The 70833-nt window shown below is 46.5% G+C and overlaps 2 protein-coding genes across 8 annotated transcripts; one reads left to right on the top strand and one right to left on the bottom strand.

Moving 5' to 3' along the window:
- The first annotated feature begins 12675 nt into the window (after window positions 1–12675).
- Window positions 12676–30295, top strand: Plekhf1 (pleckstrin homology and FYVE domain containing 1). Of its 4 annotated transcripts, none has more exons than XM_052712410.1 (2): window positions 12676–14678; window positions 20678–30295. In XM_052712410.1, exon 2 carries the CDS (start codon window positions 20694–20696, stop codon window positions 21531–21533), a length of 840 nt encoding a protein of 279 aa, XP_052568370.1. In that variant the 5' UTR covers window positions 12676–14678; window positions 20678–20693; the 3' UTR covers window positions 21534–30295. The 4 variants fall into 4 exon arrangements, with proteins under 4 accessions (XP_052568370.1, XP_052568371.1, XP_052568369.1 ...); XM_052712411.1 differs by lacking the exon at window positions 12676–14678 and adding an exon at window positions 14687–14854; XM_052712409.1 differs by lacking the exon at window positions 12676–14678 and adding an exon at window positions 14872–15591.
- Window positions 30296–43692: 13397 nt separating this feature from the next.
- CUNH19orf12 (chromosome unknown C19orf12 homolog) lies at window positions 43693–55852 on the bottom strand. 4 transcript variants are annotated; one of them, XM_052712286.1, is made up of 3 exons: window positions 55733–55852; window positions 51063–51232; window positions 43693–46084 (listed from the first exon to the last, which is right to left on the bottom strand). In XM_052712286.1, exons 2-3 carry the CDS (start codon window positions 51220–51222, stop codon window positions 45819–45821), a joined length of 426 nt encoding a protein of 141 aa, XP_052568246.1. In that variant the 5' UTR covers window positions 51223–51232; window positions 55733–55852; the 3' UTR covers window positions 43693–45818. The 4 variants fall into 4 exon arrangements, with proteins under 4 accessions (XP_052568246.1, XP_052568245.1, XP_052568244.1 ...); XM_052712285.1 differs by lacking the exon at window positions 55733–55852 and adding an exon at window positions 55348–55547; XM_052712284.1 differs by lacking the exon at window positions 55733–55852 and adding an exon at window positions 55342–55544.
- Window positions 55853–70833: the final 14981 nt, after the last annotated feature.

Here is a 70833-nt window from a genome sequence, read left to right on the forward strand (position 1 = left end):
GAAAAGCTCTGCTTGTTTTATTGTGTTGTTTCTACTCTCTTATCCATAGGAAAATGTTGTTGGTTGTTTTTACTGTTTTATTCTTTTGGCTCTTTGCTCTTTGGGGGGTCCACCCCCCACCTCCCAAATAAATCACACATGGAGGCTTATTCTTAATAACAAACACCCAACCTTAGCTTGGCTTGTTTCTTGCCAACTTTTCTTAAAATTAATCTCTTCTATCATTTGCCTCTGGGCTTTTTCCTTTTCTTACTTCTGTATATTTTACTTTCACTCTTATTTGTGCCTAGATGTGTGACTGTGTGGCTGGCCCCTTCTTTTCTCACTCCATGATGTTTTGCTTCCTTCTTCTCCCTGATTTCTCCTTCTGTTTATTCTCTCTGCCTGCCAGACCTGCTATCCTTTCTCCTACTTTGCTATTGACTGTTCAGCTCTTTATTAGACCATCGGGTGTTTTAGATAGGCAAAGTAACACAGCTTCACAGAGTTAAACAAATGCAACATAAAAGAATGTACCACATCTTTGCATCATTAAACAGATGTTCCACAGCATAAACAAATGTAACACATCTTAAAATAATATTCTACAACAGGAAGATGTCCAGAATGAACATTTCTAGTGTGTCTACGGCCTCTACACTCCAGCTCAACACAAACTGTATTGTATATTTGAAATTCTAGTATATTAAACTGTTGCAAACACACACACACACACACACACACACACACACACACACACACACACACAGTTCTTTGATGACTACGTAAGAATCAAAAGCACAAAATGCTGTCCAAGCTGTGTAAACTGAGGCACTCTGAAGAAGCCACATCTGTATTTGTACCCATCCTGGCAGGAGCTAAGACAGTCAAGAGAGCCATGTATGTCTCTCCCTTTAGCTATCAGGTATTGAAACAAAATACTCCAAGCAATTGGAATTTCCCTCAGACTCTCATCTTGGAGGAAGGAAAGCCAAAGCCTGGACCAACCAGAAGAGGAATTTGCCTCCTAAAAAGAGATTTTGAACAGTTCCTACAACATATGAGACCACCTTGCAGGAAGATCCAAAATGAGCTAATGATGAATCAATGATGGATGGGATTCTTGACCAGGACTGCTTAGTTATGCATGCCTCTTGTCCTCTATTTAAATATCAACCTGACTTTGGGACTTGTGGATGATGGCCTTGGGTGACTGGACCTCTGTTTCTCTGCCCAGTGTGTTACACTGAACACATCTCTTTTCTCTGCTTTTCACTACACATCTCTTTTCTCTGCTTTTCACTATTACTTGTATCTTTAAATGGCTCACTGAGGAGAGATAGCTGAGCTTAGCTTGTGAAAGCTGTGACATGTTAAGTTATGCAGACTGGATGACTGATGAGAACTCTGTGACTACAAAGCGATGGAATCCTGCAGACTGAAAACCAAATTATCTTGTGCTGACCATGACCAAAAGCAAGGAGAGGCAGAAAACTTATTTTGTCTTACAGTTCCAGAGGAAGAGTACCATAATGGCAGAGGAGGAGTGGCAGCCAGTGGCTGGAACATGAGACTGAAAGATCACACTCCAACCTCACATAGGAAGCAGAGATGCTAAACTGGAATGGGGCAAGGTTGTCAACTCTCAAAGCCCACCCCCATGATGTACTTTCTCTGCAAAGCCTTTGCCCTAAAAGTTTCATAACCTCCCCAAAACTGCCACCAACTGGGAACCATGTGTCCAAATGCATGAACCTATGAGGAGTGTGTCATTTAAACTGCTACAGCAAGTCAAAGCACTTGCCACCAACTCTGAGGACCTGGGTATAATCCTTGGAACCCATGTGATGCGGGGAGAAAACTGACTCCTGCAAGTTGTTGACTGATCTCCACACACACACACAAACACACACACACACACACACACACACACACACACACACACACACACACAAGTGTGCCAATACACATACAATAAATATATAAATGTGAAAATGTTAAAGACAAAGAAATTTTGAGAAGCAGAGAGAAGAGATTTATTCAACATGGCTACACTGGGAAGAACAGATAAAGGGATCCAGTAATACAGCATCCATCTTCAGGATATGGATGTGAACTTTAGGCTTAAACACAGAAAAAACTGGGGCAGAGGATGAGAGAGCTGCATGATTAATCGACCCAGTGTTGGTATGGTCTGGTTGATCCTTGCCTCAATTCTGGTTCTACCAGAGTCAAAGAAATCCTTATCTCCTGACACTACTATCTTGTCAAACCTCCAGAGGGATTTTTCTGGCTCCTGGGAGACAATCACTTCTGCTCCAGGGTACAGCCTCCATTCTGTGAACAACTGTCCAGGTTTATCAAGGTTTTTCTGTTCCTAGAATTCAGGAAAACTTCAGGTTGAATATGTTGATTTATCTCTGAGTCTTCACCCTTGAGTCAGAATAAAATGTGTTACATCGACTTTCATAAGGGAACATGTCATTCCAGACTGAATCTATGTTTTTGGGCTAAGGTAACTAGTATTTGGCTCAGAACAAACTGCCATTCTTTCCTTTTGAAGCAAAAGCTGTGCTTTACATCTATGACATTTGAAACATTACAGATGACAAGAAAAGGCTGGAGATATGGCTCAGGAGTTAAGAGCCCTTGCCATACATTTATGAAATCCAAAGTTTGGATCCCTGCTTCTATGTAACAAGCAAGTGTCTTAATTACCTTTCTATTGCTTTGGTGAAACACAGTGACCCAGGAAATGTATCAAAGAAAGTGTTTCATTACAGTTTCAGAGGTTAAAGTCCATGACTATCATAGCAGGGAGCACTACAGCAGGCAAACAGGCATGGCACTGGAGCGGTGACTGAGAGCTTACATCTTGATCTACAAGCACTAGGCAGAGAGAAGTAACTGGGAGTGGTATGGAATTTTGAAACCTCAAAGTCCAGCCCCAGTGTTACACCTTCTCCAACAAGGCCACACCTCCTAATCCTTCCCAAACAATTTCACCAACTGTGACCAACTATTCAAACATATGAGCCTATGGGGGCCATTCTATTAAAACTCACACCTAGAATCCCTTCTTGACTATAACCTCAGCAGAGGAATTGGGGAAAGAGATAGAATAGCTGGGCTTGCCAGCTTCCAGCCTAGCCAATAAAATGCATGCATGCATTCACATAGACATACACAGAGATACATAAAATAAGTAAATATGATGCATGATCCTAATTAGTCTTAACAATAAAAAACCCAGAGTCAGATATTGAGGGTGAAAGCTGAAAGATCAGAGAAACAGAGCAACCAGCCACTAAAGACTTCTTACCTCTATGAAATCTCAGAACAAATGAGGAGGATCCTGTCTCTACAAATCCTCAGACTGAATGGGGGCTAAGATCCTGTCACAACCCTCCTTATATTCCTGTCTCCACCTCCCTAGTGCTAGGATTAAAGGCATGAGCCTCCCATGTGCTGGGATCAAAGGCATGATCCTCCCAAGTGCTGGAATTAAAGGTGTGAGCCACCACCAAGTGGCTCTAATTCTCTTTTAGACTGGTTCAGTCTCATGTAGCCCAGGGTGGCCTTGAACTCCTGATCTTCCTGCTTCCTTCTCCCAAGTGCTGAGACTAAAAGTGTGTGCCACCACTGCCTAGCTGGTATGGTTAACTAGTGGCTAGCTCCACCCTCTGATCTCCAGGCAAACTTTATTTGTCAGAACACAAACAAAATATCACATAACATAAATATTCTCCCAGGTTCATAATTTATTGTACAAATTGAGTATTACATGATGAATTAACATCAGCTTCTCTAGGCCTGGAATTGACACATGTGGTTAGACATCTCAGAATACATTTATGTTGCTCTCAGAGTTGGAGAATTTTTGTCCTTATCTTGAAGCATAAGACCAATTTTAGGAATGCCTTCATAGCCACTAGTGCACAATTCAGTCTGACCATGAGGACTGAAATACTTTTAATACCAGTTTCTGGACCTGCCATAATTTCCAACTTTGTCCAGTTCATAAATCTACAACCACTGTCCTTTAAGAAATCCAGCCACACACTGAGCTCAGCTAGCAATGAAATACATTTTTAAAAAAATTACAAGTGATGCCTCAATGATCCATTTAGAGACAATTTTCATATAAAGTATGACACATACATCATGGTTTTGTTGAAAATAATTGATCATGTTCATGAAGATCTGTCTTTGGGCCTGAGTCTGTTCTGTGGACAATGAACCTTTTCAAAGCATCACAGGGCTGAGTATAGTAGTACAAGGCTTCAATACCAGCACTCAGGAGGCAGAGGAAGATGGATCTCTGTGAGTTTGAAGCCAACCTGGCCTACATACACAATTCCAAGATAGCCAGTAAAAAAAAAAAAAAAACTACCTCAAAAAAAGGAGGAGGAGGAAGAAGAGAGAGAGAGAGAGAGAGAGAGAGAGAGAGAGAGAGAGAGAGAGAGAGAGAGAGGAAAAATAATAATCACACTATCTTAGAGAAAAGTCAGTGTGCATCTCCCACTCAATCTTCTTTCTTTCTTTAAAAAGGTTTCTTTAAAAAAAATTATATGTATGAGTTGTATATGTGTTGTAGAATATTATTTTAAGGTATGTTACTTTTGTTTATGTTCCATTTGTTTAACTCTGTGAAGCTGTGTTACTGTACCTGTCTAAAACACCTGATGGTCTAATAAAGAGCTGAATAGTCAATAACAAGGTAGGAGAAAAGATAGGCAGAGCTGGCAGGCAGAGAGGATAAATAGAAGAAAAATCAGGGAGGAGGAAGGAGAAAAGAAGCAGTCAGAAAAGGAGGAAGATTCCAGGGGCTAGCCACCCAGCTACACTGCAAGCCATGGAGTAAGAGTAAGATTTACAGAGTAAGAAAATGGTAAAAGCCCAGAGGCAAAAGGTAGATAGGATAAGTTAAGTTAAGAAAAGCTGGCTAGAAACAAGCCAAGTTAAGGCTGGGCATTCATAATTAAGAATAAGCCTCCATGTGTGATTTATTTGGGAGCTGGGTGGTGGAGCCCCCAAAAGAGTAAAAACCCCCAGCAACATATGTGTTGGATCCCCTGGAACTAAAGTAACAGACAGCTTCCATGTGAGAGTTGGGAAATGAACCCAGGTCCTCTGCAAGAGCAGAAAGTGTTCGTAATAGCTGAACTGTCTCTCTGGCCCTTCTTTCTTCTTTTTTGAATTGTTTTTGGTTATTCTACTTTCCACATATTTTAGAGTCAACTGGTGTTCCCATGAAAAACAACCCTGCTGAGGATTTGGGTAAAGTTGATATTTAATGGATTTACCATTCAAGTTGAGAAGAACAGAAATTTTAACAATGTGGTGCCTTCTAGTCTATACTACATGGCAGCTCTCCAATTTACTTGGTTCTTCTCTGATTTCTTTTATCAGTATTTTCTGGGTTTTAAGATGTAAATCTAGAATATATTTTGTTATCAGACTTATTAAATATTTCATATAATAGTATTGCAAATGACACTATTTTAAAATTTTAATTCCCAAGTTTTTGTTACTGACATATAGAATATTATTTTTTTATTTTATGTGTATAGGTGTTTTGTATTCATCTATGTCTTGTTTACCTGGTGCTTATGGAGGCCAGAAGAGATCATAGGGTGCCCTGGAGCTGGATTAAAAACAGTTGTGTGTCACCTTGTATGTGCTGGAAACCGAACCGTGGTCCTCTAGAAAAGCAGCCCATACTCTTCACCACTGACAGCCATCTCTCCAGCTCCATTCTTGCCTCTTTTGAATTTTTTCTTTATTTTTTTTACACTTTGTAAAATCTTTATTGACAAATAATTCACATAATATACAATTTGCTTATTTGCACAATTTGATAGACTTTAGTCCAGCATCCTCATAGGCCCATGACACCATCACCACTTTCTATTTTAGAACATTGCTATCTTCAATTTTATACACATATATAACATATGGTGATTACATTCCACCTTATTTTTTTAATGAACATAATATTTGCAGTTGTAACCATTTTTAAGTTCACAATTCAGTAGCATGAATTACATTCAAGATATTAATCACACTCATGATATTCATTAATTACACTCATGATATTAATTACATTTGTGGTATTGAATTTTTTTTCTAAGCAGCAGTTTCTGAAGGTGAGTTAAGTTCAAGTAGATACTACCACAAGGCTTTTCCAATGTATTTGTGTCCCTGTAAGTGTCCCTCAAGAAACATCTAGGAGCACAACTCCTCTATGTGCCTTTGATACTTGGAATCATCAACATTATAATTACAGTGATTCTGGTGAGTGCTAAGTTCAGATTTTTAAAATCCAAAGCACTAGCAAAAAGAAAAAGGAAAAAGTGTGTGAGGTCTACTGCCAGCTAGGTGTAAACCTTAGGCTTGTATCTATCTACTGCACAGGTTCACCTAACAAAGACACACACACACACACACACACACACACACACACACACACACACACACACGGAAGTCAGCATCTTCTTTCACAGCTCCAAGTCCTTGAGTGGAGTTTCTCCTTAGACCAGAACTCATAGCTCCTATGATGAGTTTCATCTTACTTCAGGTATCCTCAGTTATAGTAGCCACACAGTTACAGTATATATTGAGTTAATACTGTGTTTAATAGCAGATGCACTTGAGCATGAACAAACACAAAAGATATAATATTCAAAGAATAGACTGGATATGAGTTAACTGTTGCTACAGAACAAATTACCTTAAAACTGAGTGGCAGGGACTGATGAGCATGGTTTCTGTGTGTCAGGAAAGGGGGAGTGGCTTAGCTGCACTTAGTGGCTTAGTTCTATCACAATGGCTCTCTCACAAGATCCCCATTAAGATGTTGATATGGACTGCAGTTACACAAAACTTTCTGGGACTGGACTGTGTTCCTCCAAGGTGCCTGTTCTAGCTTGATTTTCTGTTGCTGAGATGAGCACCATGACCAAAAACAACTCTACTGCTCACAGTCCCAGGTCATACATAGTCCATCACTGAAGGAAGTCAGGGCAGGGACATAAGCCCACTGGGGCATGCTGCTTTTTGGCTTACCCAATGCCTCATACTCAGCTAGCTTTTTTACATCACTCAGATGATGCTGCCCATAGTGGGCTGGATTCTCCCATATCAATCATCAGTCATGACCGTTTCTTACAGACATGGTTACAGGCCAATCTGATAAAGGCAATTTTTCAACTGAGGTTCCTCTTTCCCAGGTAACTAGGTTGTATCAAATTGATAACGAAAACTAACAGAACTGTAGCCAGTTCACATAGCTGGCAGGGGATGCTGGCTATTAGCACGAGGCCCCTCTTTCTCCCAAATGGGCCTCTCTATAAAACTCCGTGGAATTGTCATGACAAAGAAGCCATTTTACCCCAGAGCTAAGAGAGCAAGGCAAGAGCCAAGAGGACTTTTGTAACCTTACCTTAAAAGCCACACCCTTTTGTGTTTTGTATTGACAATTGAGCTGTGTCAGCAGTTAAGAGAACCTGCTGATCTTCTAGAGGACCCAGAAACTACAGGACTGCTGAAAACTGTAACTCCAGTTTCAGGGGACCAAATACCCTCTCCTGGGCTCTAAGGAACCAGGGATACACATGATACATAGACAGACATACATGCAGGCAAAAACACCCATACACATAAAATATAAAGTAATTTTGAAAAGCCACACCCTGTCACTTCCACATTAATTCCTCAGGTTACATGAGCTACTATCATTCAGTGTGATAAGGTACTATAATGATTGCCACAGGGCACACATTAAAATATGGTTATTCTTCTGTCAGGTTCAAGCCACACCTATTTGCCCTTTCAGAGGCAACTACTCAGTAGTAATTTTTTAAACATTTATTTATTGATTTTCTTTTTCAGGGTGGTGCACATGCCACAGCATGCATAGAGAGGTCAGAGGACAACTTTCGAGAGTTGATTCTCTTCTTCTACCATGTGAGTTCCAAGGATCAAACTGAGGTCCTCAGGTTTGGCAGCACGCACCTTTACCCACTGAGCCCTCTTGCCAGCTCCCAGTAGTATTTTATAGACACACACACAATTGCATTCACCCATAAGTATATCTTTTCATTCCATGTCTTGGAAGTAAGTCTTCCCATGTCAGAACACAGTAACTGACCCTTCTTTTGCTGCAGTGGACCATTCCTATGTGCGCACATGCCGTAAGTCAGTTTACCCTCCCCATAGGTGGCTAATTGGATTGCTTCCAGTTGTCTAGTGTAAGCAATGTTGCCCTGAATTAACAGGTTCTCATAGTCCTTTGCATAGGCATAAGAATATCAAAGATAAATTCCTAGATGTGGACCAGTTAGCAGGAGGGCCTTCTTGCCCTCCCCACCCCCTCACCCCCCGCCGTGATCCATGTTGCCCTTCACAAAGGTTGCTTATAACAACTTATGCTCCCTCCCAGCAAAGAATTGGTAATGTGCTAGGATCTCTGGAAGATGAACAAGTAATTTAAAATGTAGTATCATTTATCTCTATTGTCTGGTTGTTTTTGTAGGCTACTCCAGCCACTTCTTTTTAAAAGATGTATTTGTGTGTGTGTGTGTGTGTGTGTGCAGGTATCCAAGAGGGTACAGGGACTCCTGGAGCTGGAGTTCCTAGAGTTCCATGTGATTGTAAGCTGCCTAGTATGTGTGCTGGGAACTGAACACTGGTCCTCTGGAAAAACAGCAAGTGCTCTTAACCACTGAGCCATCTCTTCAGCCCTCCTGCCACATTCTTTCCTCAGCTCTCTTCCTTCTCTACCAGTGGTGCTCAGCCTTCCTAATGCTACGAACCTGTGTTCATTAGGGTTTCTATCGCTGTGAAGAGACACCATGACCAGAGCAACTCTTTTTTAAAAAAATATAATTTATTTAAGTTTATCTTATGTGTATTGGTGTGAAGGTGTCAGATCCCCTGGAATTGGAGTTACAGACAATTGTGAGCTGCCATGTGGGTGCTGAGAATTGAATTCAGGTCCTCTGGATGAGTAGCCAGGGCTCTTAACCTCTGAGCCATCTCTCCAGCCCTTCACGGCAACTCTTATAAAGGAAAACATTTAACTGGGGTGACTCACTTACAGTTCAGAGGTTTAATCCATTATCATCATGGTAGGACATGGCTGCATGCAGGCAGACATGGTGCTGGGGAAGTAGCTGAGAGTCCTACATCTTGCAGGCAACAGGAAGTGGTCTCAGACACTGGGCGATATCTTGAGCATAGCCCCCTCAAAGCCCACCCCCACAGTGACACACTTCCTCCAACAAGGCCATACCTACTTCAAAAGCCACACCTCCTAATAGTGCCACTCCCTATGAGCTTATGAAAGCCAATTACATTCAAACTACCATTTTGATATAGTTCTTCATGTTGTGGTGACCCCCAACTGTAAGATTATTTTTGTTGGTACTTCATAACTGTAGTTTTTATTGTTATAAATTGTAAGGTAAATATCTGTGGTTTTTGATGGTCTTAGGTGACCCCTGTGAAAAGGTCTTTTGACCTCACAAAGGGATCTTGACCCAAAGATTGAGAGCTGCTCTATACTGTGTGCTAAACCTTTCTCTCATGCTTGCTTGCCCATGGCCTCTGAAATTCCTCTTCTTGCCTTCAACACAGCAGGTGAGTTCTTTTAACAGTTAAATACCCAAGACTGACTCTCCAATGCTAAGATGGTTCTTATGGTTTGGGTCCAAAATGCTCATTATAGGTTCATGTATATTGGTGGTGTGCTGTGTAGACAGAATAGGGCAACTTTGGAAGATAGAACCTAGTCAGAAGAAGTCACTGAGAGCAGGCTGTTATGGACATTGTGTCTGACTTCTTCCTGTCTTGCTCCTTGCTTTCTAGGTGGCTACAATATGAACAAGCCATAGCTGTGAGCTTCCCAACATCACAGACTAAGAGCTCCTCCTGCTGACATGCTTGTCTGCTATGATGGACTAGGATGCCCTGAAACCATGCACTAAAATAAATACGTCCTCCCTTAAACTGCTTCTGGCACGTATCTTGTCTCAGTAACTATAAAAGTAACTAACACAGTTCCCCGAGATAGAGGGACATGAGTAGGCAGTTTCTCTGTGTCCTGGCCCCTACTACATACTTGTAATCAGCTTTATGATCTGTTGTTACAACAGTGTGGTCTTTATTTTTATTTTCTTTCCTTTCTTTTTCTCTTCTCTTCATCCTACCCCTGTGCTAGGGACAAAACTCAGGGCCTTATGGCCTGTGCATGCTAGGCAAGCACACTGAGCCATTCCCTAGCCCCTGGTTTGCTTGTTTGCTTGTTTGTTTGTTTGTTTGTTTGTTTGTTTGTTTCAAATAGTTTTACTATGTAGCCTAGGCTGACCTAGAACTTACTATCCTCCTGCCTCAGTCCTCCAAGTATTGAGATTGTAGGTATGAGCCACCATACCCACTTTAAAAAATTTGTTTTCCCAACATTTTGTTTTGAACTTTTTCTACTGACCCAGAGTTGTAAAGATGCAGGCAATGAAGTCCCATTATATAAACCACAAACTGAGAGTGGTTTCCACATTTTTGTTTGTTTTGTTTTTTTAAGACAGGGTTTCTCTGTATAGCCCTGGCTATCCTGGAACTCACTCTGTAGACCAGAATGGCCTCGAATTCACAGAGATCTGCCTGCCTCTGGTTCCCGAGTGCTGATATTAAAGGCGTGCACCACCACACCCACCTTAAAAATTTATGTATTTTCATTTTACTTGTAAAAGTGTTTAACTGAAGTTACAGGCTGGTGTGAGCCACATTGTGACCTGAGAACCAAACCAGGATCCTCTGTGAAAGCTGCAAGTGCCTTTAACCTCTGAGCCATTTCTCCACCTCCTAGCTTCCACATTTTTAAGGGTTAGAACAAAAATACAAAAGAGTGAAGAATGTTTCATAACACCTTAAAATTATAGGAGAGTCAAATATCAGTGTTCATATCATTTACCACTTGTTTCCATGTTACCCATGACGGCTTTCACTCTGCAGTGGTGGTCCTGGAGACCCCATTGCTAAGCCCCAAATACTTATTTGAATCCTTTTTACAAAAAGTTTGCCAACACCTGACTTAGATCTACCAATTATTAAATGTCTTTTGTGTGATTCTGGGATGGAACCCAGGGCCTTGCAGAGAAGCATTCCACAGCCAAGACTTTTCTCCAGCTCTTCAAAGGTTAAGATTTTCTGCTTCTTCTACTCTTAAGTATGGTAGTGGTTCTTTTACATTTTTTTTTCTGGGATGGAACCCAGGACTTTGAACATTCAAGGCAGGTCCTCTACCCCTGGGTGACATCCCAGCCCTCTGCTTCTTCAGCCAACACAGGAAATAGCAGACTTAGAGTGAGGAGAGACAAGATAATGAAATGTTAGGTGCACTGTGCTTGGTGTGTAGACAGAACTCAATAAACATGGCAATGAAAATTCCAGGCATTTTTTTCACACAGGGTTTTTAAAAAACAAAAAACAAAAAACTAGCTTGGGCCTGCTGAGCCTGAGTCTTCCCTCTCTCCCTGGTTTCTGTAGTCTGGAAACCAGCTTTTCCCAGAAAGATTTTTAGCCAAGGAAGCAGAAAAGGCCTCCAGGAAACTTCATTTTTTCCATAGCTTGTGGTTTGGCTGACTCAACTTCTGCCTTTCCCTGAGTCACAAGTTTGTCCTCTTCCTTAGAGGAGGGAGGGAGCCTTCACTCAGGCCTCCCCACCCACCACCAGGCCCTGCTGGGAAGGGGTGGGTAGCTGGATGATCAGTTTATGCAGCTATAGGGGAATTCCCACCCTTCCTTTCAGCTGCATGGAATGTTGGGGCTAGAAGGAGACAGTGGAGACTGAGTTCTAAGTGGGCCCTGCCTCACCAGTGGATCGAAGCTGGAGGCATTTCCTGACTCCAGAATCAACAGGTATTCCTTCTTTCCTCTGGTCTTTTAGACTCCCTTCTTTAGACAGCCACTCTCTGCCAGATACTGTGTTGGATGCCAAGATGCCCTCACAGGGGACCATCCTCATCCTAGCCACCTCCATTTCTCCCTGAAAAGTCCACCTTTGCTAAGGAGGTGAGGGAGGGAGCTCAGCGGATTGAGGCAGCCATGACACATGACCCTGAAGACTCAGCTGAACAACCCCTCTCAATATCCTACCTGAGCTTCTTGGTGGGACTGGAATACTACCTCTGTGAAAAAGCAGACTCCTCACTTGTGCCCACCAGGGAGGCAAAAGAAGAGTGAGAGCCCAGCATGTCTGTCTGCACCTCTTTATCTGTCACTCCTCCTGCTTACCCCACACATACGCATGTCACCCACGCATGTCTAAAAACAAGAGAAATCTAAAGGCTTTCATGGCGTTCACACAGAAAGCATCTGACCTTTAACTTTTATAATGTTCTGTTCCAAAGTCTCCAAACACACCATGAGCTCTGTAGTCATTGTCTCAAATTCATGGATTTTGGGAATGGCAAAGCCTCCTGGCTATCACCCCACCCCCACCCCAGCCACCTTCAGACAAAGGTCTCTGACATCCTCTCACCCCCTGCCCAAATTCTTCATCTATTTAAACCTAAAGCTTGTGTCAGTGCTCCGAAGATTAACTCCGGATGTCACAGAAGTCCTTTATCTGTGAATGAGAAGATGAAATGAGGACATGACACTCCTAGGTATGGTGGAGAAGAAGGTTTACTGTAGCTATGAGGAAGAGCATAGGCAGAGTCTTATGGAAAAGTCCACAGTGAAATAGCTGGCCGACTGAACCAGGCCATGTGAGAAGAGGGGTCGGGGGAGAGCCAGAAGTCAAAACCAAAAGCAGCTGAGAGACAACAGGGAAGCCCAGCCCAGTCACTGGGCTGGAGAATTTAAGCTAGGGGGTGAGGTATGCAAGTCAAGATGACTCTGTCACAGAATCTAAGAAAGGCCAGAGAACCTGGCAGCCATTATCTGCAATAGTTACAAGCTAGCCTGTGGGACTTCAGACCCTGTCTTTTGCTCTAGACAGTGGAGAGTTTGGCTACACCACCAACCAAAAATCCAACTGGGATACATCCATGGGTAGGGGAGGCCTAGAGTAAAACCATAAAGAGTGGTGTGGCCCATGGTGGATGAAAGAACATGAGCCCCATCTAAAGGGGACAGTGTGCTGTGGAGAAGTAGACCAACCAGTATTTCCAAATCTTTGATTGATTGATTATGTAGCCCAGGCTGGCCTCAAACTCAATCCTCCTGCCTCAGCTTCTGAGTGCTGAGATCACAGGCATGTGCCACCCAGGCCCCCAAATCTTAGATAAGCTAAAAATCTGGGCTGAGGATATAGCTAATTGATTTGGCACTTGTCTAGTATGTAAGGCCCTAGGTTCAAATCCCAGTATTGGTTGGGTGAGGATGTGATAAGAGGGGACTAAAAGTCTCAAATTTTATGTGAATTCTTTTAATCTGAAATGTTCACAGAAGTGCATTTTGTAAATGTTTACACAAATTTCAAGTCAAAAAGAAATGTTCTTAAAGTATGGCTGCTTAATAAATGCTGATGGGGGTGGTGGTGTGGGTGACCATAGGAATTTGGTAGAGATTAAGGGACAGAAGGCTGGAGACCCAGCTTAGGTAAGGGTCTGCCCCTAACACCAACACCGCGGGGGTTGGGGGGACGGGGACATTAGCCCTTTTGAAACCCTCTAGTCCCCTCTGGCCTTGGTCCTGGCCCAGCAGGCACCAGGCTAACCAGAGCTAGGACCTCTTCAATGTAACCAGTTTGGCAACACAAACTGACACTATACAACAGACATTAGCCCAGCACTCTAGAGACAAAAGCAAGTCAGGGACAGCCTGATCTACACAGTTTCTGACCATACATAGTAAAATCCTGTCTTTATGAAAAACAAAAAACAAACACCAACAACAAAAATAGACGAAGTAGAGCACTGATGCTTTGGGGCCAAAGAGACCTCCCTGAGAAGGTATTGAAATGACAAAGGAGGGGAGTGCAAAGGGTGAGAGTGGAGCCCGCCCAGTGGTTTTGAGGAACCGGAAGAAGACAGTGGAAGAGGATTGCATGGAGGCAGTTAGACAGGAAGGCAGGCTTGGAATTGAGTTCTGAGTGTCACCACCAGCCAGGTGGAGTCAAGCAAGGGGTACTTAACCTATTCACGTTGGAGCTATGTGATGAGAACGTGGGGTCAGCTAGACTCATTTCCTCCCGTGTGTTTTTGCCATTTTCCACTAGGAAATTTTTATAAAGTTCTGTTGGTCTTTAATAAAAGGCGTGTCACCATCGCCGAAAATAGATAGCCATCATGATAACAGGGGCATCTGAGGGCCCACAGTCCCACCATCCCGTCGCACGTGCTTCAGTGGTGGACCGTCCCCCGAACCCGCGCCGACTCAGCCTTCAGCACGGCGGCCAGAGAAGTTGGGGACGGGACTCCAACCAGAGATTAGTCCCTCAGCCACACGCAGAAAACGAGCTGACCCTCTTGCCATCCAGCGGTTCAACTCCACCCGCGCACATTTCTGGGGAACTTGGGCTCACTCCGGCTCCGCCCCCGCCTGCGTGCTAGGGCTCCGATTGGCCAAGTGACCCTCGGAAGGGCATAGCCAGGGAGTTGGAACCAGGAGACGTGGGCGGCGCGAGGACTGGCGGGTGGGAGCGGTGACCGTACGCAGACCGGCTGTGCGGGGTACGCGGGTCTCCGCGGGAGGTAAGCAGGCTAGGCATCGGAAGCGCTCCCCTCCCGCCGGCAGCCGCGGGTCGAGGTGGCCGGGGAGATCGACTTCTGGGATTCCACTGGAGCAGAGTGCTCTCTACTTGCTGACTTGTGGAGCCTCCTTAGGAAGCGGTTGACAGCAGGGACTCCGGAGCCACTGAGTCCCCGAGGTGTGCCTGAGCTGTGAGCCGGGAGAGGGTCCTCCACAGGGTTTCAGTCCGCACCTTGTCCCACGAGGTTCCGGGAGTCATTATTTGGCCTGTGATGTCTTAAGGGTGGGAGGAGCGGTTCTCACTGGCCTCTGATTTGAGACCCTGAAGAGTTTGAGTCAGCGACTGTTCATAAAGGAAGTTACTGAGGTGGGACCGGGCCCGGACTTTCCTAGGGAACACCTGAAGTGCAGAAGCCCCGTCACCAGGCCTCAGTAGGAGGAAAAACGGCAGTTCCGAGTCACTCTGGAACGCGTGCACACGCCTAGAGGGAGCAGGCCTTGGAATTTGAACACAGCTGATATCAGATTCCACAGGGTTAGAGGCCGAGGAGGAGGGGCGATCAGTGCTGGGGTCAAGATCCCTGCGGTTTGTGTAAACTGAAGTGCCTCACTTGCTGTGCGTCCTGCCCACGTCAGCTCTCAGAGCTGCCTAGAGGGGCCAGGCCAGTTGCCTGAGCACTGGGACCTGGCCAACCCAGCCGCGCCAAGAAAGGAGGGGTTTGGCATTGTGGCCTGGGGGGTGGGACAGGCCACCCTGTGTGTATGTGGTAAGAGAAGACATGAAGATCGGGCAGTAGAAGACTACACACTCTGGAGTTTTAAGAACTTCTGATTCTGGGTGTGCTGGGGGGCTGGGTTTTTTGTTTAATATGAAGAGGGCATGCCTTTCAGGAGTCATTCTCTCCTTTTCATCATGTGAGTTCCCGGGATGGAATTCAGTCAGTCTTGGCCACAAATACTTTTATCCTCTGAGCCATCTTGCCCAACTAGGTTTTGGTTTTTTTTTTTTTTTTTTTTTTTTTTTTAAGATAAGATCTCACTATATAGCCCAGATTGATTGACCTAGAACTCTCTATCCTCCTGCCTCATCTTCTCAGGTACTGGATTACAGGTATGCGCCCTAGGCCAAAGTTTCTCTTCCTTGCCTCAGAGCTTATTTGAAAGTTTGGCCACTAGCTGAGGTTCTAGGGTGGTGGCTGTGAAGGGACTTGGTGCTTTCTCCAGGTGAGCATTTTGGGGGACTAAGTTAGATCAAACATGCTCTGTGCTCCATTTTATACCTAGCTAGCAGCAGGTGCTGAGAAAGTGGCACCTAAGAGTTCGTTTTACTTATTCTGTTCTCCTGGAAGAGGATTCCAGAAAGTTTCAGTGACTCACTACCCTTGTAATAACTTAGGAATGCTCACACTAGCCTGTGGGCTGGCAAGGTGACCCTACCTGCCCCTGTAACCTGACCTCTTACAGGAGGGGGTGCCTTACTCCCTCCTCCTGAGTCCCAGGTTCCAGACCTCTCATAGAGGCTGTACCACAGTGGGCAACAGGATATGATGGGTTCTATTGGGACAGATATCGTTGCCAGTATCCATGAGTAAGGTGCCTTGTGCATTTTGCATGTGTCAAGGGTCAACAAGCCTTTTCTATAAGGGGCCAGAGAGTAAATGTATTTTAGGTTGTGTTAGCTTGAATGTGATTGTATTTCACTAAGGTTGCATTTAGGAAGGCTGGCAGTGGGCCAGATTGGGTCTGGATTTTTAGCTCCTGGTTGTAGATCACATTTCCTTCTTGGCTGTCTGTCACATGTTTCTCAGTGATGGGCATTTGGGTTGCTTCTGCCTCTTGGCTTTAGTAAACACACAAGAATATAGATATTCCTTCCAGTCCCTTTGGAGACAGACCCATAGTGGGAAAGGTGGGTGTAAGGTAATTCTATTTTTAATTTTTTGAGGAAACTTCGGGTTGTTTTCCATAGTAGCTATGTCGTTTCTTCTCAGGATGTATTTGTTTATTTTATGGGTGTATCTATGTATGTGCACCACATACATGCAGATCCCTTGGAACTGGAGTTCCAGAAGGCTGTGAGCCACCTGATGTAGGTGTTGAAAACTGAACCTGGGCCCTGCAAGAGCATCAGAAACCACTGAGCTCCAGCCCATAGCTATAGCATTTTACACTTCCAGCAACTGTGCATACCTTTTTCGCTTTTCCCACATCGGCACTTACTGTACCCTTCCAATGGGTATGGGATCTCCTGTTTTTACTTGTAGATGGGTTTCTTGAATAGTTTGGAATGTTATGTGGTTTCTGCATAAGTGATAGTCAGTTGTATGTGCCATCCTAGGGCTGCTCACCTCAGTCCATTAAGTGTTCATTACTCCTGTTGGTCCATTTATCCATCATGTGAGAAGAACCTGGTTTTTTTTTAAGATTTATTTTTATTTTTATTCATGTGTCTGTGTGACTGAATGCCACATGTGTGTGGATGCCTCAGAAGCCAGAAAGAGTGTATCAGATCCCCTGGAGCTGGAGCTACAGGCAGTTGTAAGCCAGGCACCCAATGTGGGTACTGGGATCCAAATTCTGTCCTCAAGAAGAGCAGAAAGTGTTCCTAACCTCTGAGCCATCGTTCCAGCCCAAAACCCTGTTTCTTATTAGATCCTCTCTCTGCTCCTGTTTCAGTTGTCTCTGCTACCCGGAAGCCACTGCACCTTTGGCTTTACTGCCTCTGGGCCATTCTGGTCTCTCCACAGGAAGATGTTATCCACATTGACCCCCAGCACAGTGCCTGGTGGCCATGGAGGTAGCATGCTGGCACATTAAGGGACACAGGTTGGGTTTGTCAGATTGTCCCTCAGCCAAGAACTGGTGATCAGTTAGCAGAATGACTTGGGGTTGCAAAGTTTGCTGCCGAGATCAGCAAACTAAAAATAGTTATTATATCAGGTGGTGTGGGCAGCACTTTGTGTGTGCGTGTTGTGTGTGTGTGTGTGTGTGTGTGTGTGTCTCAGCAGATGTTTGTATGTGGTAAGAGGTCAAATCACTCCTGTTTCCTCCCAACAAGTAAGAACTGAGTATCAAAGAGAGGTTCATGTACATGACACCTTACTGTGTGCATGGCACAGTTTTAAGAATTGTTGATATAGCTATTAACAAGAAAAGGCTTCTGTTCTGTTGGAACTAAGGATTGAGTGGAGGCAATAGAAGGTCACATGCAGTAACTAGACAGGAAAATACCAGGGGTTTTTTGGGTTTGTGTGTGTGTGTGTGTGTGTTAAGGCCAAAGATTGATGTCTGGTGTCTTCCTCAATTGCTGTCCACCTTGGTTTTTTAAAGATTCATTTAACTTTTAGTCATAGGTATACATATATGAATGATATCTTAGTTAGAATTTCTATTGCTGTGACGAAATACCATGACCAAAAAGCAAGTTGGGGAGGAAAGGGTTTATTTGCCTTACACTTAACAGCACTGTTCATCATTGAAGGAAGTCAGGACAGGAACGCAAACAGGGAAGGAACCTGGAGGCAGAAGCTGATGCAGAGACCATTGAGGGATGCTGCTCACTAGCCTGCTCAACTGGCTTGCTCAGCTTGCTTTGTTTTAGAACCCAGGACCACCAGCTCAGGGATGACACCACCCATGATGGGCTGGACCCTCCCACATCAATCACTAAGAAAATACCTTACAGTGGGATCTTTTTTTTTTTTTTTTTTTTTTTTTTGGTTTTTCGAGACAGGGTTTCTCTGTGTAGCTTTGCGCCTTTCCTGGAACTCACTTGGTAGTCCAGGCTGGCCTCGAACTCACAGAGATCCGCCTGGCTCTGCCTCCCGAGTGCTGGGATTAAAGGCGTGCGCCACCACCGCCCGGCGTACAGTGGGATCTTATGGCGGCATTTTCTCAATTGTGGTTCCCTTCAGTTAATTCCAGCTTTTGTCAAGTTGACATAAGACTAGCCAGCACAGGTGGGTATATGCAATTATGAATGCAGATGTCCACAGAATCCAGAAGAGGGTACTGGATTCCCTGTAGCTGGAGTTAAGGAGGTTGGGAGCTGGGAATTGAACTTAGGTCCTCTGGAAAAGCAGTATAGGCCTCGATAGCTTTTTTTTTTTTTTTTTTTTTTTTCTTCAGAAAAGGTCTGTCACTGATCCTGGCACTCACAGATTCAGCTAGATTGGCTGGTCAGCAAGCCTCAAGGATCCTCTTATCTCTACTCCCAGCCATGGAATTACAGACACACCACCACTCCTGGCTTTTTACATGGGGCCTCAAGATCTACTCAGGTCCTTACACTGGTGGGCAATCTCCCCAGCCCCATGACTAGGTCTTGATAAGTGTTATGAAGGGGAAAAACAAAACAAACAAAAACAGGGTGGCATCTTACAGAAGGGGTCAGCAAACTTTTCTACAATGGTCCAAATTGTCAGTATTTCAGGTTTTATTACCACATGACTCCTGTCACCACTTAACTCTGCCATACCCTATAAATGAATGTGCACAGACATGTTACAATAAAACTTTATTTATAAAAATGGGCTCTGGGCTACATTTGACCTCTGGCCAGTTTGCTATCACTGGGAGAAGCTTCCTGAGATGAGGAACAAAGAATCTTTCTAAGCTGGTCATGGGCCAGGGCCAATATGGGATGGCCTATTCCAGGTGAGGCAAGATGGCACCTTGCTGTTTTACGGTGGTGGAGTTGCATGCTGAGAAATCTGTTGTGTAAGAAAGAGGAGGCTCAGGCGGATCTCTGTGAGTTCGAGGCCAGCCTGGGCTACCAAGTGAGTTCCAGGAAAGGCGCAAAGCTACACAGAGAAACCCTGTCTCGAAAAACCAAAACAAAAAACAAAAAAAAAAAAAAAAAAAGAAAGAGGAGGCTCAAGGGTGAAGACTAGATTTGGAGTTTGAGCCACTGGGTGCATGGTGTTTCTGATGATGGAGAAGAGCTAAGAGGAGAGGGCCCAGGAAACATTGGGTTCAGTGTTGAGTATAAGAAGCTAATTTGATGACTGGGTAGGCAAGTGGCTATCTACACCTAGAGCTTAGTAGAGATGCCAGGCCTGGAAGCTTGGACCAGGAAGTGGCCACATCCGTGTATCCTTCAGTTTTGAGTATGCTGGGCTTAGAAGGGTGGGTATGAATATCAGGAGGTAGCTAGGGTATGCTGTGAGGCTACCAGTGAGCCACACCCCCAGCCCCTCACTGGGGGATTCTAGGCTGGGGCTCTACCACTGAGCCACACCTACCTAGTACATCAACAGAGAACCCAAGTGGGCTTTGCACTCCACAGAGGAGGCTCTATCTTCTGAGCTGTATTCCCTCCAACTAACTACCAGAGTCTGTTTCCCTCCTGTAAGATGGGGACAGAGGGTTTTCTAACCTGCTAGGGTTTGTATGAGGACTAAATGAAGTAAAGCTGCCCTTGGCTGAGAGCTAGTACTCAGCACATGGCCCCTGAGATGGCAGTGTGGCCCCTGTTCAGCCACCCAGAACAGCTGGATACCTTGGGCAGATGAAGGATCGAAGAGTCTGTGATCAGTTTGGATCCCAGACACTCATATTGTCCAACATACACTGTTCAGTGTGTGCACCCCCCTTCTTCCAATCACAGACTGTCCCAAACAGCTGATGGGAGTTGGATGCTCACCATTCCAGTTTCCTTGCTCCTGATGCATGCCTGAGTTGTGCTCTACTTCCAAGGCTCCTAGGACCACTGAGTCTCTTATTTCTTGCATTAACTCCTCATGGCTATCTTTCCACCACCAGCTGCCTCCCATATGCCTCCTACAGGAGAATCTCCGTCACCCACCCCACCCCCAATAATATTCCACTCCTTGTATCAAGTCAGCCTCTGGAGCGCTAAGTTTCTGTGCCTGGGAGGCTGGAGGCTTGGGATAATAGGTTTGTCTGGTTTGGTGCGTGAGTGAGCTGGTGTAGGGGGCGGTGAGCAGTGTGGTTCTGACTTCATGGGCAAGCTGATAGCCTCCCTGTCTGCCTTCTACAGCCTAGCTACTGAGAAGATGGTGGACCATTTGGCAAACACAGAGATCAACAGCCAGCGGATCGCAGCAGTGGAGAGCTGTTTTGGGGCATCAGGGCAGCCGCTGGCCCTGCCTGGCCGTGTGCTCCTGGGCGAGGGCGTGCTGACCAAGGAGTGCCGAAAGAAGGCCAAGCCACGCATCTTCTTCCTCTTCAACGACATCCTGGTGTATGGCAGTATTGTGCTTAGCAAGCGCAAGTACCGCAGCCAGCATATTATTCCCCTGGAAGAGGTAACATTGGAGCCACTGCCAGAGACCCTGCAGGCCAAGAACCGCTGGATGATCAAGACAGCCAAGAAGTCCTTTGTGGTGTCCGCAGCCTCTTCCACGGAGCGCCAGGAATGGATTAGCCACATTGAAGAGTGTGTGCGGAGGCAGCTGCTGGCCACAGGCCGCCAGCCCACCACTGAGCATGCAGCACCCTGGATCCCTGACAAGGCCACAGACATCTGCATGCGTTGCACACAGACACGCTTCTCGGCACTTACCCGGCGTCACCACTGCCGAAAATGCGGGTTTGTGGTCTGTGCTGAGTGTTCCAAGGAGCGTTTTCTGCTGCCACGTCTCTCCCCCAAACCCCTTCGTGTCTGCAGCCTCTGCTACCGTGAGCTGGCAGCCCAAAAGCGAAGGGAGGAGGCCAAGGAGAGGTACAGGGACTCTCCAGGGCAGCCAACCCACCTAGGCGGTGCTGTCTGTGGTGCATCCAGTGGTGATGATGATGACTCCGATGAGGACAGAGAAGGCAGTGGAGATGGTGACTGGCCCAGCCAGGTGGAATTCTATGCTTCTGGTGTCTCCTGGTCAGCCTTCCACAGTTGACCCTCACCTTCAGAGTGTCTGCATCAAGCCAGTCCACTGCCCACGGCCCCAAGAGTGCAGGTCCTGAACTGTCTGATTTTGCTGGGACCCAAGCCCATGGTAGTGCGCATATGACAGGTAGCTGTTCCGGAGCCATTACTAGTGCCTTTCTGCTAGACAGCAGCATCCTAGGCCTTCTTCTACTTCTGGTCAGATAATTGCCTTTCTATTTCACAAGGCCCAGAACCTTGGTGGCCTTGGTGACCAGGCTACTACAGCCCTTGGGGTTAGACCAGGCCAGGTGTCCCAAGCATTAAAAGACCAGGGTGGAAGAGGGCAAAGGGAAGACCAGACCAGAGTGGAGGTCCACTCCACTCTGAAGCTTGAGCTTCAGACCCCATTCCCACCTCCACCCCTTAACAGGCACAGACCATGCCAGCACAGAAGGCCTGCACACCCACCATCATGCAGATATCACCACCTGACCACTGACGGAGTCCTTGCCAAGCTAGACCCCAGATGCACTGTTTGTGCCTTTGGGGCCCAGGTGAGCTGCAGCCTGTGCTCCCCCAGCCCAGAGCAGCCCATCAAGGTCTCTGCCCTGTCACCACTCTCCAAATGTCTGGTACCTGTCCTGTCCCCATCTCTATCTGCAGTCAGTAGAAGCAATGTTTCCCCTTAGGACTCTGGATTTCAAGGACAGAAACCCTATCCAGACTGACTTACCAATAAAAAAACAACAACAACAAAATACAACTCTTGATTGCTAAGTCTAAGAGTACCCTAGCTTAAGACACTACTCAATCAGTGGTAGAAACCATGGTTAGGGACAGCCACCCCTGATACTGCCACACTGGGCATTCCTGGAAATGCCTCCCACCCAGTGAGACATTCATGCCACACTGTGGCTGGCTCCCCAAGAACAAAGCCCCATTCTGCTGCTTTGATAGCCAGCCGGCCTGCCTGCCTGCCTGCCTGCCTGCCTGCCTTCTTTCCTTTTTCTTTGAGACAGGGACTTGTTACAAAGGGCTGATACAAACTTGAGATCCTCTGGCCTCAGCCTCCCCAGTGCTGAGATTACAGGCATATATCACTATACCCAGCTTATTGGTGTGGGCTGTCTAAATGGGTGGTAAAGGAAAATAGGTGTTTGTCTGGCTCAGCCTGATCCTTCTGGGGTAAAAAGACTCCTGTGTAGTCTCTGCTCAGCCCCTGCAGATGGTGTCTATGATTTGGGGAGCAAGCCGCTAGCTTTGCGTGTAGACTAGAACATTTCAGGGCCTTTCAGAAGCCTTCCTTAAAGCTGTTCATGGCAGTCCATGCCTGTAATTCCAAGATTGTGAGTCTGAAGCCAGCCCTAGCTACATAAAAACCCTGTCTTGGGAAACCATGCTTTCTGCAGGTATTTATCAGTCTTTGCCCAGTACCTGGCTGTCCTTGAATGGAGTCCCTGTGTATAGAGTGGGGTCACTGTCAGGTGCATGTGGGACTTTGGTGCTAAGAAAACTTCCCTCCGACTCTAGTATAGTGAACCCCTATTATCAGGGATCTCCATCCCCCCAATATAATGTTGTCTTCCATGTCTATGTTCTGGTTCTATAGGTTGTGTCCAGATCCCAAAGTCTACAGTTGACAGACATGTGGTCGGTCATCCTCTAAAGAGTGCTGGAGGGGTAGAATATGGAGCACCCAGGAGCTGCCTGTGACCCTTCCTGTCCTGGCAGTGACACGCTGGGGAGGATTGGGGAAGTGTTTGTTTGCAGCCCCTTTCACGTTGTGGCCTCTGTCAGCACACAGACTGGTTCAGGCTGCTTCTCCTGTTTGGGCCCAGGACCAGGCAGGTTCCTAGGTGAGGCGCGGCTTCCTAAACCTAGATCTAGTGTCTTTTCAGCAATCCAGACCAGATAGCCCCATCCCTTCCACCCATGGCTGGTGACTTACAAACCTCACTCCCTTGGAACCTTCCTTTCCTAGAAACCTTCAGGGTATAAAAGGCAGCAGCAGTTCCTGTGGACAGAAGGAACTGCCTGAGGCTGAGCCTGGGTCTAGCCGCTGTCCTTATCGCCTGACAAAATGAGCATGGTGCAGGAATCTGGGTGGTTGGGGCAGGCTGTGGAGGGCCATGTGGCACTGGTAAGTAGAGACAGGAGCTGACTCATCCCTCAGCCCAGGGCTCAGACCTAGGACAAGAATGTTACTTCCCTAAGCCCCAAGATGTCAGAGACCACAAGGGCCCAAGGTTGTCAACAACCTTGGGAAGGTGTTCATTTATTCAAAGCTACTGAGACTTGCTGTGTTCCCTGCCAGACACCGCTGTGAATAAGATGGACTTGGCTCTCAGTTTTGAGAGGGGAGACTACATTCTAGCAGGTGGGCTGAGGCTGGTGCATAGAGGCACACCCCGAGTGAAGAGAGTGAGCCGTGCCAGTGGAGAAACAACCCTCCAGGTATTGGCAATGACTTGTGTCAAGGCCCTGAAGAGGAAGGGGTCCATGTGTCCTGGAGAAACATGATGGGGTCAAGGCCAAATGACAATAGACCCCCCCAGGACCACAGAGGCTTCTACAAGCAACAATCTGTTCTCTGCTCTGATGACTTTGTTCTGACTTGTCAGCAGATGGTTGGAGAGTGGGGAGGTAGGCAGGCATGGGGACTGTGTGCACAGAAGCTAGCTTGGGATTTCCAAGGGGGAATCTAAGAAAAGTCCATCCTCTGCTCTTTCTGCCTATGGTGGTAGGCAGGAAGCTTCCATGGTCTTCCTTCTGTCCCTGACTCTTTTCTACTGAGATACTGAGGGAACTCCCAGGAGCCAAATGACTGTGGGACTCTTGTGCGAGACCAAGTGATACCCAGTATCCCCCGACTGCTGAAGCTTTCGTTACAGGGGAACAGACTGCAGGAATGAAAGCCTTGAAATAAGATGTGTAAGAAACTAAAGTGGGGGCTGGAGAGATGGCTCAGAGGTTAAGAGCACTGGCTGTTCTTCCAGAGGTCCTGAGTTCAATTCCCAGCAACCACATGGTGGCTGAAAACCATCTATAATGAGATCTGGTTTCCTCCTTGGGCCTGCAGGGACACATGCAGGCAGAACACTGTATCCATAATAAATAAATACATCTTTAAAAAAGAAAAGAAAAGAAAATGGTGAGGACGTTTGGAAGAGAAAACCTGTGCCCTAATGTAATAGTGCAGTCACTACAGAAGGCGTTGTGCAGGCCCCCAGCAAACAAAACAGAACTGGGAATGACCCAGTTCAATCTGGGTAGTCAGCATACACTTGGGTACCACTTGGGTACCTAGCAGTATTCACAACCGTCAATATGGCACTAACCTAGGTGTCTATCAGCTCATGAACAGATAAAGAAAATGTAACATACACTGGAGATTTATTCAGACACCAAGGAGAAGGAAATTGTGTCATTTGTAGAGAAATAGATGGAACCAGAGATGGCCATGTTAAACCAAACAAGCTAGACTCAAAAGATCACATGCTTTCTCTCATAGGCAGAGTCTAATTTTTTTAAAAAGATGTGAAAGTATAAGGGTACGATTTAAGAAGAGGGAGGGGACCAGTGAGGGAGCAAGAGAGAGAAATGGGGTGAATATGATCAAAGTGTTTGATAAATATGTGTAAATGTAATAAAAAAAAGTCTAGCATGTGGCCATAGAATGGAGCCTGAGAAGGGAAGGAACTGTGTGGGAGATTGTCCTCAGTCCCTTGCTGAGGCAGCATGGTCAGCCAGGCTGGGATCAAGGCTTTGCAGGCATGTTATTTAGGCTGTTCTCAAAGAGGGGCCTGCCTGAGGAGCAGGTACAGCCCCCTCTGTTGCCCAGCCACACAGGTATACACCACTCTCAGTTGGGGCTTTCCAGCCAAGGTGCTGAGGGCTAAGTCAAGGCTATACTGCTGACTTTTGGGCCACCACCCCACCCAGGGGCTCAGGAGTTCTTAGGATAGACTTCAGTACCTCAGCTCTTTGTCTTGTTTACCCAGTACTGAACTGAAGGCCAACAGGATCTGAGAGCTATGTCTGATGGGTTGGGGCCAGTCTTGTTAACTGAACTGAAGGCCAACAGGATCTGAGAGCTGTGTCTGATGGGTTGGGGCCAGGCTTCACACTCTTGCCCATGGCTCTGTTCACAAGGCCTGGCAAAGACTCAGGAACCCACTGTCCTGCCAGCAAAGTCTTCCTGAAATGTCCTCCCGGCTGTGTGAATACTGTCCCTGCCAGGAGCATGTGATTCTCTAGCAGCATTGGGTTCTTGGGAGGGGGTCTGCCTTGCCCCACCTGGAAATGAAGAGAGACAAAGGAGCTCTAAGGCCAGGACCCTGCGTTGACAGCATGGGAACTTGCACCTCAACATTGCCTGAACCAGCTGTGCAGAGTCCAGCCTGATGGAGTGTTGGGGTAAGAGGTAAGGTTGCAGCTGTGACCCAGTGTATCAGGGGCAGATGACAGACTGCTCTTGCAGTTCAGTGGGGTCCAATTTTCACACAGGATTCAGATACCAGGAGAGGCCGTGCAAGGGCCATCGTTAGGGATCCTAGCCTGTGCATTTGTCCATGGGACTTCCAAGTGCCACATTTTCTCAAAGGAGAGAGCCACTTATATATCACTAGTGATATCCAAGTGTGGTCTGCCAAGGTGAGGAGGAAGGCAGGGGATTCTAGGACCCCAAGAATGGTGTCCCTGTGTTGATGAGGGTAAATGCTGGTGTCTACTTACTAAGGTCTGTCTGTATTTGATGCAGAGACAAAGGCAGGTCACACAAAGCCTTCTTGAGGCTCAAAGAGGATGGCCTTAGAAGACCTTCCTAGAAAAGGTGGTGTTTGTTGGCACCTCAAAATGAGGTGCCTCAGCAGGCTTTATCTTGGTATCTGTGAGGACTAGAATACTGGTTCTTACTTGTTTTGTTAAAATTTCTTTTTTTTTTAATTTTTAATAAAAAAAAAAAGTGGTCAGTCATAGTGGCACATAACTTTAATCCCAGCACTTGGGAAGCAGAAGCAGGTGAATCTCTGAGTTCAAGGCCAGCCTGGTCTATAGAGCAAGTTCCAAGACAGCCAGGGTTACTCAGAGAAACCCTGTGTACTGAGTGGTTTTGTGTGTCAACTTGACACACACTAGAGTCATCAGAGAGGAAGGAGCCTCAGTTGAAGAAATGCCTCCTTGGGATCCAGCTGTAAGGCATTTTCTCATTTAGTGATTGATGGGGGAGGGCCCAGCCCATGGTGGGTGGTGCTATCCCTGAGCTGCTGGTCCTGGGTTCTCTAAGAAAGTGGGCTGAGCAAGCCATGGGAAGCAAGCCAGTAAGCAGCACCCTTCCATGGCCTCTGCATCACTGCATCAGCTCCTGTCTCTGTCCTGACTTCCTTTAGTGATGAACAGCAAAGTGGAAGTGTAAGAGAAATTAAGCCTTTCCTCCCCCAACTTGCCTTTTGGCCAAGGTGTTTCATTGCAGCAATAGACACCCTGTCTCAAAAAATAAACAAAAAGTATATTACATTTGCTTGTGTAGGTGTGGGAGGCATGTACCATGTGGAGGTCGGAGGACAACTTGTAAGAGTCAGTTTTCTCTCTCTGCTATGTAGATACCAGCAGACTTTCATAAGGCTTCTATAGACCATGATTTTCCATATGACACCAAAAGCAAAAATAGACAGGAGGGCCATAGTCAACTGAAAAGAGTGGACAGACAGGCAGCAAAAAGAAAAACAAACGGACAGGATCTCACTTTCACTTTGGCTGACTTGAAATTTGCTATGTAGACCAGGCTGGCATTGATCTCACAGAGACCCACCTGCCTTTGCCCCCTGAGTCATAGGGTGGTGTTACCTGTAATCCTTGGGAAGCTGAGGCAACAGTTCATGAGTTAAAGGCCAGTCTGGGCTTCATAGTGAGATCCTACCTCAGATAAACAAACCAAACAACAAAAGAAAATTCAAGCTAGTTGTAAAATTGGGCAAATAGACACTTTTCAAAAGAAGAAATGAAATATATGTTATTTACATATTTTCCATATATATATATATATATATTAATACCAAGCATTTATATATAATTCTATATTGTAATATATATAACTAATATATATTAATGCTTAGTATGATTAGCCATCAGGGAAATATAAATCAAAACTTCATTGACCTGTCATTTCACCCCAGTTAGAATGTTTACTATTTAAAAAATAAAAGTCCCTGCTGTAAGGCTGTGGGTCAAAGGAGCCACACACACTGTTGGCAGGGCAAGTGAACTAGGTCAGCCATTCTATAACAGTGTGAGGGGGTCCTCAGCTGAATGGGAGATCTGACACTTGAGCCAACTCTCTCACCTCAGGGTCTCATCAAAGAAAATGACACCAGCATACCAGAAAATGTGCCCACATACCATGGATGGGCTTGACAGCAAAGTCACAATAGCTAATTCACACATGGGGTCCCAGAAGCAGGGCAAGTTCTTCCTGACACCCACTGTGAGTTGGCCCCACAGGCTGGGGCAGAAGTGCCCACCATACCAGACAGAAGTTTCTGGAGAGATTGCATCTGTTCCACTGAGAGCTTGCTTGGAGCTGTTATCTAAGTGGATGCCTGACTGCCTCTCTGCCTCTCCCTTGCCTCTCTGTCTTTCCTTTAAACACCACTGTAAAATGGCTGCTGGGGGAATTCAGATCACCCACTGGGACTGGGACCCTGTAAGAGCAACTCAAAGGCTGACCCAATTCTCAGTCAGAATCTGACGTCTCGGGACAGGTACAAAACAAGAGTAGCCACTTCCTCTTGGCCTGCTTGTTACTGAGGCCTCCAGGATGTGACCTACCCAGACAGGGTCTGTGGGGAGGGGCATGGCTATCTCTGGGTGTGGAACTTTTCACATGGTAGATTATCAGGTTCTGACCACCCCCAAGCTTAAGCCTCAGCCCTTGCCACTGTCTGCAGAGGTCCTGACTTGTGAAAGCCCACATCCTCCTTGTATATGCTCTGTCTCCAAGCAGGCTTGCTAGGAACTGTGCTCAGAGGGCAAAAGAAGGGCCTAGGGCAGTGAAGAGGGGTCTGCCTAGCCAACCCTGCCAGTCAGCCTCAGCTTCCCAGGGCTGCTTTCTGACTGCCCACCACTCCCCTGTTCTGCCCAGGATGTTTAGCCTTCTAGCACAGATACCACCTGAGGTTTCTCTGCAGCCTTCCTGGATGATGGGCTTGCCTATCTCTGTTCCCCTACTCTAGCTTCCTCACCTTCCTACAAACTATCCCATTTGGTACCCTGTGAAGTACTGGGCAATTTAATTGCAGATGATTCCTTTGAAGGTGACATCAGTACCTCCCCTAGCTTCTGGGGCATTGTGGGAAAATGTGGTGGTATGAATGAGAATGGTCCCCATAGGCTCAAGTATTTGATTTTTTTTGTTTTGTTTTTCAACACAGGTCTTCTCTGTGTAGCCCTGGCTGTCCTGGAACTCACTCTGTAGACCAGGCTAGCTTTAAACTCAAGAGATCCTCCTACCTCTGCCTCTGGAGTGTTGGGATTAAAGATGTGCACCACCATCATTCAATGGCTCATATATTTGAATGCTTAGTCAACGGGGAGTGAAACTTAGAGGGGGTGTGTCACTGAGGTTTCAAAAGCCCATACAACCAGACTGACTCTCTCTCTCTCTCTCTCTCTCTCTCTCTCCCCCCCCCCCCGACAGCATACTCTGAAACTGTAAGCAAGCCCCCAATTAAATGTTTTTCTCTTCTAAGTTGCCTTTGTCATGATGTCTCCTCCCAGCAATCGAACAGTGACTAAGACACTGTCAAAGGCTGTGCACTGTGAGCTGACTCCATCAGCTTTGCCTACCTACTTGTCCTGCACTGGGCATCCATCCAGACACTCCTGGGTCTCCCAGCTCTGCCCTTGTTTCTACTTCTTCTCTCACCCTTCCAGCAATACCCTATCTGTGGATGCCCTGGGTCCAGGACCCTGTCACACACCAGTACACAGGGAAATTTGCACAGGAATGGGGTCTGTACATTGAAACACCCAAGAAGCTTCCTTTGGGCAGAGTGGAAGCCCTACCAGCAAGAACACAGGGGTGAACATGGGCCAGGCTGTGTAGGTGGAGTCCATATCCTAAAGGAGAGGAACTCTATACACACACTCTCCATATAAGCCCCCACCCCCACCCCAACACACACACAACCTCTCTAGGGAGCTCTTGCCCAGGAAAAAGAATGAAAATCCCAGTGACCTCCAGACCTCTTCTCACCCTTCTTCATCTTTAGGGTTAGGAAACCAAGGCCTAGGGAGCAGACACTCAACCCCCACCTGACACTTAGGATCAAGACAGGGTAAGCCAGACCAGGGCTGTCTTCTGTCTTCCCAAGCCCCTCCTTTCCCCTGCTATCTCCCACTTCAGCCTCCCAGGCCAACAGAGAGACAGCATGGGGTGGGGGTGCAAGACAGTTCTGGGGAAAAACAAGGGGAAATTTCAATCATTGGAGCTTCATGGGGATTCTGGAAGATTCTAATTCCAAAAATGAGGCCTTCCAGAATGCCCTTCTGGCACAAAGTGGCTCCCAAGCTGGCAGGAGTGAACCTGGCATCTGAACCAGTTGTCCACTACGCAGGAGTCCTCCCAGGGTGACATTCCCTCTGCATAGCCACACTCACCATAGCTCCTAGCTATCCACTGTAATACCTGGCTATGGAAATTTCCAAAGCTTGCAAATCACCAAAATCCTGAACACACCCAAATGGCTTCTTCTGGGTTCCAAATAGCAACAAAGCCTTCTGGGAGGCCCCATTCCTACCCACAAGGAGCAAAGCCTTTGACCTTTTTCAGCTCTCAGCCAATCATCCTCTTGCTGGCTGGGGGGGGGGGGGGGGGGGGTTGTTCCTGAGTGTCTCCTGGAGCCAGAGTAAGAAGTAGAGCCTCCTAGCAGGAGAGTTCCCAGGGAAGGCAGCTGTGCACCAGGCTCCCCTGAGCACCAGTCCTCTTCAGAAGGTCACCCTTGAGGGCCCTCTTTCCTCCCCCAGCCTTTTGGTTTGTCATGGATGACCTCACCCATATCCTGGCTTTAGAAACAGCCTCCTGACTTAAGTCTTGACAACCAGAACAATCTTCAGTCTGCAAGATCAACCTCACCTCACCTCACCTACCTGTGTCAGGGAGGCGTGATCCTGAGGTCACACCAGCAGGTGTCACCATAGTTCTTGGGAGATTCCCGGAAAGCAATGAGCTGGGGGTCTCAGGGTCTAGATTCACCTCTGTCTGTCTCTTTCTGTGTCTGTCTCTCTCTGTGTCTCTGTCTCTGTCTCTGTCTCTGTCTCTGTCTCTGTCTCTCTCTCTCTCTCTCTCTCTCTCTCTCTCTCTCTCTCTCTCTTTCTCCTGTGTATGTGTTATGCCCAGATTGGGACCCCAAAGACAAACCACCACAGACCTTAGGTTCAGAATGCAATTAGCATGGTTTATTTCTGTTTACAAGCCGCGGACAGGGAAGCTCCATCCAAAGCACTCACTCGCAGTGGTGAGGCCAGGAGGAACTTGCTTTTTCTTTGTGTGGCTAGCTTTTTAAAGGCAAAATCCACAAGCCCTTCAGGGGGGTTGGGGGAGTTTTGCACGGGTGCAACTCGGATTGGTTTATCTTTATCTCTGTTCTCTTTTAATTGGGTGAGGGTATGTAACCTTTGAATTTACTGGTTGGTGGTTACAATTTATTACTTTGGGGGCAGTCCAGCACAAGTCCCAGGCTTTGTCCTTGAGCCACCATGGGGGCTGGCTGGTCAAGCACGTACTGCACATAACTCTAAGTTGGTGAGGGGCCCCAGAAAGTAAACATCTGGCTAAACTTTGAGCAGTCTTTTGTTCATGGCCCTCCCAGAAACTGCTTGCTCAAGTCTCAGGAAACTGAAATTGAGGCCTGATCTCTGAGAGAAGACTGAGCAGCCTGTTATGGCATCTGCTTGGTCCTTTCATATGGGTGTTTGGCTTCCATGTATGTATTTGTACCACTTGCTTACCTGGTTCCCATGGGAGCCAGAAAAGGACAATGGATCCCTGGGAATTGGGGTTACAGCTGATTGTAAGCCACCATGTGAATACTGGGAATTGAACCTGAGACCTCTAGAAGATCATGTAATGTTCTTAACCATTGAGCCATCTCTTCAGCCCTGTGCAAAGAAATCATCCAGCAATAAACAGCTCAAGACAAATAGATGAATAACAGGGTGTCCAAAACCACAATGGACACAATGATCCCTTTATTCAAGTCACAAACAAGCCAGTCTTTTGCCTCCTGAGCTAGTTACCATGAGTCACAACCCAGAAAGAAACACAATTCAGATACAATTTGATTTGGGGTACAAAGGCCTCCCAGTACTCCTCAACTTAGAAAAATAGTAATGTTGGAAGACCTTTGGCAGACCCACTGTGACACAGCAGCCTGATCCCCCCATCAATCACAGCAACCTGAGCCCCCCTGTCAGTCACAGAGCCCGAGCCTGAGCCCCCCTGTCAGTCACAGAGCCTGAGCCCTCCTGCCAATCACAGCACCCTGAGCCCTCCTGTCAATCACAGAGCCTAAGCCTGAGCCCCCCTCTGAATCACAAAGCCTGGGCCCTCCTGTGAATCACAGAGCCTGAGACCCCCTGTCAATCACAGTAGCCTGAACCCCCTGTCAGTCACAGAGCCTGAGCCTGAGCCTCCCTGTCAGTCGCAGAGCCTGAGCCCTCCTGTCAATCACAGAGCCTGAGCCTGAGCCCCCCTGTCAATCAGAGCCTGAGCCCCCCTGTCAATCACAGCAGCCTGAGCCACCTGTCAACCACAGAGCCTGAGCCTGAGCTTGAGCCCCCCTGTCAGTCACAGAGCCTGAGACCCCTTGTCAATCACAGCAGCCTGAGCCCTCCTGTACTTGTGTACTTTGATTCCACAGAGATGGAGCAGGAGAGGGAAATCTGTGTCTCCCAAGAAGTCCTGGGAAGAACTAACAGGAGGCCTGTTACAGAACAAGAAGTTCAGTTCATCCCACTCTTCCTCTTTCTTCCCCACTCCCTTCATCTTTCCTTTTTCCTTCCTTGAAAAGTTTGTTTCTTTATTCTTTTGATGGTGCTGGGCATTGAGCTTAGGCCTATGCCCATGCTAGAATAGCTCTTTACCACTGAGCCATGCCCCCAGCTTCCTTCATTTGTGTGTGTGTGTGTGTGTGTGTGTGTGTGTGTGTGTGTGTGTGTGTGTGAGAGAGAGAGAGAGAGAGAGAGAGAGAGAGAGCAGAAGGAGGAGGAGGAGGAGGAGGGACACAACTGGGTCATACTAAATTGCTCAGGCTGGCCTGGGACTCACTATATAGGCCCTGAACTTGTCATCTTCCCGCCTCAGTGACTGAAATGGCGTGTTTGAACCACCACACCATGCTTGGGGTTGATTTTGTTTCTGTTCTCTTTGCAGTGCTGGAGATGGAACCCAGAGTCTTACACATGTAAAGCAAGTGAGCGATGCACCACTCAGCTACATCCGCAGCCCTTTTTCTACTTTATTTTGAATCAGGGCTCAGTAAGTTGCCCAGGATAGCAATGAACTCACTCTGTAGCCCAGGCAAGCTTCAAACTTGTGACCCTCTTGTCTCAGCCTCCTGAGGAGCTGGGATTCCAAATCTGAACCACTCAGTTTAATTTTTCCCCTCTCGTACTTTCTCTTTTAACTGCTCTATAACCTCCCTCTAGTGAAGCACATACATCTTTTTAATGATTTATTTTTAATATTTTTAATTATGGGGTATAGGGCATATGCCCATGAGTGCAGTTGCTTTAGAGGCCAGATGAAGACATTAGATCCTCTGAGCTGGAGTTATAGGCAGTTCTGAGATGCCTGGCATGGGTGCTGGGAACTGAACCCAGGTCCTCTGCAGTATGTACTTTTTTTTTTTTTTTTTGAGATAGGATCTCACTGGCTGGCCTGGAACTCACTATGTATTCTAGTCTAGGCTGGCCTTGAAATTACAAAGATCCTCTTGCCTCTGCCTCCTAAGTATTGAGATTAAATGCATAGGCCACCACACCCAGCTAATATGCACTCTTAGCCACGGAGCCATCTTTCCATCCTAAGAACACTTTTTGTTTTGTTTCTGTTTCTTGAGACAAGGTCTCATTCCATAGCCTTAGCTGGTCTGGAACTCACTATGTAGACCAGGCTGGCCTCAAACTCACAGAGCTCTATCTACCTGTCTCTCTCTGCTGAGTACTAGAATTATCTGGAAAAATGAGTGTTCATCACGCTAGGGAGGCATGGTAGCAAATGGCTGGCATGGAGCAAGGAACAGGAAGCTGAGAGGTCACATCTTAACCACAAGCATGAAGCAGATGGAGCAAACTGGAAGCAAGGTGAAGAACATACTCTCAAAGCCCACCCCCAAGGACATACTGCCTCCAGCAAGGTCACACCTCATAAACCTCCCCAAACAGCAACACCACCTGGGGATATGTTCAAATGCCTGAGCCTATGGGGGACATTTATCATTCAAACCACCATACCAGGGTACTGTAGTCCTTTGCCTGGTGACCATTCTGGTTGTATTTGGAACTCTGGCCTCAGACCTTGTGCTGCGATGGTCTGTCTTCCTTCCTTTACTGGGAGGTAACTGACTCCCCCATGGGTATCTATCTGAGCCAAAGGTCATGCTAGGGCCAGAGGCCTGCCTGCAAAGGGACAGTGAATATTTTGGAGGCACTGAAACCACAGGAGAAGGGAGCAGATTGCCTCCTGTCTTTTTCATCCTTTGTTTATTCATTCAACAAATATCTGCTGAGTGCCTCCAAGAACTGGGACTACAGCTGTGACCCAAACAGGCAAAGCTCTCTCCTGGAGCTTACTGGTGCAGGGCGATAGACAGGAAACAAGTTAGAAATCTTGTTACTGAAGGAATCTAGGAAATTTCACCCCCAAACAACTGTGTAACCTGAGGATTAGTATCAAGTAAAGGCTCTTGGCAAGCAGGAGATACTGGGGAGGCTTCCCAGGATGCTCCCTCAGCTGAATAAAAGACTTTCGGTCATCCCCTGAGCTCCAGTGAACACACACACACACACACACACACACACACACACACACACACACACACACACACACACACCAAGAGAAGAGGAAGTGCCTGGACAGATTGTCAGCTATGGTTCTTCTCCCAAGTTTCATTCAGTTTCCAAAGAGTTGATCATTAACTGTTTTGGTTGCTCTCATTTCCTTAGCCTCCCAAGTTCACACTCCCATCTCCCGGTCTCCATAAAGAAAGACAGAGGTATCAGCACCACACTGGCTTTAGGTCACCACACTTCTGTGACTGTCCCTGTGTGTCAGTCTCGTTTCATTTCATTCCAGGGAGCCTTGTGGAGAGGGCTGAAGTGATCTCCTTTTGCCTTCACTACAATCTCATATCTCTGGCATCTTCTCCAGTGTTAAGATTTCCTGCAAAGAGGGGCCATGATGTTTGTAAAGCACATGCCTGTCCATATGAATTCAGCCTTGCTGGTGTGCTTTTATAGCTTGTTAAATTGAAGAGATTATCTCAGTATTCTTCCCCTGGATACAAATCCTTTCATTTGGTGGAGGAGCAGTGTGCTTGTTACTGTTTATCAGCTTGACACAAGCTTGAGTCATCAGGAAAGAGGGAACTTTGATTGAGGAATTGTCTATATCAGATTCACCTTTGGACATGTCTATGGGAACTTTTTCTTAATTAATGATTGATGTGGGAGGGCCCAGCCCACTGTGGGTGGTGCCATCCCTAGGCAGATGTTTTTGGGTTGTATGAGAAAGTAAGCTGAGTAAGCCATGGGGAGCAAGCCAGTAAGCAGCACCCCTCCAGGGCCCCTACTTCAGCTCCTGTGAGTTCCTACCCTAGCTTTTCTTTCCCAAGTTGCTTTTGATAGGAAGCAAACTGGGGCAGGCAGGTACAGGACCATGTTTATAGATGCTAACTGCTATGGAAAAAAAACAAGACAGGGAGGGAGATACTGAAGCTAGGGTTGGTTTCAGTTGGAGTAGCTATTAGAAATAAATAGGCAGGTTCCCAAAAAAGGAACTAACACGGCATTATCCCTGCACAAGAGAAACCATGACTGGATCTTCAAGGAGGAAAGCATCAGGAGAGATGCAGTTTCATATCGGAGACCTCATGATGGAGCCTAAGAGGAACTGCATTGGGAAGAGAGCCACCGGATATAGCAAGGTGAGGTTGAAGGGAAGAGCTCCTCAAATCCCACAAATGAAAGGACTTATTTTTACAGCTCTTCAGGGAGGGTGGAAACTTCCATATCGTGTGATTTAGCCTGGCCTAACCTGTGTGCCAAAGGACACAGAGGCAGGTAAAAGCATAAAGTTGTCTTGTGGTTACAAGGAGGAGGGGCTGGGCTTGCTTGCCACAATCATTTTCTGGATTCCCCACCTTTCCTCTGCCTCATAAGCAACCTTCCCTTCCAAGGAAGTTTGCCCAAACAGTGCTCTCCAGGCCCTTTGTATTCATCACGTTTCTGTAACTGTGATAAAACACCTCAACCAAGGCAACTGATGGAAGAAAGGATTTATTTGGGTTCAGGGTTCCTGAGTGCTAAGAGGCTGTCACGGCAGGGAAGCCGCAGGTATGGTTAGCAGCTGAAATAGCCATGAGAACTCACATTCTGAAACACAAGCAAGTAGCATAGAGTGTTAGTTCCCGCTGCAGCAGCATCCTGCCTCAGCCGCCAGGCAGTTAAGTCATTATCTGTCACTGGGTGTCTTTCCACCATCAGCTGTGAGACATCAGCTGTACACCCCTTAAATCGTCTGCCTGGCACAGTTCTCGCTCTCTGGTCTCTCTTGCCACTTGCTCCTCTCTTACCTTTTTTATCTCTTGCTCCTCTTCCTTGTTCTCTCTCTCTCTCTGCCTGTCTGCCTGTCTGCCTGCCTCTCTCATGTCCCTACTCTGAGGCCTTTTGCTCTTTCACTCTCTCCCTTCTCCCTCCCCCAATAAACCTCTTTTTTTTTAATTTATATTTTATTTTATTTTAATGCCGAATGCGTTTATTGAAGGAGGGAGGAGGTCTTAAATACAGGCTTACAGCACAATGGGAGAACCCCGGAGGGCAGAAGTTTGCATCTAAGCTGTTAACGCCCATTCTGCAGGATACACAGACAAGGAACTTCCCTTAAGCATTCAGGAGGGTGGAACCTGGGAGGGAATTAGCATGGGGAGGATATCAAGGTCAAGGTCAGCAAGCAAGGCAACAGTTACCCAAAACAGGGGCCAGGTCCCTACGGGTTCCCCCTTTTACTAATAAATAAGCTTCTGACTTAGGTTGCGTGGGACGTCAGCAGGTCACCTTACCGGTCATGGAGATGAAGATTTATTTATTCATTATGTATACAGCATGTATGACTGCAGGCCAGAAGAGGGCACCAGATCTCATTACAGATGGTTGTGAGCCACCATGTGGGTGCTTGGAATTGAACTCAGGACCTCTGGAAGAGCAGCCAGTGCTCTTAACCTCTGAGCCATCTCTCCAGCTCCAATTATTTTTTTTTATTATTTATTTATTTATTTTGTTTTCTGTTTTTTTTTTGTTTTTTTTTTTTTGAGACAGGTTTCTCTGTGTAGCTTTGCGCCTTTCCTGGAACTCACTCTGCAGCCCAGGCTGGCCTCGAACTCACAGAGATCTGCCTGCCTCTGCCTCCCAAGTGCTGGTATTAAAGACATGTGCTGCTGCCACCACCGCCCGAAAACCTCTTGCACTAATTCTGTTGCATGTGGCATGTTTGCTTAGTGGCATACCTTGGCAGGACCCACCGAAAGGTACCCACTTTGCCTCTTTTTTTTTTTTAATCCTTTCAGAGAGGCCAGGTGTGGTGACACATGACTTTAACTTCAGCACTAAGGACGCAGAGACAAGTGGACCTCTGTAAGTTCGAGTCCAGCCTGGTCTATATAGCAAGTTCTAAGTCACCAGGGCCATTAAACCCTGTTTTGTTTTGTTTTGTTTTGTTTTGTTTTGTTTTAAAAAAAAAGCAGAGCAAGTGTCCAAAAAGTCAGGTGATTGATTATGGCATTATCAACTGTGCATCATACAACCGTGCCCCACCCCCACCCCACCAGCCAAGGAAAGTGAAATCGAGATCTAGCCCAGGTTTAATAACATAGAGGCCAGAGATGTGTCCGGTAAGATGGCTGCTGGGAAGAACTGTGGATTGGAAGAGACAGACCTGGTATAGTGAGCATTGGAAATGCCTCTGAGGAATCCTATCACAATGAGAAGAACAGAGATAGGCAGTGAGTGGCTGGAGGCCAGAGAGGCCAGAGGAAGTTTGTGTAGTATTTTAACAGCCTTAATTTTTAATTAAAAAAAATACTTATTTTATGTCTGTGGGTGTTTTGCCTGCATATATGTCTCTTCATCACATGCATACTGGTCCCCATGAAGGTCAGAAGAGAGCATCTGATCTCCTGGAGGTAGAGTTACAGACTCTTATGAGCACTATGTGAGTGCTAAGAACCCACTCCTCAAGTAGCGCAACCAGTGTTCTGAACTCCTGAATCATCTCTCAGTCCCCTTAACAGTCTTATTGAGATGTAAAACACACCTCCCAAAACCCACCTACTTCCATGACGAGACAAAATACCCAACTGAATCCAGCTAGGGAAGGAGGAGTTTACTTTTCCTCCTGTTTCAGAGGACCATCCTGGTGGTGGATAAACAGGAGAGACTGTGTATAGCCTGCAGGGGTCCTTCTTCTCCTTGGCTAAGTAAGGAAAAGGCTCACTAACTGGAACCAGAGGAGGGTGTAACCTTCAGGGCCAGCTCTGTCCTACCCACCTCCTAAAGGTTCCATAACCTCCCAGACAGCACCACCAGCTGGGGACCAAAGCCTTCCAAACCATAGGCATGCCACTTCTTTAAAATCTATAACTCCACTGCTTCTACAACAATCCTAAGATGATGCAGTCTTCCTGCTTCAGCCTCCTGAGTGCTAGGATCACAGATATCACCAATACACTCGGCTTTTTTAATTAAATGATTGATTAATTAATTAATTAATGTGTGTGGGTTGTGTTGTATGTGCATGCACTCATATACCACAGTGTGTGGAGAGGTCAGAAAACAATTTGCAGGAGTCAGTTCTTTCCTTCTACCATGTGGGTTTCAGGGATCGAACTCAGGTCATCAGGCCTAGCAGCAAGCACCTTTACCCACTGACCTATCTCACTGGCTCATTATTCTTACTTTTAAAATAAAATGCAGTTATGCTGGGTATGGTGGTCCATACTGTTAATCCCAGCATACAGGAGGCAGAGGTAGGAGGACTTCTGTGAGCTCAAGGCCAGCTTGGATTATGTAGTGAGTTCCAAGCCAAGCAGGCTACATAATGAGACCTGTCTCAATCAATCAATCAATCATAGGTGCTGAGGGTAAAGAGCACTGGCTGCTCTTCCAGGTTCAATTCTTAGCACCCAAATGGCAGCTCAAACCATCTGTAACTCCAGTTCCAGGGGATCTGATGCCTTCTCATGTGTCCTTCCCAAGGGCTCATGAATTTTGTACACATACACAGACATCAGTAAGCACACACAACTAAAAATGAAAATAAACCTTTAAATACGTATATATAAAATTATATTTGTTATTATTGATTCATATTGCATTATTTGTTACAGGGTCTCATTGTATATCCCCAGAAGTCCTGGAACTCACTCTGTAGACCAAGCTGGCCTCAAACTCGGAGATCTGCCTGCCTCTGCTTCCAGAGTGCTGGGATTCAAGGTATGTGCCACTGCACCTAACGAAACTAAATATTTTTTTAAAGTAAAAGTTAAGGGGACTGGAGAGATGGCTCAGCAGTTAAAAGCCCTTGTTTTTGCAGAGGACCTAAGTTCAATTCCCAGCATCCACATAGCAGCTCATAACCAACCATAACTCTAGTTCCAGAATGCATAAGACACAGACATACATGTGAGCAAAACACTCATACACATAAAAATAAAGTCTTAAAAAATAGTAAAAGGTCCAGGCAGTACTGGCACACACCTTTAATCCCAACACTTGGGAGGCAGAGCCAGGCCGATCTCTGTGAGTTTGAGGGCAACCTGGTCTACAGAACGAGATCCAGGACAGGCACCAAAACTACACAGAGAAACCTTGTCTCTAAAAAATAAAAACAAAAAAAAGTGAAAAGGTGAAAAATTTTTAAATTCAAAATAATAGGACAAATGGCTATCACATCAATAGCAGAAAAACACCTTTTCCCTACTGCATCTGCCAAGAATGGGGCTAGCCAGAGCTAACCTTGAGGCTGTGATTCAGCTAGCCAAGCCAGAATCCAGCCTTCTGAGCCACCATTATCATAACGGCCTCAGAAGCCTCTTCTGGCTAATGAAGCCACTTGTCTCCTCCCAACAAACTGGAGACACCAGACAGACCCAGGATGAGATGAATCCTGGCATTTCTTAATCGCCATATGTTGATTGCTTAGAATGGAGAACATCCGGTTTTGTATGCAAAAAAGACTGCAGGAGACCCAGCCCATGTTCTGCTCTAGGCTAATTAAAACCTCAGGAAGTCCTCAAGCCCTCTGCACCCCAGCTCATAAACCAGACCCCAATGTGGCGGCATCCTGGGCTTTGAACGGTGACCACGAGAGGGCACTGAGATCCGAGCTGAGGAAAAGTGGGCGTTTGGCCGCTAGATGGCGCCTCATAATCTCCGCTGAGTAGTCGCAGCCGGCTCTAGCCTCCCTGCCTCCTTCCTTGATCCTGCATCCTTGGCCACAAGACCTCTGCCTTTCATCCTTAGCCACAGTGCCCTGCATCACTCCCGGCGCACTTCCTTCCAGGCTCCGGCTGCATCTCCAAACACAGAATCAAAGTCAAGTCTAGCTGAAAATACACCATCTGCCTGTGGAAAAAAAAAATCTCTGGCGCTGTCACGTCAGCACCCGATGCAGGTTAATAACCAGCCTCCGAGCAGATGGCCGCTTTTTATAATTACTGGGTCCCCACCTCGGCTTGCTCCCCTTTGCCTCCTCCCCAGCGGGAGCAGGTGGGTGTCACACTCCCGCATGAGCCCTGCCACCTGCTGCCACCAGCTACTGGTGGCGACACAGCCCTGCAGGGAGCCCCTTCTCAACCAGGGAGGCCTGGACCCAGATTAAACAGATAGCCGGTATGCCGGAGAGGATGCCACAAGATCTGCATGCCAAACCTTGGAGGATAAATTAATGAGAAATTTTGACTGAACAACATATTTTAAATCCAGCCATTTCCCTCCGGAGGAATCTGTCATAATCCAAAGACTATCAAAATCCAAATTATGGAGATAGTAACAAAAGCATATTCATTGCAATGCTTTGATAAGAACTTGCCTAAAAGACACCCCCCACCCAATGCTATGATATAAAGGATACTGTATAACCATTGTCAGTATTTCCAAGGAGTTTGAAATTACCTTAAAAAATATGAAGTTGGGCTAGAGAAATGGCTCAGTGGTTAAGAGCCCTGTTCTTCCAAAGGACACAGGTTCAATTCCCAGCACCCCTATGGTAGTTTACAACTGTCCGTTATTCCAGTTCCAGGAAATCTGATGCCCTCTTCTGGCATATGTGGACATCAGGCACACCTATACACAGACATACATGCAGGCAAAACACCCATACAGGCACAAATAAATATATACATTTTTAAAAGGAATATGAATTTGTTGGTGCATGCCACTGAGGCGGAAGTAATACACTTTTCTGGATTTTCCTAAGTTTTCAGCAAAAATCATTGACAAATGAAAGGAAATGAGTAATTTCTAAGAACTGTTTTTAAAAACAGAGTTAAAGGCAGCACATGCCTGTGATCTTAATATTCTGGTGGCTGAGGCAGGAGGATCATGAGTTTGAGGATAGCCTCTAACTACACAATGAGGCCCTGTCTCAAAAATAACCCTAAACTAAACTAAATCAAACCAACCAAATCAAGGCAAACCCAGGAGAGCTAAACATAAATGAAACTGGTAACAGTGGCTGGTCATGAGTCTATCCAGGCTGCTTTCTTTCACAGTTTACCTCCTCTGGCTCCCTTTAAATTTTGTGCCAGGCTACTCAAAATAAAGTTTAACAAAAAAAGATACAGGGCTACAAATACTTTTAGATCAGGAGAAGCAATCACCAAGGAAATCCAGGAAAATGCTTTCAGCTCTGGAAAGGACAGTAGGAGGTACCCTGCTGGGCCTGGTGCCACTGAGTCACAGCAAGACTGGCTGTCAAGGTGCCCTCACTTAAGGGCTGCTCCATCAGGCACACAGTGGGACCTCCTGCAGGAGCATGGAAGGGTAGGTCCAACTGCCCAACGAATGGAATTCTATTACAACCTGACTTTTCTAAATGCATGAGTGTAAGCAATTACAGAATTTGACATACTGTTCAAAATGGGGCACATGCCTCCACTCACAGCACTTGGGAGGCTGAGGGAGGAGGATTATTGAGTTCCACAGCCTGACTGTATAGCAATACAGTGAGGCACTGATCAAAATAATAAAATAAGAAAGTATCCCCTAACCTGAAGCAGTGGACAAAAAAAAAATCTTAATTGCGGTTTCATTGCCATGCATCTGCCAACCAATGTCTTCACCTCTACACTAAAAGGGCAACTTTGGAGCCCAGTGAAGCTGTAGCAACTGGGGGTGTGGTCCTGACTTAGACTTCTAGTTCAAGGGGCCTTGAGGGTCACTTACTGTTTAACAGGAAGAACAGAAAGTGTCGGTTGAACCAGAACAGCCATAGTCTCTCCAAAGACAGCATCCGCTCCCAGCCCTGCCCTGTGCCCAGTCTCTGACTCCATGAGCTCTAGGTAGCACCTGGGCTACAGCATCTGACCAGTGCCAGCTAAGGCACTCTGATACAAAGGCTCTGCCCCCTCTATCCCCAGGGGGTGAAGTCCACAGGAGGCTTCCTTAACACATGCAAAGGGGCTGCACTCTCAGCTGGCCCTCAGTCCAGCACCCACCTCTCTGCGGAAATTCTGGGCTGTAGCCATGAACAGAATCTGGGTCCCAGGCACCAGACTTGGGCAGAGACGGCTGGAGGGGGCTAAGCATGACATGCAGCAACATGGCTGAAGCTGGCCTGAGTCAGCTGTTAGTCATCAGGAGCTGGGCTGGGCAGCTTTTACCCACCTATAAAGTCACAAGTCAAATAACCTTCCCTTTTATGTTAAAGTTTCAATTCTCAAAAGTGGTTTACACAAAATACATGGAAAATGGCTTTTCAGGGGAAAGTAATTTATTAGTAATTTGATGACATTCGGGTTGTAGTTTTGAAAGCAGAAAAGAGATAACATCAGGGAAGACCTGGGGGTAGAAATATTGTTTGTCCATGGTTGGGACAACCCCTCCCCCGACACTTCAGAGACAGCATACATCTTACTAAAAATATTCCATGTGGAAAACATGTCTCAAAACTTGTTCGTGAAAACTGGGGGGCTCCCATGTTGTGTTTGACAGAGGGCTCTAGGTTCTAGGGACACCAGACCAAGCTCTGGCTTCTACGGTTAGTAGCTCAGGGGCTTAAAGAAGCTTGAAACTTGATTCCAGGTTTCCTTTGTCACATTTTCTTCCTGGAGAAGTTCCATAGCAAGTGATTTCAAAACAATGGTTCCCCAAAATATTTACTGAAGCCTGGCATAGGGGTATACCCCAATAATCCCAACCTTTAGTGGGTGTAGAGGAAGAAGGATCAAGAGTTCAGGGTTATCTTTGGCTTTACAAAGAACTGGAGGCCAGCCTGGGCTACATGAGATCTTGTCTCAAAATAATAAAACAGAAACAATAAGAATTTAAAGACTTCTAGCAAAAAAAAAAATATTATAGATCTTATAGATCTTGGCTTGGTGGTGCTTGCCTGTAATCTCATGGCTCAAGAGCCTGGGACAGGAGGATCATGAGTTTGAAGCCAAGCAGAACCACATAGAAAAACAACCCTGTTTTGAAAAAACAACGCTTAGAGGTAGGGAGATGGTTTAGCCTGGGTTCAGTTTCCAGCTCCCATATGACAGCTTACTACTGTCAGTAACTCCAGTTCTAGGAGGTCCAGTGTCCCCTTCTGGCCTCTGTGGGAATCACACACATACATACTGTGCTTACATAAATGCAGACAAACCAAGTAAAATAAATAAACAAATAAATAAAGCAGAAAGACATAAAGTATATAGCTTTAAAAAATAAATATTTATTGAGGGTCCACCCCATAAAAGCCATGGTCCCAAGCAGAAACAAGCTGGAGATTGGAGGGGTGATCAAGACATACAGCTCAGCCAGGCGGTGATGGCGCACGCCTTTATTCCCAGCACTCACAAGGCAGAGCCAGGTGGATCTCTGTGAGTTCGAGACCAGCCTTGGCTACAGAGTGAGTTCCAGGAAAGGTGCAAAGCTACACAGAGAAACCCTGTCTCGAAAAACCAAAAAAAAAAAAAAAAAAAAAAAAAAAAAAAAAAAAAGACATACAGCTCCTTCCCTCCCTGAGTGTACATCTCCAATAGGGGATAAAAAGAAGTATCAAATGTTTAATAAAATGTATATGGTATCATTGGTTGAGCTCCAGCACTAGGACCAATTGGCCAAGCCAAACCAAAATTGAGCCCCTCAAGGGCTGGGACCAGGCTTAGCAGTACAGACAGCACTTGCCTTGGCTCTACCACAGGAGAGCTGGGAGCAGGGCTCACTGGTGGTATTTACCAAGCTTATGCAAGATCCTGGGTTCCATCCACAGCACCACAAGAAAAAAAAAATACCAAACCAGCTACTTGTCAGGTTTGAGCCTTTGTCACTTGGGGAAATCTAGGAAAGGCTAGTCAAATCCCTAAACAGACAGTTTCATCCAGGGCGATAAGGTGCTTGCCTACCCGTGGGTTAATTAACCTTAATGCTTTTGTTTCTGCTTTCCCTTGGCCTCCTCTGTCAGCCTCCTCTCTCTAGCACATCAGAACATTCACTGCATCTCCATTCTGTGACTGCAAATGAAAGCCAAGTAAGGTGGTGAGGGATGTCCCCACCTTCTATCTCCTGGCCTCCTCTATGTTATCCAGGTTGGTCTTGAATTCCTGAGCTCAATGACACTCTCGCTTTGGCCTTTCACTTCTCTGGGACTGTGAGTGTGTGCATCACAGCACCTAGCTCAGTCAGGATCTTTGAACTGGATTCATTGTTAATTTTGTCTTTTCATACAAGTAAATTGTAGACTGCAGCCAGTGCCCAGAGGAAACTGAGCTGGGATAGAGAGCATGGAAGAACTAACTTAGATAAAGTGGCGTGCAGAACAGTCTTTGAGGTAAAGCTGGGTATGATGGCACAAGCCTACAGTCCCAGCTATGTGGCAAGATTACTTGAGCCCAAGAGTCTAAGGCCAGCCCAGGTAACATAGTAAGAAATGGAGTTTAATTAACTTAGACTACAAAAGTTGCCAGGCGGTGGTGGCGCACGCCTTTAATCCCAGCACTCGGGAGGCAGAGGCAGGCGGATTTCTGTGAGTTCGAGGCCAGCCTGGTCTACAGAGCAAGTTCCAGGAAAGGCGCAAAACTACACAGAGAAACCCTGTCTCAAAAAACCAAAAAAAAAAAAAAAAAAGTGTAGAGAATAAAAAGGGTCCAGAATTGGCAATAAAAGTAAAAGATAAATAAGTGCCATGATTTTACATAAGAAGACAAAAGACTCTAGAAGCTTAACCAGAGTTACTCAAGAGACCCTGGGCATAAACAATGGTGGAGGGTGGAGTATGGAGACTGCCTGGTATCTGTGGCTTCACTCAAAGTAGGAACCACTGTCATCGTGAGACCACTGGGAAGTCCCTGGGTGAAGAAGGGGAACACTCAGCAGGTAAGCACAATCCTGGCAAGAGCTGGCTCTAAACCCCAAGACCCTAGAGCCTAAGGGGGTCCAATCCTGTGACAGATACTTAGAGGTACCTTCACAGGAAGAAGATCATCCAGCACAGTTGGCCAGCCAACAAGAGAACTTCTTGGGCTGGAGAGATGGCTCAGCCGTTAAAGGCTCACAACCAAAAATATAAGAGAACTTCTTTTAGACCTACAGGATCAAGAGGACTCCCAAGCTGTTTGTGGATGCCAACAGCCTGTACCTTTCCATAACACATACAGCCCATGTCACATGGCCAAAGCCTCTTCAGCAGGGGACAGTCCAACAGGATGTACTTGTACTCCAGCATACAGTCAATGCTAATGATGTGCAGAGGTACCTGCCAGGCATCCTCCATTCCCTGGTCACCTTCTAGGAGCCATAGAATCATCCAAGTGAAAGCCCATCCCCCAGGGGGAGCAGCCTAGTCATCATAGCGGATCTCGGCCTGCAGCTCCTTGGTGACATAGGTGGTGAGCATGGCCAAGAGCTTCTGCTGCATGGCCTGGTTGCTCATGACCAGAGCAGTGAGCTGTACAGCATCTGTCCAGTCCAAGTTCCTGATGATGGCCGTGGCTTCGTTAACAAGTTTCTGCTGTTCGGCAGGGGGCAGCTCCATTAAGATCTGAGGAACCGGCTTAAACTGTCCACTCGTCATCCAGGCACCTAACAGGCCCCCAACAGTCCCCCCTGGAAAACAAGGAAAGGCTCAATTAGTGAGCCTCATTCTCCAACAATGGCCTTGGTTTCTTGCGGAGAATGTAGCCTCTGTCATGACAAGTGGGCACATTCATGAGCAGGTCACAGCAAGCTCAGTTTCTGCCAGGCAGTCAGCAGGGCAAAGGTTTATGCGGTCTCTAGTCCATTTGGCCCAAGTAATTGGCACCCATGCATGTCCCTCCCCATGACCTCCACTTACACCCTCCCCACCTCACTGAACACTCCCATCTCTGCGACTCCCAGAACAATCTGTCTCCACAAAGGAAGGGCTGAGAGGGAAGTCAGTCTTCTGGCAAACCACTTGCCTGGAGAAGCAGAGAGGTTGAGCTGTTTCCATGACAATAAACAACTTGGGGAGGAAAGGGTTTATTTCATCTTACAACTCTCAGGTCACACTGGATCATTGAGAGAAGTCAGGGCAGGAACTAATTCAAACAGGGCAGGAACCTGGATGCAGGAGCTGATGCAGAGGCCATGGAGAGGTGCTGCTTATTGGCTTGCTCAGTCTGCTTTCTTAAAACACCCAGAACCAGCAGCTCAGGAATGGCACAGTCCACAATGAGCCAAGCTCTTCCAATCATCATCAAGACAATGTACCACAAGCTTGCCCACAGGCCAGTCTAGTGGGGGTATTTTCTCAATTGAGGTTCCCCCTTCCAAAATAACTCAAGCTTGTCTCAAGTCGATAAAAAAAAAAATCAGTGGCTGATAAGAAACACACCCTTGAGCTTAGTAAATTCCCAGAGAACTCACATGGGAAATGACCCTGGAGGTAAGCCAGTTGTTTCTCTTGGAGACTGCCTTTGATTCCATTTTTCAAAAATAAAAACAAGGCCGGGCGGTGGTGGCGCACGCCTTTAATCCCAGCACTCGGGAGGCAGAGCCAGGCGGATCTCTGTGAGTTCGAGGCCAGCCTGGGCTACCAAGTGAGTCCCAGGAAAGGCGCAAAGCTACACAGAGAAACTCTGTCTCGAAAAACCAAAAAAAAAATAAATAAATAAAAAAAAATAAAAAATAAAAATAAAAACAAGACAAAAGCTAATATAATTACTACTTCTCTTTCCAAAAGTGGAAACACTTTTACCTTCTCTTGCTTTGCTTTTTAGCGACAAAGTCTTATTGCTTAGCCCAGGGTAGCCTAGAACTCTTGCTCCTCCTGCCTCAGCTGAGAATCACAAGTGTGTGCCAGTCACCAAGCCCAGCTAGAAACACTATTTTTAGATTTCCGCTTTCATTTTTTCCAGTTGCTTGATATTGTAGGGTGGGAGTAGGAGGGTGACTCAAGAGTTCCAGCTAAGTACTCTAACACTGAGATACATCCTCAGATAGAAACATTGTTTTCAGTTTTTACTTGTAATTTTTTTTTTCAAGACAGGGTTTCTCTGTACAGCCCTGGCAGTCCTGGAACTCACTCTGTAGAGCAGGTTAGCTTCAGACTCACAGAGATCCACCTGCCTCTGTCTCTTAAATGCTGGGATTAAAGGTGTGGATGACCACTGCCCAGTTTAGACATATTGGTGGGGTTTTTTTGTTTGTTTGTTTTTTTTGGCTTTTTGAGACAAAGTTTCTCCATGTAGTTTTGGTGCCTGTCCTGGATCTCACTCTGTAGACCAGGCTGGCCTCAAATTCACAGAGATCCGCCTGGCTCCCCAGTGCTGGGATTAAGGCATGAGCCACCGCTGCAGGGAAAGAAATACTGTTTTTAAATGTAACTTTCTGGCCAAAGTTAAGTCAAGCTGTTATGGAACCTGAAGATCTTGTAGGATGGAAAATTCCATGTCCCCAGGCCATGTGTTGCATGACACAAGGTGAGGGGAGGTGCTCTAGGGGCAGAGGTGTCAAACTAAAGAACCTTCAAGGACCAGGTTAAGTGATCTAAAGTGATGAGAAGAACATTGGGTTTAGTGGCACACTCTTAATCCCAGCACTTGAGAGGCAGAGGCAGGTGGATCTGTGTGAGTTGGAGGCCAGCCTGGTCTACAGAGTGAGTTCCAAGACAGCCAAGACTAAATAGTAAGACTCTTTCTCAAAATAACAAGTGGTAGAGAGGGCAGAAGGGTCTGTGGTGGTCTGGGAAGCTAGGTTCCTGCCTGAAGGAACACCTGCTGTTGTATGTCAACCAGTTGCTGCCACTGGGGACATCAGATCTGCATCTTTAAAGCATCCCATGAATTGTATGTGTCAACGATCACATAGTCATAGATGAGCCTGGCTGGACTTAGTGAGTCATTTCTAAAGAACAGAATATGGGATGAGAAACAGAAACTTTAGAGTGGAAAAAAAAACAGCATATATGACCTTGACCAAGCTGCCACGGTCAGCCTCACTGGAGATGCCACAGGATGCCATGTACCCCTGGACTGATAAAGAAGACATGTCACCTCTGAGGTGCTCCCTCCCAAGACTCATGAGAAGCACATCATACAACTAAGAATTTTATCAAACACCTGACAACCACTCCCCCACCACCAACTATGAAAAGGAAAGCCTAAGAAACTGTCACATGCCAGAAGAGACTAAGGAAAATGGGGTCATTAAAACAAAGTGTCAGCTGGGTGTGGTGGTGCATTCCTTTAATCCCAGCACTTGGGAGACAGAGGCAAGGGGATCTTTGTGACTTTGAGACCAGCCTGGTCTGCATAGTGAGTTCTAGGACAGCTAGTGCTACATAATAAGACCTTGTCTCAAAATTTGAAGAAAAAAAAAAAGTGGCAACTTTAAGAAAAACAAGGCCATTGTGCAAGGTCTGGTCAAACAGAAATGGCTCACAGGACTGCATTAGTGATGGCTGCTTGGTCCCCACAGCGTACCATGAAACACATTCCCATGAAACACTGCAACTAATGTGGGAGAGGGATACATGGGGGTTTTCTGTACAATCTTTGCAACTTCTACATGTATATAATAGTATTCCAAGATGAAATGTTTGTTTTAATGCTTGGGACTCCATGATTGTAATTCCAGCACTCTGGAGGCTGAGGCATTAGGATCTCAGTTTTGAGGTCCAATCTGGAATACATAGTTTCAGACCAGCCTGAGGTACAAAGATCATAGCTCAAAAAAGTGGGTGGGACTGGAGAGTTGGCTTGGTGCTTAAGAGCAGGGCACTGGCTGCTCTTGCTGAGAGTTGATGTTTGATTTCCAGCACCCACATAGAGGCTCACACCATCCTTAACTCTAGTTTCAAAGAACCTGATGCCCTCTTCTGGCCTCAGTGAGTATTGCATGCATATAGTGCATGGACAAGCAAAACATCCATATACATAAATAACCTTATAAATATTTAATTAAGTAAACAGACAACACAGTTTAGTGAGAACCCACTTGTAGGCTGGACTCAGAAGACAGAGAGTGACACCCATGTTTTCTGAATCCAAGCAGGGTTGCCCTGGAAGCAGATAGCTCCTCTAGCTCCCAATACTGTTGGGGGGGCAGGGGGGAGGGAGCCAATCTCTAAAAAAAAGAGGCATTCCAGGGAAGGAAAACCAGTTCGCCCACAAGTTTGACTGAACTTTTCCTCCTGACACCAGTGAGCCTCTTGAGCTGACTGTACTACACACATCTGCATTAACTCTTCACAGAACACCAATATTTGATTTACAACAGCACATAACGTAGAGGGTTATCAGGACATCGATGCACAAAGGAGAATTCCTGTGTTTTTCATGGGAAATGAAGCAACCACCCATGACCAGGGGCCAGAAGCAGTGAGTCCCTACATATTCTACTATCTGCCATTACTCAATGTGAATAAAACATGGTCTCCCACAACAGAGACAGCACACAGCTATGTAATAAACTAGCCCCAATCAGGCTTCCCCTGGGCACTTAGCGAGGAGTGGGAATGCAAGAGTGTCACTAGGGAAACAAGAAATGAGCTTGTCTTCTCCTTTTGTGGGAAGAAGCTGAAGTCCGGACTCCTGAATTCACAGAATTTGGAAACACAAAAGGTGAAGGTTTGGGCCATCCATGCATTTCCATTTCCATGAAATGCTGCTTTCATATAATGTAATGTTCTGCTGGGGGTGGGAGGGGTGGACACACTTGTCAGCAAGCAGGGAAACACTCAATGCTAAAGATATTCCCTCTGCCCAGTCTGTTACCATGTGAGGATTGAAAATCACCTAGCAAAAGCTTCTAGAAGACTGGGGTCAAGGAAGGACTGTCCCCTAGGCTGTCAGCACACAACAGAAGTCAGTAAAGACCCAGTGCACATGGCAGGTGCCCATCCTGTGGTGGGGATGCCAGCTAAACTGTATCGAACAGTCCGTGGTGGCCATCTCAGGAGAAAGCAAGCAGAGTGAGCGAGCAGCGTTCTATAGCTTTTGCTTCAGTTCCTGCCTTGAGTTCCCACCCTGACTTTTCTTCATAATGGACTATAAGCTGTAATAAACCCTTCCCTCTCCAAGTCGCTTTTAGTCATGGTATTTTCTCACATCAATAGAAAGCAAACTAAGACACAGTCATACTGTGAGCAACTCATCATAGAAGGAACTTGGCAAATGTAGTTTCTCTGGCTCCCTTCTCAGGTAACATGGTAACAGTGACATATGGAGGAGACATCTGGAGACCCAGACACCTCAATACCTTTATACTCAAGGACATATCTCTAGGGAAAGGGTTCCTGGAGGAAAGGTGCCTCCCAGGTCTAACAGATTCAAACACTAAGGTCAAGGGAAACCTGTATCACATGGAAACTGTGGTTCTGACAGAACATACTACACACAGAAGCAACTGGGCCTTAGAAACTCCCCACATGGGGTATGTGGTAGGTACCATTCTTACTTACCAGGTCATTCTTCCCTGTGGTTCCTCAAGCATGCCAGAAGCCTGGAACATACTATGTAGCCTAGGCTATCCTTGAACTCTCCATGTTCCTGCCTCCCCAGGGCAGGGATTATAGGCCTGAACCAAGGCTGGCTATACATGTGAAGACACCCCCACTCACCAACAGCAATTCCTGGTGGGCCACCAACCAAACCACCGACAAAGGCCACTGTCCCCGCAACCAAGGCACCCCTCCCAGAGTGCTTGACAGCTGCCTTCATTTTCCTCTCCTGGGAAATGGAGCACAGAAGCTTCATGATGTCATCTACCAAGATGGGCATCTTGTCAGACCTTAAAAGACGATTCAAAGAGATAAGTGGTTTTAGTGTTTGCTCAATTGTGTACTTAAAAATAAAACAAAAAACAAAAAACTGTATACAGATGTTCTGCTGCATGTATGCCTGTGTACCACATGTGTGCAGTGCCCTTGGAGGCCAGTGATCCCCTGGAACTGGAGTTACAGACAGTTGTGAGATAACATGCAGGTGCTGGTAAACAAGCCCAGGTCCTCTAAAAGGGCAGCCAGTGCTCTTAGCCTGAGTCTTCTCTCCAGCCCCCATTTTTTTTATGTTTGTTTTACTTTGTTTATTTTTGAGATAAGGCCTTCCTTGCTACATACTCCAGACCAATCTATTTAGTTTATTCATTTATTTTGAGATAATGTCTTGCTACACACTCCAGACCATAATCCTTCTGCCTCAGGCTTTTGCCTCGGGATACCAGGCAGAGCACCATTGTACTCTATGGCTGAACAGGAGAATTTTAATGAGTTTATGAGTATTTTGACCCAAATGTATCACTTTCTAACATCTTCGGAAGAGCATCCACCTTCTGGAAAGAAGAGTTGCTTGGCCGTGTGCATGCCAGACGGGCACACAGCCCTCTGTCGCCAAGAAGCTGGGCATCAGCTAACAAGTAAATGGGAGCAGCAGAGTGGATGAAAGGTCTTTTCTGCCCTCTGATTCCCCTGACAAACGAGGAAGCAGCCTCAGCCACAGGCTTTACCAGTCCTCCAGCAGCCAAGCCTGACCTCTCTCACACCAACAGCCTTTCAAGTGGCTCCTCGCAACCTTCAACATAAAAAGTCTGGCAGGGACAGGAAATTCCCAGCCATATGGCCTCTTGCATGTGACAAGGTATCTGAGCCAAGCCAGAAAGGGGGGAAATGGACAAGATTCTGAGGCCACACTGGCATGTGCCTGCTGGGTAACCCAGAGCCAGGAGTTAGATGGATACTTAGCTTTAAAATAGAATTAAAATGGGGCTGAAAATGTAGTTCTTTATGAAAAATGCTCTGACTTTGAGCCCCAGTGAAAAAAAGAGGGTGGACCTTGTAAGGGGTACATAGAAGGGATGCAGAATGACTGACTGAGAAGAGCCGAGGGCACTGCAGACCCTGTTGAGACATTATGAGCAGAGACAAGACCTAGGTGTGTTAGCACAGGCTATTCTCTCAATACTGGGGAAGCTAGAGCAGGGGAGTCATAAACCCATGGCCAGCATGGATTAGATAGCTAGACTTTCTGCCAAAATAAAATAATGACTTGTTAATTAAAAATAAAGAAAACCAGGAATAATATGATTTACCAAGATGAAGCCATCACAAAACAAAATAAATCAGATTTCTGGGGGCTTGGCAACTGGCATAGTGGCTCACTCACGGCTGCAATTTCAGCATTTAGGAAGTAGAAGAAAGGTCAGGACAAGTCTGAGGCCAGCCTGGGTTACATAGTAAGATCCAGGTTTGCCTGCACTACAGAGCAAGACCCTGTCTCAAAATAACAAGAGACTTCCAGGGGCTTGCAAGGTACATGAAATGATAGACAGAGAGCCCTTAAGAACAATGATTGTAAACAACTTGCTAGAATCAGGACACATTGCCATGCCAGCTGGGAAGTGATAGGCAGAGGCGTAGCCATAGGTAAGGTGCACTGTGCCCTACAGAGGGACTGGTGGGTAAGGAGAGTCCACACACTGACAGACCACTTCACAAGGTTGGGGAGAAAAGGCAGCAGAACTGACACTTCTAGAAGACTCCCACACTTCCTGTTCCCATGAGGCTGAGGGACCTGTCAGGTAAGGGACCTTGGTGATGAAATCCTGGGCTACTGTCAACAGCCTTGGGTTATACTGGGCTTTGGTCAGTGGGTTGATTTCTCTCTATGTCCAAGAAGTATGCAGAATCAGAATCTCTCAATGTAAAATTGCCCTTTTGGCTCTGGGAGCCCTTTAAGGAACCCATGGAACCACCACATTGTCACAAAGGCTATTTTTCAGAACTCCTGAACACTCCCAAGAGAAAGAAGTATGCTGTGTTCCAGCCCCCAGAAGCAAAAGGCTTGTGCCATTCCAGTCCTGCAGCATCAGCAAGCAGAATCCACTCCACATATCATTTCTCTGCAGAATAATGGACTTGTACTCTCAAAATGGTTTTTGCATAACAAGACAATGCATGTGAAAGAGGCAGGGCAGAGATGCATACAGTGGCGCCCCCCCCATCCATAAAGAATACATTCTGAGACATCAGTAGATGCCTATAAGCTTGATTAATCTGTTCTTCCAGCTTTTATGCCCTGGTTCCTTTGCATTGTAACTCTCAAGTTTTGGAGCCTTTATTAAGTAAAACGAAATTACTTGAGCACAAGCACTGGGCACCCACAATGTGACAGCTGAGGGCTACTGAGTGACTAGCATGTGGGTAGGGTATACCCTGTGAATATACTGGACAAAGGGAAGATTCACATCCTAGGCAGAATGGAGCAGGGTTGCATGAAATTTCATGACACTATTTAGACAGAATGAAATTTCTAACTACTTAGAAAACCCATGATTTAAAACTTACTAGGTATTTAAAACTCATGAATTGATTATTTCTGAAAATTTTCACCTAATATTTGGCTGCAGTTAGCTGAAACTACAGAAGGTAAAACTGTGGCCAAGGGGAGCAGGCTAATGTACCGACCCATTTCACCCTCGATTATCTACTCAGAGGCACCTCCAAACCTGTTCTGGATAACTTTAAGTCAAAACCCATGGAGCAGATAAGGTACCAACATGCACATGTTGTTCCCAATCTCCACCCAGCCCAGCTAAGTCAGTGCAAGAGGACAAGCTAGGCTCTTTAGCATGTGCCAGGGAGCAGGGGAGCTGGGCAAGGAAAGCTCCACTCCAGCTGGGCTTCTGCAGTCTGTGGCTGCAAGGCAAGGCTGGTTTAAATTTCTGGAAGAATAACATCAGAAGTTACAGCAGCAACAGGCATTTGTTGTGAAAGAAAGGATTGTGACCCCGGCTCCTGAGTCCCTGTGAAAGCGTTTCATTTCCTTCATTCTTCAGGCTCAAGAAATTGAAAGGAAACATGCCCTGTTCCTTCTCCCAGCCCAGGGCCACCTGTGTCTGTAAGTGACGGGGAGAGATGAAGATGCAGGAGACAGGGTCTTTCCACAGTAGTACAACTATTTCAATAATGCTGTCCTCAAACCAGGTCCTGATCACTGGAAGTCCACCTGCCAGCCATAGGGAAGGCAGATACTAACACAGAGCTCTGACTAGTGGGAAGATGACAGCAGGGCTCTGGACATACACAGAGGAGGTGAAAAGTCAAACCTTTGGACAGCAGCCTGATTTGAATTCAATTAAGTTGTGAGGGACAAGGGAGAAGGCTTCAGAGCTAACAGGGACCTCAATATTAGACAAAGCTGGGATTCCAATTCCCGATGTGTGTTGGGGAGAAACGAAACAGAAAGTGAATGGAGAACAGGCCCTTGGCCAGAAGTCACTATCTTGTTCCCCTTTCTGGAATTTACAGACTCCAGTTTGCAATCTGGCCTCTGTAAAGTTCATCATCCAGTTCTTCCACCACACAAAGTTGTTTTTAAATTACTTGACGGTTGGTATTTAAAAATAAGAAGACATCGAGGGCGTGCTGGCACACGTGCTGCAAAGGATATGGTAGGAGGGCTGACAGTTCAGAAATCAGAAGTTGAAAGATGAGAAGGCGTCAGTGGTAGGTTCACTATATAGCTCTCAGACTGGGCTGGCCAGGGGCTGACACCAGGCACTCGTGCACTCCGCAGCGCAATGCCCTCTGCCTGGGACTCCACCCCTGCCTACATGCACCTTATCTACTTACTTAGTCATAGCAGAACGCTTCTCAACCACAACTCCAACTAATCTGGCCTTCTGAGCCCCTGACATCCCTTCCTGACTATCTCCAAGCTAGTGCTCAGGTCCCCTCCCGGCACTGCGCACGCGCCCTCCCGCACACCCGTGCTGACGCTGGCTTTGCGCGGAGCTGGTAACCTCAGTGCTTCAGCTTAGGCCTCAGTTCCTTGCATGAAGACGAACAGCAGTGTGCCCGACACCGTGGAGTGCTCCGCAGACCCTAGCTTCCCTGAGCGCACCTTTACCGTGCTGGTGGCTGGGACCGCCGGGACAAGAAGCCCGCTCCGCTCTGCCGGCTCCGCTCTGCTAGCGCCAGAGAGGAGCTCACAGGCCACGGCCGCCCTGGCTCCGCCCTCCCGCCTTCCGGCTCCGCGGACCTTCCGGGTCGCCGTTGCTCTGGGTCCCCGCGGGTCCGGGTCCCCAAGCTGGGCCGGGCTTGGGGAAGGACCCTCAGGGCGCAGGAGCGAGCTCCTTACTCCCCCGCAGCCACCCCGCCCCAGTGTCTGGTTGGCTGGCACCGAGACCGAGACCATGACTTGGAAGCGGGAACCCTGCGGTGACCCTGGAGAGGACTTTGTGTCCCGAGGACCCGCTGCGCCCCACCCCCACCCCGGCTACCCCGCCCTATACCTGTCTAGGAACCCGGGTCGCTCCTGGAAGGTCCTCTCTGAGCACCCTTTGCGCTGGGTCTGTGACCTATAGGGCCTTTCCCCCGGATTCCTGGGCGTAGAAGATGCAGCAGGGGTCTGAGCTGTCCCAATACTGTGAACTGTAACCTTGAGCGAAGTCTTGCTGAGTAGGCACGATTCAGTGGGGCTGGGCTGGGCTGCCACCTAATTGGAAGTGTGGACTCCAGTCTGTACCCTCTGCCTGGGGAGTGTAGCGAGCCTCCAGATGACCCACTGTTTGCCATGAAAAGTCTAGATTGATTTATTCATTTTATATATACACATACGCCTGCACACCATCAGATCTTACTACAGATGGTTGTGAGCCACCATGTGGTTGCTGGGAATTGAACTCAGGACCTTAAACCAGTATTCTTAAGCCATCTGAGCCATCTCTCCAACCCCTATTTGTATCCCTTTTTGTCTTCTTGTGAGAAAGCTTGGAAAGCCTTTTAATACCAAGATTCTCCTGGCTGGAGTGGAAAATTCTGTCCGTCTTCGTGCCTGAATTTGGGTTACTTTCAAGAACCAAAGTTAACTGAGGCTAATAGATCAGCTCGCTGCTCCAGTGTCCCCCGCGGGCAGCGCCCTCTGGTGGCATGTTAGAGAACCGGACTATTGTCTCCTTTGCCTAAGAATGCAGGGAGCAGCAAAGAAAGCTCAGTGGAGAAAAGAGGCTAGGATATTCACACAAATGACGAACGAAGTCATAAAATGATCACGCTGAAGGCTAGAAATGTCACACACAGTTCACTTGCGGCTGAGGCTGTGAAGGCTAGGTGGTGTACATCCATAGTCCCATCACTTGGGACCCATCTTTAATCCCAGCACTCAGGAGGCAAAGACAGGCAGATCTCTTAGTTTGGGGCCAGACTGAACTACATAGAGAGTTCCAAATGGGCCAGGGCTACATAAGTGAGACCCTGTCTCAAACAACAAAACAAACAAAAACAACAGTTTGAGGCAACCTAGGCTGAATATGGAGACCCCGTCTCAACCCTCTCCCCTCCCAACCCCAGATTCACACATTGAAAGCTTTTGTTAGTGATTCTAAGAATGGCGGTGACTAGTGACTTCATTTAAGAGGCCCAGGAAGCTTGTTGTCCCCTTCCTTCAACTATGAGGTGCTTGGTCTCACTAGACATGGAAATTGCTGGTCCCTTAATCTTGTACTTCCTGGTCTCCAAACTAAGAAATCAGTTCAGTTGTTCCTAAGTCCCCTATCCTTGCTATTTTTACAGCAGCTTGAAGGAACTAAGGCACTTCCCATGAGCCTATAGGAAAGACCTCTGTCTCTCTTAGCTTCTGGTAAAGTCACCAGTCTTCGATAACCATTGGCTTACAGTGCTAATCTTCTCTGTTGCTACATGGTGCACATAGGTGCATGCTCACATGCATGCACCAGACACACATATACATGCATGTGAGTTGGTGCACCTGTGTGTACATGAAGAGGCCAGAATAAGACATGGGGAGTTCTTCCTCTATTGCTCTCTGTGGTAGTTTGAAAGAAAATGGCCCCCAAAGGGAGGGGCGCTAATAGGAAGTGTGGCCTTGTAGGAGGAAGTGTGTCACTGTGGAGGCAGGCTTTGAGATCTCATATATGCTCAAGCCACTCAGAGACAGACCACTTCCTGTTGCCTGTGCAAAATGTAGAACTCTCAGCTACCTCTCCAGCACCATGTCTGCCTGCCTAACACTAGGCTCCCTGCCATGATGATAATGAATTAAACCAATGAACTGTAAGTCACCTAATTAAATGCTTTCCTTTATAAGAGTTGCCATGGTCATGGTGTCTCTTCACAGCGATAGAAACCCTATCTAAGACACTCTCCCTTATTGCATTGAGTTGAGGTTTCTTACTGAATCAGCCATTGTCTTGCTGTTTCAACAAGGCAGTTCCTAGAATCTGCCTGTCTCTGTCCACACCTCCAATGCTGGAGCCCCTGTCATATGTAGCCATGACTGGCTCTTTACATGGGTGCTAGGATTCACACTCAGGTCCCCATACTTGCCCAGAAAGCACTTAGTCACTGGGCCATCTCTTCAGTCCTCCATTCCCTTGTCCTTATAAGGACACAAACTATGGTGACTAAGAGCCTACTTTCATGACCTCATTTTTACTTGATTACATCCATAAAGACCCTACTTTCAAATAAGGTTACATATACAGTGGCATAATTGGGACTTCATGTCTGTGCAGGAAGATGACAGTTCAGTCTGGTAGCTGAATAAACACGGCACCCATAGACTCATATGTTTAAATACCTGGTCCCCAGTTGGTAGAACTGTTCTGAGATGTGACCTTGTTGATGGGGGTGTGTCACTGGGGCCAGGCTTTGAGGTTTCAGAAGACTGTTAACACATTCCATGTGTTCTCTGCTTCCTGTTTGTGGACCAAGATATGAGCTCTCTGCAGCTGAAGGAATGGCTCAGTAGCTAGGAGAACTTCCTTCTTTTCCAGAGGACCTGAGTTCTGTTCCCAGCACCCATGTTGGTGACTCACTACCACCTTTAACTCCAGGTCCCAGGGAATCTGATGTCTCTGGCCTCCACCCGCAACTGCATTCAGATGCATACACACAAACAGAAACAAACAAAAATTAATTAAAATAAATAAATAAAAAGATGTGAGCCTCCAACTGCTGCTTCAGCCATCTACCACCACGCCTTTACTCTGCCGTCATAAACGCTAACTCTCTGGAACTGTAAGCCCAATAAAAACCCTTTCTTTTACGAGTTGTCTGGGTTATGATGTTATATCACAGCAATAGAAGAGTAAGACAAACCCATAACACCAGGAACTCACAAAATGCCAGCTGTGAGTATTACTTCTGCGCATGTGCCTGACACGTATCCACTCCACAAGAGGACACAAACAGAATCCTCAGGCCAGGCCTAAGTCAAGCTTGATGTGTGCATGAGGACCACTGACACTCTAGTCTTGGGAGATCTTGACTTTGAAAGTGCTGTCAGAGCCAAGATGGTTTGGAGACTGATGACAATCTCGCCTTGGGCTCTATCACTCTTCTAAAGGTTAATTCATCATTCACCCTTCAGATTTCCATAGACAGTTATCACATCCCTTTTGAAACCACTTAGCATCAATCTGCATGTTTGCTGTGGCATTCCGTGCACTGTCATCACTGCCAGGATTTTTGTTATTCCCTCCCTGCACAGCCATGACTCTCTCAGCCATCATTACCACCTGAATCTCCTCCAGGTCCCCAGCCTTTCAAGTGCCATCTTACCCAAGGTGGGACATTAAGAATCATTAGTGGAGGGAGAAGATGACTTGCAGACTCTATAACCCCATATTCCTCTCTAATTCCTATCACTTTCCCCAAAGTCACATTTAAAAAGAAACAACAAAGCTCGGTGGAAACACAAGTGCAAATACAGCTTCCAGACAAAGCCCTAGGCTGGCTCCCAACTCATCCTTTCTGTCCTCAAGTATGAAATGAAGACAAGGACCCAGACTCTCAACAATCTTGGCTTATTGTGGCAACTAAATGAAGAAAGAGACAAAAAGTGCTGTGCCCACTAAGAACAGGAGACCAGCTGCATCAGTGTGCTGTCAATGACCAGTGTCTACAAGGCATCCTGAGGATACCAAGGGAGAACTTACAAATGAACTCAATAGAGCTCTGTTGCACCTGAATCTGTCTGATGAAGGAATGTAGAGTGCCAGGCAGTGGAAGCATGTGCCTACTGTCTCAGCACTGGGGAGGCCGAGGTAAAAGGATCATTAAAACTTTGAGGCCAGGCCGGGCAGTGGTGGTGCATGCCTTTAATCCCAGCACTTGGGAGGCAGAGCGAGATCCAGGACAGGCACCAAAACTACACAGAAAAACCCTGTCTTGAAACACAACCAACCAACCAACCAAACAAACAAAAACAGCTTTGAGGCCAGGCTGAGCTACACAGAAAGAGTCTATTTTGAAAAAAAAAAAAAAAAGGAGGGGGGATATGAAGGCATGAAGAAGAGATGGCTCAGCAGTTAAGAGCACCAGCTGCTCTTTCAGAGGACCTGGGTTAGATTTCTAGCACCTGCATGGCAACTCATTGTGACTCTAGTTCCGGGGGATCTGATGCCCTCTTCTGGCCTCTATGTGTACCAGGCACACAAGTAGTGCACAGACATACACTCAGGGAAAACAACCATTCACATAAAATGAAATTAAATTTAAAATAAGAACCATACTTTATGAAAGTAGAAAGGATACTATTTGAGACAAACAACCAGAACAGCATGGGCACCAGAGAGGATAATGGGGTGAATATGGTTCAAGTATGTGATATTCTTGAACAAAAATGTCACAAAACGTAGCCCTTCATACAGTAAATATATACTAGTAAATTTGTTTTATTTGGTGGGGATTGAGACAAGTCTCACTATGTAGCCTTAGCTGGCCTAGAACTCACTATATAGACCAGGGTGGCCTTGAATTTGTAATTATCCTTCTGTCTCTTCCTCCCAAGTCCTAGAACTGAAATCATGCAATATCACACCCAGCTAGTGTTTTGTTTTTTTTTTTTAAAGAATGGAAAAAGAATTAGACCCTACTTCAAACCCAAGCAATAAATTTTAGCTTTCCAAATATGGCATAGAGCTGACTCCTAGATGAGCCCCAGGGAATGTGTCACAGATGGACCTGAGGGGACTTTGGAAAATTACAATGCCGTAAAAGATTTCGGGGAGGGGGGGACCCACCTTGCCTTCCTCTCAGAGGGTGCAGGAGAGTTTCCCACTCGGAAGACTTATTTTCAGTCTGAGAACAATGAGTTTCAATGGTTCTGTTGAACATGCAATTCTCACACAAGTATTTCTATAATTATCCTGTTTCAGTTATGATACAGTCTCTGGAACAATGGGACTTTTATTGTATTGCTATATCTGTTATAATAGATGTTTTATTACAGAAAATTATGGTAGAGTCACTCTTATGATTCTGAAGTTTTTATTTCAAATTGCTCATAGGATGGAAATCCTTTTTTTCCTAAGTAGTTTTACTTTAATGCTGCAATGGGTGCATTTTTTTTTAACCCTAGTTGGTTTGAGAATTTCTTCAATAGCAGAATGCTTTCTTTTGCTTCAGATACATACTATGAGGTCACACGTGGTATTTACTTGCTAGTCATCCTGGCCAGTATGCTTTAATTTTTTTTCACCTAGTGGATGCTGGAGAGATGACTTAGCAATCAAGAACACTTATTGCTCTCGTAGAGTACCTGGACTCAATGCCCAGCACTCACAAGGCAACTCATAATCACCTGTAATCCCTGTTCCCAGGGATCTGATGCCCTTTTCTGACCAACTCCGTCACCAGGCATGAAGGTGATGCAGGTGAACTATTCATACACATAAAATAAATATAAAGTTTCTGGTTCATCTAGATCAGTTATGTACCTCGTGTGTGTGTGTGTGTGTGTGTGTGTGTGTGTGTGTGTGTGTGTGTGTGTGTCTGTGTCTGTGTGTAGGATATATGTATGTGTGTTTTTATATTAAGGCTTATATTTATTATTTTTTAATTATATGTAGTCTGTGTGTGAGTATGTGCACATGACTGCAGGTGTCTGAGGCCAGAAGTAGGTGTCATATCTCCTGGGACTTTTACAGACAGTTGTAAGACAGCATGTAGGTGCTGGGAACTGAACCCAGGTCCTCTGGAAGAGTAGTCAATGCTCTTAGCTGGTGAACCATCTCTCCAGGCCCTGTGTGTGGTATTTTTGAAGCATAAACTCCATATGTAGTCCAAGCTGGCCTTGAATTCATGATCTCCTTGCCTCCACTTCCTAATAGCTGGACTTACAGGCATGTGCTAGCACACCCAGCACGCTGCATAATTTCAGAAGTATTGCTAAAGAGATGTCCACCACCCTTGGAATAAATGAAGGCTAAAAGCTGTGTTTGAGAAGGAAAACAATTAGTGACAATAGAGACATAGAAATGTCAGAGGTGCTCTCAGAGTAGGCAACGCCCTTTTCACAGGGTGGCTCAGTTTAGAGAAGAGCTGGGGCTGAGGATTTAAACCGGGATTTGGAAGTAGGTCTCCTTACCGGGATGAATTGTTAGTCCAGGTGTTGGGTCGTTGTGACAAAGAGAAAAACTTAAAGAAGGGCATGTTGGGACCACGGTTTCGGAGTGCTCAGTCTTGTCACTTGGCCCCATGTTTTTGGGCAATCATGGTGTGTAGCATGAATCTTAAAAGTTCTTATTAATAAAATCAAACCTGAGCCAGGTATTGGGATGAACGCTGGAAGATCAGAGAGACAGAACAGGCCACAGCCACCTCACCTTGCCAATTCCTCAGCTGATCCTGTTTCCTCAGACTGGAAGCCTCTGAGTCCTCATCCAGAATGAATCTCAGCTGAACTGCTGCTCCAAAGCCTGAAACCTTAACCAGCTAAAAGCTTCTAGTTTCTGGTCTTCACGCCTTATATATCTTTCTGTTTTTGCCATCACTCCCTGGGATTAAAGGCTCACTTCTTGGGATTAAAGGCGTGTGTCACCATGCCTGGCTGTTTCCAATGTGGCCTTGAACTCACAGAGATCCAGAGGGATTTCTACCTCTGGAATGCTAGGATTAAAGGTGTGAGTGCCACTATTTTCTAACCTTTGTATCTAGTGGCTGTTCTGTCTCTGACCCCAGATAAGTTTATTAGGGTGCACAATATTTTGGGGAACACAATACCACCACAATGGTGGGAGAACAGGTGGCCCAGGCTGATCTTCAGGTTCTGCTGAATAAGGGGCAGAAGAAATAGTGGGAGGGGCCATGGCAAGATAAAATGCCCTCAGGACCACTTCTTCCATCTATGCTCTGCCTTTCGCCACTTCCTAATAATGCCATCAAGGTACTGGTCCAGTAACTAGGTCAGAGTCCTCAAAATACAAATATTTCTGAGAATACCATTACAGACACTCCCAGAAGTCTGCCTCACTAAAACCACCGCCCCCCCCATCATCAGGCCTGCCTGTCCCTCCCTCTTTCCCCCTCCTCCTTCTCCCCTCCTCCTCCTTCTTCTCTTCTCTCCCCAACCCCTCTCTTTCCCTAGCGTCTCACTATGAAGTCCCAGCCTGGAACTCACTATGTTGACCAGGCTGTCCTCAAACTCACAGAGATCCTCCTGCCTCTGCCTCCATATCACTAGGCATGCTCCCTCCCCCTCCTGTTTGTGAGACAGAGTCTGACTACGTAACCTAAACTGTCTTTGAGCCCATGATCCTCCTGTCTCAGCCTCCCCAGGGCTAAGAATATCAATAATGCAAGCCCTCAGGGCCTGCTTTGTAGTATAGTTTGAATAAAAAATAAAAGTACGTCCCAGTCATGGCAGTGCACACCTTTAATCCCAGCACTCAGGAGGCAGAGGCAGATGGATCTCTGAGTTTGAGGCCAACCTGGTCTACAGAGTGAGTTCCAGAAAAACCAGGGCTACACAGAGAGACCCTGTTTCTAAAAACTAGGGGGAAAAATGTCTGGTTGTGTTAAGATTGAGGGGCTGTTTGCTGCCACATGTGAGCCTCTTCTGTCATTAGTAAAAGAGAAACTAAAGGCTCAAATTCTCCTGTGCGCAGGCCCACACACCATGCCCACCTCACTAGGTGTTTCTTAGACCAGTAAAGCTGACAGTTCAAATTGACCATTACAGGTCGCAGTGGAAGGAAGAGCCTCAAATCCTGGATGACACACTCTGTCTTTAGCCCATTCATCCTTCCCACAAGAGAATAAGGACTGTGGAAAGTCCCCAAATATCTGTACACATCAGTACTACACTCTGAGAAGCTGTCACTTACCTTATGCCATTCACACACTGTTCCTGGTGGAACCCACTGCAGGCAAAATCTAGAGATGCAGATGGAGGGCCAGGTTCTAGGTCCTGGGAAGCACAGAACCCCACCACACCCCCCACCCACCCCCCCACCCCCACCCCCGCCGCCCCAGTTGCAAATAACATTAGTGGGAGGTCATGGAGTGTGTGTGCATATGAATGCAGGTGCCCCTGAGGCCTCCAAACCCCCAGGAGCTGAAGTGATAGGTGATTATGAACCACCCTATGTGGGTACTAGGCTCAGGTCACCTGATTTCTGTGTTCTTAACTGCTCAACCATCTCTCCAGCCCATGCAGGTGCCTTTTTAGGCTGCTCAGTGAATAGAAGGAGGGGTACCCATTGTCACACTGCTAGGAACAGAATCAAAGCAGAGCAGTGCCTCCTGGTACTCTGCTCTTCTTATCACACCAGCTCAAGTGGGGGCTGGGAAGGACCCTGGAGGGCAAACAGTGTGCTCTGGGTACAGGAAGGCTGAGGACATGTATACACACACACATACATACATACAGAGAGAGAGAGAGAGAGAGAAAGAGAGAGAGAGAGAGAGAGAGAGAGAGAGAGAGAGAGAGAGAGAGAAAACCAGTGTAGAAAAACAACAGAGCATCATCCAGCATTGAAGGCCTGCTGTTTGAGCCTTCCAAAGGAAGGTACTTTGGAATTTGCAAGGGCCATATCCAGAGCAGGGTCCCTGGGGCCAACAGTGAACCAACAGCTGTTGAGGTCATCTTGATGTGACCAGCAGGGGCACTTTCCCCTGACTTTCCTCCATCCCTCCCTGGCCTACATCCGGCCTCATGATTGAAACACATCAGCCACCTCATATGTGTGCAGGCTTCCTGTGCCATTCTTTACCTAGTCGGTACTAGAAAACCTCTCTCACACGTCAAGGCCTAGAGTCCCCTCCCATGTTGCCATCCCTGCTGCTGGGGACTCTGTGTGTTCAGGTCTGGAACAGGACACCCGAGATTCCTTTGTGGGGAGGAGCTACCTTCTTGGTGTGTGCCAGTCCTAACCCCATTGATTTCTCTAAGGTCTAAATCCCCTCTGCAGGTTGACACTGCTCTAGGGACCAGAGGCACACACTTTGCAAGCTCTTGTACTGGGGGCTCGAAGAAGACCGACCTCTGCAAGCCAAGAGATATATGTTAAACAGCTCCTTGAAATATCTGCAGACACTCACCATTTGCACAATGGTAGCAAAGTGACTTGCAGCCAGGCGGTAGACAATGGGGCGGGTGGGAAAGAGGGAGACTGTGCCCAGGGACGCCCGCACAGGTGCACCCTGCTCTCTGTATCTCGGCCTCTAAAACAAAAGCCGGGTGGCATCTGTGCTGGGGGGCTACACGCGCAGCACCCGCTCCACTCAGCGAGCCTGGGAAACAAAGGGCCCAGCCTCGCTGTCGGGGGCGGAGCGGGGGACAATTATACACCCAGGAAATCGTGTCTGTGGATTTGAAACGAATGAGGACCACGTTCCCAAACAATGCCTGTTGTTTGCACCAAGCTGCTTTCTGCTAAGTTTCATCCTGTCATTTGCATGCCGTTTCAATGACATTAATGAATCACGGCCGGGTTTTTGTTTTATTTACACGAAATAAATTTTTTTCTGTCCTTTATTATTGAGATAATCACCCTGCCAGGATGCACAGGCGAGCCAGACACCAACTTCCTCTCTTCTGGGCTAGGGTGAGAGTCCATTCCCCACCTGGCTTGAACTTTCTTAGGGCCCAGAATTTCTTTGCAGGGGGGACAGAGAGGCAACAAAGCAATTAAAGGGTTGGGGAGGGGAATGAGTGGAACTGGAAAGCAGTCGGGAAAGGGCCTGCCTCTCTGAAGTTATATTTGCAAAACAAACTGTTAAAAAGGATTCGTGTTGTTTCTTAAAAGGTCACGTTTTCCTGCGGAGAATCTGAAATGAAGTTCCCAGGGCTGAGGGCTGCTCTAACACCTCTGACCTCAGAACAGCTAGTCCTCGGGAGCAAGAAGGGAGCTTACCTTCATAGCGCTGGGAAAGAAGAAAGCAGGGAAGGGAGTGGATGGTATGGACTCCAAATAATAAATAACGAAATAAGAGCTCATCCTGTGCCAAGCAAGTGCTGCCGGTGAGTTATCTCACTTGGAGCAAGTGCATTGCAGGTCTGCATCTATATGAACAGAGCTGTAAAGTTCCTGAAAAATACACTTGGTAACAGTGAGAACTTCTTGGTGTCTGCCTACTGGTTTAGTGGTTGTTTAGATGCTTGTTCTGGTTTGACTTCTTTTCATTTTTCTTTTCCTTTCCAACTTTACCCTAAGGAAAGGTCTAATAAAGGTCAGGTGCTTAATTTAAAAAAAAAAAAAGTCACGTTTTCAGAGGAAACCGCCCTAATTCCCAAAAGGTCCTGCAGCCTCTCAAAATATCTCAAAATATTGGGACCGACTGGGAAACAGGACACAAAACACCAGGAGACTGAGGTCTTACAGAGACTCAGCCCTCAGGGCACTTATGGTTGCCCAGAATCAGAGCAGCCTGGCTTTCCCTGCTGCCAGCTCTTCTCCCTCCTCAGCTCTGGTATTCTCTGTCTGCTCAGTGTCCAGCTTGAAGGATCAGGATCTTGCTAGGGTGAGTCCCCAAGGAATAACTTATAAAAGTGCTTGCTGCAACAGACCTTCTACACGCTTTTACCTGCAGTGGCCTTTTTTTTTTAAAAGAGGTTATCTATTTTTTTTTGTTTTGTTTTGTGTGTGTGTGTGTGTGTGTGTGTGTGTGAGAGAGAGAGAGAGAGAGAGAGAGAGAGAGAGACAGAGAGACAGAGAGACAGAGAGAGACAGAGAGAGACAGAGAGAGAGAGAGAGTTTATGCACACCATGTACATGCCTGCCTAGTACCCTCAGAGGCTAAAGAGGGCACTGAATTCCCTGGAACTGGAGTGACAGGTGGTAGTGAGTCATCTGATGTGGGTACTGGGTACCCAACCTAGGTCCTCTACAAGAACATCAAGTGTTCTTAATCACTGAGCCATCTCTTCGGCCCTCAAATTTTGTTATTAAAAGTCATTTGGTCCTACTGAGGATAGAACTCAGTGATAGACACTCATCTATCACTTACAAAGCTTTAAGTCGATCCCCAAGATGGAAAAAAGAAAGAAAGAAAGAAAGAAAGAAAGAAAGAAAGAAAGAAAGAAAGGAAGGAAGGAAGGAAGGAAGGAAGGAAGGAAGGAAGAAATAGAAAGAAAGGGAGAGAGAATAAAAAAGGAAAGTCACTTGAGGAAGCCAGACTTTGCCTCTCACTGAGCCTCCAACTAAGCTCTGCTAATGATCCAGCCTCCAACTCAGTTTCACAGTCACACTGGGCTCCTGTTTCCCACAGCCAGTATCAGCAAGATGCTTATCCTCTATTGACCCTCAATATGGCTTAATGATGCCTTATGTTCTACATAATGAGGCAGTGGGAACAAAAGTTTGCTCTAGCCAATCAAGTCATGCAATGCCCTTCCTCTCTAGAAGTCAAATATCTCCATTCAAAGTGAGAATTTTTATATAGGCAGGTGCTGTACCACTAAGCCAAGCCCCCCAGTCCCTCACTGGGGGATTCTAGGCAGGGGCTCTACCACTAAGCCACACCCCCAACCCCTCACTGGGGGATTCTAAGCAGGGGCTCTACCAGTGAGTCACACCCCAGCCCCTCACTGGGGGATTCTAGGCAGGAGCTCTACCACTGAGCCATGACCCCAGCCCCTCACTGGGGGATTCTAAGCAAGTATTCTACCACTAAGCCATGCCCCTCGCCCCTCACTGGGGGATCTAGGCAAGGCTCTACTGCTGAGCCATGCTCCCAACCTCTCACTGATAGGTTCTAGGCAAGCACTCTGCCACTACACTACATTCCAAGCCTTCTTTGTACTTTTGATTTTGAGGCAGGGTCTCAGGCTAACCTTGAATTCATGGTGTCACCCAGGCATCCTTGAACCTGGAATCCTCCTGCCTCCTTAGCAGCTGAGATTTCAGGTTTGGACAAGCAGGATGGCAAACTGTCTAGTTTTTGATGATATCTGTCATCCCAGCTACACATATGTATACACTCATCTCCTCATGGCTGATGGGGGGAAAGAAAAACCAAACCTGATCTTGAGAATATAAACCATTTTTGTTTTGAGACAGTGTAGTGGGGTTCTCTAGAGAACCGAACTGATAGAATGGATCTAAATATATAAAAGGGGAAATTTTTTTTTTTTTTTTTTTTGTTTTTGTTTTTGTTTTTTCGAGACAGGGTTTCTCTGTGTAGCTTTTGCGCCTTTTCCTGGAACTCACTTGGTAGCCCAGGCTGGCCTCGAACTCACAGAGATCCGCCTGGCTCTGCCTCCCGAGTGCTGGGATTAAAGGCGTGCGCCACCACCGCCCGGCTAAAAGGGGAAATTTTAAAGTGGCTTACAGGCTGTGGTCCAGCTAGTCCAACAATGGCTGTCTTCCATAAGGAAGTCTAAATAGCCAATAGCTGTTCGGTTCACGAGACTGGCTGTTTCAACTGGTTTGCAGTATAAATCAGAATCCTGAAGTAGTTTCTAATGCCAGGGAAGTGAGGGCAAGCGAGCAAAGAGCAAATGCTTCCTTCTTCTATGTCCTTACACAGGCTGCCATGAAAGAGTGTGGCTCAGATTTAAGGTGGGTCTTCCCATCTCAAGAAATCTGTATTTAAGGTGAATCTTTGAATGTAACTGGCCCCCATAATCTCATAAGGAGTAGCACTATTAGGAGGTATAGCTTTGTTGGAGTGGGTATGGCCTTTTTGGAGGAAGTGTGTCACTGTAGGGGCAGGCTGTGAGGTTTCCTATGCTCAGGATACCACCCAGCGTCTCACTCAGTTTCCTGTTGCCTGCAAGATATAGGACTCTCATCTACTTCTCCAGCACCGTGTCTGCCTGCACACTGCCATGCTTCCACCATGATGATAATGGACTGAACCTCTATACAGCCCCTACCTGACTGTCCTACAATTCACTATATAGACCAGGCAGACCATGTACTTACAGAGATCCTCCTGCCTCTGCCTCTGCCTCTGGAATGTTGGGATTAAAGACATATGCCACCATACCTGGCTAGCAACAAATACTGTTAACTGCTAAGACATCTCTCCATCCTCAAGAATATAAACCTAGAATTTGTTTTGTTTTCTTTTCTTTTTTTTAAATAGAATTTGTTTTCTTTAAGATAGTTTCACCAGGCAGTGGTGGCACAGCTTGGAGGTGGTGGCCCATGCCTGTAATCCCAGCACTTGGGAGGCAGAGGCAAGCAGATATGTGTGAGTTCAAGGCCAGCCTGGTCTACAAATTGAGTTCCAGGACAGCAGGAGGTATTACACAGAGAAACCTGTCTCAAAAAAACAAACAAAACAAAACAACACAAAGATATTTTGATGGGGCTAGAGAGATGACTCAGCAGTTGAGAGCACTTAAAAAGATTATAGTAGGACTTTCTTTGGGACCACTAGTTCCCCAATAATGACATGGAGACATTAATTACAAAAGGTTGGCCTTTAGCTTAGGCTTGTTCCCAACTAGCTCTTATAACTTAAATTACTGTTTCTATTAGTCTACATTCTGCCAAGTAGCTATTTACCTCTCTTCCATTCTGTGTATTCAGCTTTCTCCTGTCTCACCATCCTTCACATGCATAGATTCTCCCAGGTTCCTCTCTCTGCCCAGAAGTCTCACCTAACCTCTCCTGCCTAGCTCTTGGTCATTCAGCTCTTTATTAAACAGCCACATCTTCACACAGTGTAAGCAAATATCCTGCAACAAAGGACCAGGATCTGGTTCCTTAAACCTTCATCTGATAGCTCACAACTGTCTGTAACTTCAGTTCCAGGGCATCTGACACCCTCTCCTGACCTCCTTGGGTTCCTGCACACACATAATGCACAAAAACATACATAAGTGCACTCATACACATATAAGGGGCTTGAGTGCATTTCTGAGATTTTGTGTTCTCAGGAATTTGAGCACAATGGAGAAATTCCTGCCATTTTGTGAACAGGTGGACAGAGCAAGAAGTTTGGGGGCCATCCTAGAGTGATTTACAATGTTTAAGACAGGAATATAACATCTTCTTTCCTCCTCTCTAGAGTCTGGAACTAAATTCACACTTTTTTTTCCTTCGCATCACTTAAAATCAAATTCTTGCCCTTAATACTTCCTTTGAAAACTACACCCAAAACGATCTGTATTCTCATGCATACAAATTAACCAAAGTGTAGAAGACTAGACCCCACAGTGGAGTGTGTCAAAGCCTTTATGCCGTGTACTGTAGAGCTTATGAGACCCAACTACGGCAAAGAGAGCTTTATTTGGGGAAATGATTAGGCCAGTGTTCACCACCCTACACAGATGCTCTGAAGTCGATTGTGGTGCAAACTATAAAAAGAGCAGACACTCTCTGGATCTGTTTCCCAGCCAGGTGGAATGGCGGGATTCAGACAGGACATGTGTGTCCCTCACACACTAGGAGACGACTTCTCTCTGAGACCTTGTCTAGCCGCCTCCTGTGGTGAAAACATGGGCATTTTCATTTGGAACCACATGCAAAGCTCTGTTCCTTCTCTATTTTAAACATAAGGCTGACACGAAATTTAGTTTCCAAAGACTTAAACAGAGGATGTCTTCTTGGAGAACAAACAACGAAAGGAACTGCGAGCCATAGTTTTTTGCTGAGATTCAATTCCAGGCTTTTCTCAGAACCGGGGGGTTATGAGTCAAAGATACCACTAGGGGGCGCTATAGATTAGGAAATCCACGAGCCATTGCTACTGCAGAAGGCACAAGATCTTGTCTCTGGTCTTTCCCACGTTGGTCAAAAAGACACAGCAAATGACTTGTGCTTTCCCCAAATTTTGTGTGATGGAACTATTCTAGATATTCCAAATTTGAAAATTTTCTGTAACTATGTTTGAAATTTTCCCATAACGATGATTATATGGGATGCCCAGACTGTCTTGGGACAGCAGATCTGAGTGGCCGTGTGTTACATTCATTGCGTTGTTGTCTCCATTAAATTGGTCATCCCAGTTATCTCCAAGGCAGTTGGAGCTGGGAGGCAGTCCCTGGAGATAAACAGAATCATTAACAAGGCTGCTCACTGCTGTGGGCAGCTAGGGCCTCAGCTGCAGGCTTCTGAGGACTCCATAGAAACCCTCACAGAATTTCGTACATTTTCCCCACTTACAGGGCACATTGGCTGCCTGTCTGTATGTGTGC

This window comes from Peromyscus californicus, unplaced genomic scaffold, assembly GCF_007827085.1.
Source record: "Peromyscus californicus insignis strain IS unplaced genomic scaffold, ASM782708v3 Scaffold_4__1_contigs__length_199733344, whole genome shotgun sequence".
NCBI lineage: Eukaryota > Metazoa > Chordata > Mammalia > Rodentia > Cricetidae > Peromyscus > Peromyscus californicus.

What these genes read in the sequence shown, in the direction of transcription:
- Plekhf1 (XM_052712409.1), top strand. Translation starts at nt 15,557, where the DNA reads ATGCCTTTCAGGAGTCATTCTCTCCTTTTCATCAT. An exon ending in CATTCTCTCCTTTTCATCAT is followed by an intron (nt 15,592 to 20,677) that starts GTGAGTTCCCGG and finishes TGCCTTCTACAG; the next exon opens with CCTAGCTACTGAGAAGATGG.
- CUNH19orf12 (XM_052712283.1), bottom strand. Translation starts at nt 55,135, where the DNA reads ATGTCAGGGGCTCAGAAGGCCAGATTAGTTGGAGTTGTGGTTGAGAAG. An exon ending in AAGCGTTCTGCTATGACTAA is followed by an intron (nt 51,233 to 55,070) that starts GTAAGTAGATAA and finishes TCGTCTTTTAAG; the next exon opens with GTCTGACAAGATGCCCATCT. An exon ending in CCCACCAGGAATTGCTGTTG is followed by an intron (nt 46,085 to 51,062) that starts GTGAGTGGGGGT and finishes CTTGTTTTCCAG; the next exon opens with GGGGGACTGTTGGGGGCCTG.